The sequence below is a fragment of the Lolium rigidum genome, chromosome 1 (assembly GCF_022539505.1).
Source record: "Lolium rigidum isolate FL_2022 chromosome 1, APGP_CSIRO_Lrig_0.1, whole genome shotgun sequence".
In the NCBI taxonomy this organism is placed as follows: domain Eukaryota; kingdom Viridiplantae; phylum Streptophyta; class Magnoliopsida; order Poales; family Poaceae; genus Lolium; species Lolium rigidum.
The window spans coordinates 283,908,967-283,981,055 of NC_061508.1; the positions used below are offsets into that span (position 1 = coordinate 283,908,967).

The 72,089-nt window shown below is 46.3% G+C and overlaps 2 protein-coding genes and 2 long non-coding RNA genes across 7 annotated transcripts; 3 read left to right on the forward strand and 1 right to left on the reverse strand.

The window, feature by feature from the left end:
- The first annotated feature begins 2,594 nt into the window (after positions 1-2,594).
- On the forward strand, positions 2,595-4,143 carry LOC124695122 (F-box/kelch-repeat protein At1g80440-like). Its single transcript, XM_047228014.1, has one exon. The coding sequence runs from the start codon at positions 2,796-2,798 to the stop codon at positions 3,957-3,959; it is 1,164 nt and encodes a 387-aa protein (XP_047083970.1). The 5' UTR covers positions 2,595-2,795; the 3' UTR covers positions 3,960-4,143.
- A 19,820-nt stretch (positions 4,144-23,963) lies between these two features.
- Positions 23,964-25,270, forward strand: LOC124695172. The gene is made up of 3 exons (XR_007000539.1): positions 23,964-24,248; positions 24,329-24,499; positions 25,175-25,270. It is a non-coding gene; the product is annotated as an uncharacterized LOC124695172 (long non-coding RNA).
- Positions 25,271-25,367: 97 nt separating this feature from the next.
- LOC124695152 lies at positions 25,368-38,377 on the forward strand. Of its 4 annotated transcripts, XR_007000533.1 has the most exons (13): positions 25,368-25,663; positions 25,977-26,098; positions 26,190-26,491; positions 27,909-28,223; positions 32,213-32,281; positions 33,085-33,224; positions 33,273-33,335; positions 33,541-33,699; positions 34,477-34,650; positions 34,913-35,141; positions 35,581-35,655; positions 37,670-37,750; positions 38,212-38,377. It is a non-coding gene; the product is annotated as an uncharacterized LOC124695152 (long non-coding RNA). The 4 variants fall into 4 exon arrangements; XR_007000531.1 differs by having other exon boundaries at positions 33,085-33,335; positions 33,784-34,650; XR_007000530.1 differs by having other exon boundaries at positions 33,085-33,335.
- Positions 38,378-56,747: 18,370 nt separating this feature from the next.
- Positions 56,748-57,948, reverse strand: LOC124659522 (acyl transferase 10-like). Its single transcript, XM_047197391.1, has 2 exons — positions 57,667-57,948; positions 56,748-57,587 (listed from the first exon to the last, which is right to left on the reverse strand). The coding sequence occupies exons 1-2, from the start codon at positions 57,946-57,948 to the stop codon at positions 56,748-56,750; spliced, it is 1,122 nt and encodes a 373-aa protein (XP_047053347.1).
- Between the last annotated feature and the right edge of the window lie 14,141 nt (positions 57,949-72,089).

Genomic DNA, 72,089 nt, shown 5'->3' on the forward strand with positions numbered 1-72,089 from the left:
AACAAGACTCGGCGGAATTTTAGACCTACAAGCCAGATTTCTAAGGGTGGATTTTTTCTTCCTCATGCCTCTCAATCTTAGGTATACACTCGAACATATCCATTATCACCGCAAATGTTTCATACTTAGAGATAAGTTGAGCCAACTAGTTGTGAGTCCATCCTCTGCGCACACTTACATGCTCTTTATATGACCTTCCCAAGTGAGATACGGAAATTTAAATGGGTGTGCCTATGTCTCAGTTGACTGAGATTTTCTTAAGTCTCAGTCAACTCAGAAAAGTGCAACTGCAGTTCAAAGAAAAGTGCAACTCGGTTCAGTTGCACATTTCTATCAGAAAAGTGCAATTGCACTTTTTTAACAGAAAAGTGCAACTCAAAGCACATTTTTGTAAGTGACTTAGACTTAAGAAAATTTCAGTTGACTGAGACATAGCAAAACCGAATTTAATTTGGCACCTATTTCTGATTTTGTGTATCTTTTTGACACACATTTATTGTTTCCGTTTAGTGTTTTGCTACATTTGATTTCTATGTTGCTGCAACCTCTGTCAAAAAGATTGGGCTTAATTATAGCTAGGGACAGAGAGAGGACTTGATGTTGTGTAATGGCTATTGCCCTAAAGCTAGAACGGAAAATATTTTGTCCAAGATATAAAGCAACCATTAGCACATACTAGTAGTAATCAAGCAACGTTCCACTATTACACACACTTTTACAAAATGGTTATAGTGATAGGTTGATATAACAAGTGATAAACCTCGAGGAAATCCATTTTACCCTTTCTCTCATGCTGCCGCCATACCACATACCAATCGCTAGGGGGTGCAAGCGGCATGGGATGCGGCATGGATCTTTCCCTTCATCTTACTTTTTCCGTGGACGGCCACCTCCCCCTCCTTGCGACGCTGGTTGACGACATCGACCGTTGGCGGCGACTCGGTGATGCGGCCTTCCAGCGACGATCCCGGTGCATCAATGATGGAGGTGGAGCTCCTCCTCCGGGTGGTGGTGCCCCCATGACTGACCTGGCTGGATCAGACCCGTCCAAGATCTTGGGCCTCGACGGGTTTGGTACCGCGGTTATAGGTGCCGAGCTGCGACGCGGACTGGCACTATGGTGATGCTGCCTTCGTTGGCCTTGGTGGTCGTGGCACAGTCCTCGGTTTCGTGGCATTGCCGGGATTCGGCCATGTCCATGGTTGTGGTCATGGCCGGTGTGTTGACTTGCCCTACCGGAAACTGGCTGGTGGCGTGGGGGCAGCTGGCTTGGCTAGAATACAGAAGGTGGTTCTAGGATCCCTGTCATGCCAGGAAGAAAAACTTCTTGTTGCTGGCCTTCATCGATGTGGCCAGTGTGTTGAGTTTCGGAAGGCTCTTCTGACAAACTCCAATGGATGACATGCCTGAGATTGCCATATCAGATGGTATCTGGTCATGCGTAACCATGTTTTTCTGACCGTTTGGTTTCAGAGGGAGCGATGTGAAGCTCTGGAAGTTCGACGTGGGACATGTGCAGTCGTGGAGAATGTCATGGAAGCCGAGATCTGAGGACTGATAATGGTGGTTCGAGTCCTGGTGGTGATGAGGGTTTTTTGCTTGGCGATTCGTGACATGGAGCAGCGGCATCGAAAAGCGGGGGCCACGGCACATGAGAAATTCATAGTCTTAACTTTTAGGGTGAAAACCCAATATCTGGCCTTAATTGGTTGTGCCTAGCGATGCCATTAATTTTATAACCACAGACGTTCTGTTGGGAGAAAATCTATGATCTATGATCCAGGTAACGCATTGTTCCCTTCTTGAAGACGTTGTTTTGGGAGAAGATAGATTTTCGGTGATGTCTTGGTGGTGTTTGACTTGCTGCTACAAGAAATAGATCACTGTAGCGAGAATTTTTTTCTATAATTATTTTTGGTTGTGTGCATCTGTATTGTCATTGTGGCAATGTGTTCTTGCAGAGGTTAGATGTAATTGGTATCTTCACGGTATTAATATATTTTTTTGCCGAAAGAAAGCAGTTGCACTGTGGTATACTTTAGAAAACTTGCACGTAGGTCTAAAATTGCAAAGGAAAAATAACTTAAGGGTTCCTTTGATTCATAGGATTGTGTAGGATTTGTGTAGGATTTTGTTCCTACAGAAAATTCTCTACATAAGTTGTTTGATTGATAGAAATATATCATACGGAATTCTTGTAGAGTAAATTATATTGGAAAAAACATGAGATACTTCATGAAAAATTTATTTGCTACAATCAAACACACTTCATCTTTTTAAGGATTCAAGTAGCCATAATATCTTAAATTCTACATTTTATGTTTTATACTTTTTCTATCCTTTGAATCATAGAACCCTAAGTGAGAGGTACAAAGATCTACTACTGGCTACTGGCTAGGATAGCAAGTGTATAAACTACATCCAGGAAATCCATCTTATCCCTTCGCTTCTGCCGCCGCCATACCACATACCCATCGCTTCTACACCAGGACACTCTTGTCCCTATCAAAATCGCGATACCGCTAAAAAGTCTGGAAGAATCCACTCGCGCAAGTAGGCAACGATAAGCACCAAATCAACTGGACAATAACACTCGCCGAAGAAAAAAATCACAAATCGATCGTTTCCCCTGTTTCCTCAACCTCCGACACCCCGTATAAATATGGCGCGCCACTCTCCGCACAGAGCAAGTACACAACACTGAGCTCTCACACAAACCAAGCAAAAGCTCTCACTCGTTTCTTGCTCAGACCACACTCCACAGTCGATCCAAGTCAAATACTGTTTCTTCAGCAATGAGCAGCTGCTTCGCGGCAACAGCAATGGGCGACCTGATCCCCGGGTTGCCGGAGGAGGTGGCGAGGGAGTGCCTCATCCGGGTGGGGTTCGACCAGCTGCCCACGGTGCGGCGCATCTCGCGGCAGTGGAAGGAGGAGGTCGAGTCGCCGGACTACAGCCGCCTGCGCCGCGCGGAGGGGCTGGCGCGCCCCGTGATCGCCATGGTCCAGGCGCAGCCCGAGCATGTCGTCGAGCCGGGACCGGCGCAGAAGCACTCGTCCGCGTCGTCGGCTGTCAACGGCGGCCCGGCGAACAACTACAGGATGGTGCTGCTCGACCCGGTGGAAGGGCGGTGGGCCTCGCTCCCGGTGCTGCCTGGCCCGACGGGCAGCCTTCCTCTGTTCTGCCAGGTCACCGCGGTGGACGGCGAGATGGGGAGGAAGCGGCTCGTGGTCGTCGGCGGATGGGACCCGGAGTCGTGGGCGCCGACGGACTCGGTGTACGTGTACGACTTCTTGATTGGCGCGTGGCGGCGCGGCGCGCCCATGCCCGGCCCGCGCCGGTCGTTCTTCGCCACCGCGGCCGTCGGCGGGACCGTGTACGTGGCCGGCGGGCACGACGAGGAGAAGAACGCGCTGCGCTCGGCGCTGGCGTACGACCCGGACTCCGACGCGTGGACCGCGCTCCCGGACATGGGGGAGGAGCGCGACGAGCCGCGCGGGCTCTGCATCGGCGGCAAGTTCCTGGTCATCGGCGGGTACCCGACGCCGGAGCAGGGTCGTTTCGCTGGCTCCGCCGAGGCGTTCGACCCGGCGACGGGGGCCTGGTCCCCTGTCGGGGAGGCTCTGCTCGAGGACGGCGCGTGCCCGAGGACGTGCTGCGTGGCGCCGGGAGCCGAGCGCGTGTACATGATCCGCGACGGGAACCTGGTGGCGCGCGACGGCGGAGCGTTTGCAGCATGGCGCACGGTGGCGTCCGTGCCGGAGGACGCCCGCACCGCGTCCACCGTCTCCGCCATTCCCGACGGCCGCGTCGTGGTCATCGGCTCCGGCTGCCACGGAGGGGAACAGACCGTGTACATGCTGTGCGACGTGGCCGGCAAGCCCGCGTCCTGGGCGCGCGCGCCGGCGCCGCCGGAGTTCTCCGGGCACGTGCAGGCCGCCTGCTTCCTGGAGATCTGATTACCGAGCTATGTACAGAGCGATGTATAGTGTATATAGAGGTGTATTTCGCATCGATGCGCATGCGCGTCTGCGAGCGCCGCATTCTCCTCCGGCTTGCATGTCTCAAAGCTTCCATAGCGACCATGTAAAGTTGTAAGGAAACAATAATTAAACGAGTCCAGAAACATAATGTTCAGCTTAATCATAATGTGCTGATCCCCGATGAGAATACGAAGTGGCTGGAAAGTGGATGGACCATGTACTAGTAGAAGCTTTCCTTGGAAAAAGGCAAGCTGCTTTGCTCTCTCCTGGGAAAGAAACAATTCAGAGAGCCAAGTGTTTGGAAGCTTCTGCAACGGCTTATTCTGAAATTGGAAGGACAACTCTGCCTATTCATGGTCTGGATAGGCTGCTCCGTATAGGCAATCTATTTGGGTAGTTTTCCTGTTTGTCTGGCTGGCGTTGGCTGCTCCCTTCGTCCTCTAAATCAAATTATTTTGAAATGTATTAAATCAAATTATATAGAAAAAGTTGCAGCATTTATGTCACTAAATTAGTATACATTTATGTCACTAAATTAGTATCGCTAGATTCATTTTAACATGTAGTTCAATACTATAGTAATTTAATATCAATATGTTGCTATTTTTGTAAAATTTTAGTTATATTTAAAAATATTTAACTTTTTTTTTAAAAAAAATACACTTATTCGTGATCGGAGTGAGGAGGGAGTATGCCCAAAGTCTTCTCCATTATGTGGTTCTTTTTTTTTTACTATGCGTGCATCAATCTGCCTGAATTGACTTTGTTTTGTTGGGCTTGTATTGACCCAACTTGACTTTGTCCATGTGGCTTTTGTGCGTGGGTTACACCTTGTTTCAGCTCTAGATTATGTATGTGTTTGTTGTTGATCTTCTGGTTTGGCCTGCCCTATTCCTCCTAGGTCCTGATCTTCTTGATTTTGCTCCATTTCACCATGATATTGGTCTGTGGTTGTTTTGGTATGAACTAGATGAACTGTGAGGTTCTATGGATGAACTGAAAGTGTTGTTGGTGATTGTCACCTGGTGCTGTCAATGGATTGCACTGAATGATGTAACTTTGGTTTTATAGCAAGGTTGTTGCCTTGTTGTTTTGATTTTATAGCAAGGTTGTTGCCTTGTTGGGTCGATTGTTGTGTTAGTGCGTTGAGCTGCTCTGTGTGTGTGCATCTTGGAAGTGAGGGGCTGAGTCATGTGGTTGTGCTCGGCAGGTCTGGTATTATCCTCTTTGGGTAATTTTCCTTAACCTCCAAGTGGCATTGCCACTTGTTTTGTTTGCTGCCTTTATTTTTCTCTTGCAGGTGCTCTAGATTTGGAGGATTTAGCCATGGAAAATAAAGATCAACATGATCCTAGTTAGGTTTAGTTTAGTTCTGGAGTTGGATAACATTGTAATTTTCTTAGTTGTTTATTAATTCAATTTGTATTGTAACAAAGGATATTGTAAAGACAATGTATATTTGTTTTGATACCAATAATGTTCATTGTTTTACCTATTACTTTTAATTGTAAATTCTTATTGATAGTTTTAGTTGGAATTCAAATTTCTTCTATTCTTATTTGAATTCATATAGATGCTTATCTTATATTCTCATTTCCTATTCCTATTTGAATATGTATGTTTATTTGAATTCCAATTTGAATAAATATCACATTGGTATAGTGATGCTTTGAATTAGGATTAGAAGTCAAATTTGAATCTTATTTCGAAAAATTTTCCCCTCAAAACCCTAATAACAAAGAGGTCATGTCGAAATCTATCGCACCCTCGCCACGACTAAACCCTGACTCGCAGTGAGAGAGAAACATCGATCCACCTAGATTTTATGCATTTAGGTAAATTTTACCCCGTTTTGCGTAAAATGCACAACCCCTTTCTACCCGAATCTATCCTAAAACCTATGATGTTACAGTGAAGCGGGGGTCACCCGCCACGAGAAGGATCTCCCGACTCGTGAGAACAAGCTTGGCACCGAGTGCGGGTTCCTCGAAACGCGGGAGAACCAGCTTACCGAGGGTCACCGTGTGCTCGCGGAGAAGCAAGCCTCCTTTGCTGCCATGCACCATCGTCGTGCAAGAGTGTTGCCGCGCCGCCAAAACGCGCAGGGAGGCGACAGAGGCGGTGGCCATTGACTTTCTACAGCGTGCAACTTTGGACACGCGGCGCGGGCCTGCCGCTCTCGTGACGGCTATCGCGGTCGGGGAGAGGCGGCCGGGCCGGAGGTGAGGCGGCCGGGCCGGAGGTGAGGCGGCCGGGCCGGAGGTGCGGCGGCCGGAGTAGCGTCCGGAACAAGCCAAAGAGGCCGTACGGACTAGAAGAAAAAGAGGACCAATTTTTGCTCTGATACCATGTTAAGATTCATGCACTAGCCACTTGAACCAAAAGTCCGAACTGTTCGGACTTTTGGTTCAAGTGGCTAGTGCATTAACCTTAACATGATATCAGAGCCCAGGTCTCGAGTTCAAATCTTTGTTTTCACAATTTATTCTAAATTCTACGCAGCCTCTTGCCGTATGGTCCCGGCGCTGCCTCTTTGCCTTTCTACACATGTTGACTTGTGTTCTCGTCTTCCCGTCACACGTGAGAGGGGGTGTTGACGTGTATAAGTTGATTGCCTTTTCCTTTCCATCAGTTTAGACTTTGGTTCAAGTGGCTAGTGCATGAGTGCAATGGTCTGACCTGGAGACTGCAGCGGCCGACACCTATGGCGAGATCCCTCAGTCGTCGTAGACTTGTCTAACTCCAAAACGGACACCTCACACAGCCACATCCCTGCATTAACTCCACGCGGAGCCTATCCGCATCGGGCGCGTGGGCGTTGGCGTGGGCGTCTCGTGCAGTGCTTCACTTCACTGGTTCTGAGCTCCTTCTAGTCTTCTACAATCAGCTGCCGCCTGGCATGACGGAATGATAGAATACAGGGCGGCGGAAACTGCGGCAAATCTATCCGTTCGGGAGAGGACAAACTGACAGGTCAAACATTTCTGTTAGTGCAGACCAGGCAATCATAGAGGAGCGGTGCACGTCGGATTTCGAGGCCAGCCGTGTGCGTTGCTCATTGGTTTGCACGGGCACATACACCGTTGGATCCATCCCTAGCCGACCTCGGTTTTTGCAGCGGCTACAAGGCAAGGAAAGAGTCGTCCTAAACCTTGTTTTACACTACTCTAAACATTACGGTGTATGCTTAGAGTACATTTGCTACCAAAACACACCATACTGCTTCAGGTAGTCCTAACAGCATGTCTAGCATGGCCCCTCAAAACGCTGGTACTCCGAATTATTCCGGCGGGATAGGGGTGAGGGCGAAGTGGACCGTCTAGCAGGCCCCGTATTCGGGCCGGCCCGTATCGGCAGGATACGGGTCCCGTCAAACCCACCCCGCCGCCCCTACATATAGAGGATGAAGGTGCGAGTGGGGGTCCAACCCCTCACTTGCAATCCTAGCCCCGCCGTGCGCCGCCACCACTCCGGCGAGCAATTCCACGCGCACACTGCCAGCCATGAGTGTACAGCGTAGGAGCAGCCTCTCGCCCGCTGCCGGATCGAAGCGTTCCCGCGAGCCGGCCACGGTGGAGGAGGCGTGGCACCGCCACTGCAAATTCTCCTTCGTTGGGAGTCGGCGTGTGGCGTGCAAGTACGTCGGGTTCGAGTGGATGCCGCCGACGCTCCGGGACTTCGCGGAGGCGGCCGCTACCACAAGGTCAACCCCCGTTGAAGCCGATGAGTGGCGATGAATTCGAGAAATGGCGGAGCGCGTGGGAGCAGGAGCGCACATGGAAGGCCGCGTGGGAGGGGAGCTCTAGCGGAGGAGCGCCGCGAGCCAGCGACGAGGAAGAGGAGGCGGAGCAGGGGGAGGACCCCCTCTTCTTGGAGGCGGTGGCCGCGTCCAAGAAGGACGTCGTCGACAAGGCGCAGGCGGATGCGGAGGAGGTGGCGCAGGCCATCGCCGCCGTCGAGGAGCTTAAGGCTCGGGAGGCCGCCGCCACTGCAAAAATCATCATCCTCGAGGACTAGGCGCATCCCTAGCATTGTAGAAGTCGTGATCCAGTAGGATCGCACAAATTTGTATATCCTCTATCTATGATCTATGTGAAGAACTATCTATGAGAATTCTCCAGGTTTTTGCATTTTTAAAAATACGGGATGAAATAAGGGGTCTACTAAATAGAATGGTTCGTGCGTGCCATTTTTTTTTTTTTGATACAGAGCCCTATATTCGCTCGATGCGAGCCAGCGAATACAAGATCTGTTAGACATGCTCTAAACCTTGCCAGATGCCCTATTGCGCATCCATGTACTACGACCTAATAAAGTAGCACAAGATCAAATGGTTCTCGGCCTAACGGAAGGTGCAATTCAGCTAGGCTGGCTTTATTAATTTAAAGTTGGGCAAGTGATACGCAAGTATCAAACAAGAAGTGAAAAAATAAATTCAACTACTCCGTCCAATCAATTTTGATTGATTTAAATTTAGTATAAAGTTATACTAAATCCAAATTGAATAAACAAGATCGGGAGGAGTAATTCATCTACGTCAGTTGCTGCGATACCACATGCAATCCCTTCACTTCAGCCAGGCCGCCGTTGGCCGCTACCGACACGGACAAGTGCTTGTTGTATAAACAGATGGGGGTGTGGCATTTTGTAGCTCGAAGCTACATGTAGCCTATTTTTTCAAAAATTCAAAAATGGCATTTCATAGTTTCAAAAAAATATGAAACAATTCTTGAGATAGATAATGTTGTACTCTACCACTGTGACAAAAAAGAAATACGAAAGACTGAGTATTTTGTGCTGCGCAAAATTCACAAATCCACGGATCTGAATAAGTGAATAGTATAGATTTTGAAATCTCCAAAATTTATCAGAATTTGTCATTTTTCTGTAGCTTTGAATATAATGTATTTTATCCTGAGATTTTGCACATTAGTAGAGTACATCGTTGCCTACATCAAGATTTTTTTCAATTTTTTTTTGAAACTTTAGAATGTTGAATTCAATTTGGACTTTCTTCTCCCTTCTCCTCCTTCTCCCTCCTCCTCCTGCTCCTCCGGCGACCTCTTCCTCCTCCTCCTCCGACGACCACAACCACCACCTGCTCCTCCTTCTCCGGCGACCAACACCACCACCACCTCCTCCTCCTCCTCCTTCTCCACCCACTCACCCACCACCAACACCTCCTCATCCTCCTCGTCGTCCGGCAACCACCACCACCTCCTCCTCCTCCACCCACCACGACCACGACCACCTCCACCTCCTCCTCCTCCACCCACCACCACCTCCTCCTCCACCAACAACCTCCGGCCGGACTCCTCCTCCTCCACCCACCCACCCACCTAACCACCCACCTCCGGTGACCTCAAGATAATTTAAAAAAACGGCGAAATTCCGGTGGCCCCATATCTAGATCTATATCTGGCCGCTTTTTTTTTGAAATTCAAAAAAATAAATTCTGTGGCGCATGCTTGCCTGGTGCGTCACAGAAATAAGACATTCTGTGGCGCATGGGTCTATGCACCACAGAATTTATATTTTGGTGGCGTAGATTCTGTGGCGCACCACCCATGTGACATAGGCATCCCCAATGGGCTTGCCGAAGATGATACCCGGGGTTTTACTGAAGGCCGAAGATGATAAAACCCGGAAGCCCAGTTAGGAGAGAATTTGGAAAGATAGATTTGTATTAGGAGTATTGACTTGTAATTACTACGGGACGGATTCAGATTGTATCCCGAACTCTGTAACTTGTGTATCACGAAACCCTCAGCCTCACCTCCTATATAGGGGGGGGGGGGGTCGAGGGACAAAGAAAGGATCGAATCTATTGTTAACGCAACCCTAGCTTTTAGCAGTCGAGTACTTTTCCGGCTGAAACCCTCGAGATCTACTTGCCCTCTACTTCCAACTAAACCCTGGTCTACAATCCATAGGCACTGACAAGTTAATACCTTGTTACCATGTGCTACATAATAGCTTTTTTAGTGCGCCACTAAGGAGTCTTTTCCGACTAGTGCCACGATGAGGTCACCGAGGATGACAGAGTAGAGCCTCCTGGAATGTGGGCGGTGACATGCATGATCTGCCCATCTGGTTAGTGTAAGGGCATCTCGAACGGTCGACGCATTTTGGATACAATTTATATCCGTTTGCGTCAGACACGAACAAAAAAAAAGGTCACATGTACGCATGCGTCTGCCATTTCCTCAGCGGCACAAATGCATTATTTTACCGCATGGGCCTACCATGCATTGATTAGGAAGGAGAGAAAAAAAATTCATTTGTGTGACCACCATGGGCCAGCACATGACCCTCCCCTAAACGGGCATTCTTGACACATATTTGGTCCATGTTTGCATCAGAACAGACGCTGCGATCATTTTACGTCTAGCCGCTGGAGCGTGTTTTTTATCTGCGTAGACCCAAACATACGCTTTTGTTCTGTTTGTATTCCATGTTGAAGATCCCCTAAGCACCATTGACTCGTGATTCTGGTATGAGGCAATTGCCTTCGCCTTGGCACTCGCCTTGTATGAGGCAATCCGGTGGGAAACATCCATCATCTAAGGGCATCTCCAACGGAGCGACGCATTTTGGGCGTCCAAAAGTGGTCGCGAGCGTCCGTTGCGTCGCCCCGCGGACATATTTTATCCGCGCGGCCATTTGTGTCTAGGTGTGCTCCCACCAGGGCGATCCATTTTTAGATTTGCAACGTATTTAAAAATATAAAAGTAGTACATTTAAATGCATAAAAACTATACAATGTCGATCTAGAAGCCTAGACTACTTGCTTCCGGACGGGCCGGCCCCGTCGTTGCGTCGCTCCATCGCCTGCTTCTCCGAGCCTCCCATGCGGCTGCTATGGCTCGGTGCACCGCCGCGTCCTCTTACAAGCACTGCTCCAGCCTCGTGTTCGCGGCGTCATCCTTGAGCGTCTCGAAGGACTCGACTATTGCTCTCTGATCTGCCGCCCTCTCCTCCGGGGTAGGCGCATCAGGGTCATCGGAAGACCATGATATGTCGGAGTCGGACTCCTCTGCGGCTGCGGCGGCCGCCAGCCTGCGCTGTTCCATCTTGGCATTGAACACCGCGTGGGCCGCCTGCTCCTCCTCTGCTTCCTTCTCTGCGTCAGCCAGGTACTTGGCGTCCCTGACCGGGTCGAGGAGGTCGCCCGTGCTGTCGTCGGAGTCGAACTCCTCGTCGGAGCTCGAGGCCGGGGGAGGTGGAGTGGGAGGTGGAGGCGCGGCAGCCTGGCCGCGGCCGTCGTTGCTCATGGTGGCTGCGGCGGAGTCTGAGCGTCAGCGGCGCTACGATGAAGGTTGTGCGGCGGCTAGGGTTTTGTGGGGAGGAGATGAGATGCTAGCGCCCATGTTTATATAGATCAGAGGCAGGGCGACGGCCACGGCACGCGTGGCAACGCCATTACTTCGTGCGCAGAGGTAGGCGACGGCCGCGCGCCACGTGAGACATCGCCTTTTACGCGGTCGCAGACTGCCAAAGCGACGCCTCGGCGCCAGTACTGGCGGAGAAGACACATCGACGCTGGATCACTGCCAGGCGGGCCAGACAAAACGCCCGGAAGACGCGAGCAGACACTTTCCGCGTCCGCGCAGCGTCCGCAGAGACGCATCCCAGACGCATATTTGGCCAGGTTTGCATCTCCGCGGACGACCCAGTCACTTTGCGTCGCCCCGCTGGAGGTGGTGGCAGACGCATTTCCGATCACGGCAGACGAAAACGGTCGCTCAGCGTTCGTTTGCGTCGCGCCGCTGTAGATGCCCTAAAGATAACATTTTCACACCTTAGGGCATGTACAATGGTGATATCTTAGCAGTGCCACGTAGGATAAACGCTGAGGTGGAGGAAAGAGAAAGATTAAAAAAGACTTTGTTCTCTTATCTAAGAGATCATCTCTTAGCACAATCTCTCTCACCATAAATTTAGGATGTCTCACTACGAAAGATAAGACTAAAAAATAACCCATTTTAGATCATGTTTTATTGTTATATCTAGCTTACTTGGCAGGACTAAGATAAGACAGTCTTATCAACCATTGCACATGCCCTTAGGAGCTCCATCCAGGCCTCCTGAATCGTGGCCGTCCGATCCGGAGACGTGGCTCGCTCCCAACCGTCTAGTTTTCCGATCGTGCGATCTAAGCCCTCCGATCAGCATCTGCACACTGCTCACATGGTCCCAACCGTTCATTGCCAGCGGCATCTTTTCACCGTCCCAGACTTACCCGCCCAGCCACTGATTTGTGGGCCGGCTTTTCGCGGGACCCGAAGGTCAGCGACTTCGTGTAGGTGCGCGTCCGTGTGTTTGTCCAAACAGTAGCGCGCGGTGGTTGGCCTGTGGATTTCCTTACCCGCCAGGGGCAAATCCGTCATTTCACGTCTTATTTCGCTGTGGAGAGAACGGCTCCTACCTGCGTGGCGACCGGGCCTCCGTCGCCGGGTACGGGGCCTCCCGTCCTCGCCGGCGATGGAGCGCCACTGCCCCTCGTTGTCCATGGAGAGAGGCAGCCACCAACTCCCTCGTCTTCTTCTCTCTCTTTCTTCTCCTCTCCCAAAAAACCCTAGCCGCCAGAGGATGGGCGCCGCAGATCGGCCGCCCACACTGCCGCTGCGATCTGCTGCACTGGGACGCCGGGCAAGCGGATAAGCCAGCAGGCGGTTGGGCACACGGGAGACCAGGACGAGAAGATCTTGACCTCCGCCGCCCCTCCACTTCCACCTCGTCGTCCTCCTCTCATTTCCTCCTCTTCCCCTCACACCCCTAGCTGCCGCCCGTTTTCTTCAGACCCCGGTCGATTCCGGCGTCGATCTCCGCCACCATCTACCAGATCGAGCTCGTCTCGCCCCCCTCTAGAGTGCCGCCCATGGGGACGAGCACGCGAGCTGAAAGGATAGCAGCGACCGGGTCCGTGTTGGTGGTGGCTCGTCTTCGTTGGTAGGAAGAGAGAGAGGGGTCGGAGGTCCTCATCCTTCTCGCCGTATTTAAACCCCAATCCTCCCCAACTCTCTCTCTCTCTCCCTTTCTCTCTTTCCCTCTCCCTCTCCCTCTCCCTCTCCCTCTCCCTCTCTCTCTCTCTCTCTCTCTCTCTCTCTCTCTCTCTCTCTCTCTCTCTCTCTCTCTCTCTCTCTCTCTCTCTCTCTCTCTCTCTCTCTTATGGGTTTGTTACTGATTTAATTTGGTTATTCATGACATTGAAAAAAACATTTATCTTGCACATTTTGAGTTAATGATCATAGTATAGTCTTGAGTGTAATTGGTTATAATTTAATAAAATTATTTGCATTGCCACAGCTAGCAGAAAACCGTAATCATTTACTCCCTGCAAAAGCATCACGTGTTGCCATTCGTGTGCACCTTATCGGGACAGAGAGTGTATTGCTCTGGGTCACCTAGCTAGATCTTTGGAGGTACAACTTCTCCCCCTATCTACTATTGACATCATATTTTTCTTCAAGAATGACCTCTGAGAATTTCAGGCTTGCTTATGAGCTAACTGTAATTGGATAATGAAAGTTGGGCTTCGTGATATCCAGACCTCCCGACAATGTGGAGTACTCATCGGTATAACTTGCATATGCCACTGGGCGAGCTGGGGCACCACAACAAGAGTTCTGATTGCTGCTAATGAGAAGGTTGTGAACCTGTTCGTCGACAAAAGTGTGGTTCTTTATTTCTGGTAGGTTTGGATTCCTGCTTGCACATGACTTATTTTTTATCGACTCTTTCACCATATTGAAATCAATATTTCCTTTGTGTCATAGATGCGACTATCTCTTTAATTATCTGGCAGGAACAAATATTACTTTCATTGACTGGTAGTACCACCGAAACTTATGTTTCATTGCCATTTTGAAAAATAAAGAACTAAAAGGGAAACCGGTGAAACAAGTTGTCCTGACATGTGATCAACTACAGTAGTTCTTGGTTACCTCTCACATTCCAGCCCCCCCCCCCCCCCCTCCCCCAAGTTAACCTTGAGAGCTCACTTCATCTTCATCTTCAAGACATACTTGACACTTGATCTTCTTCATTTGCTTCTTATTGCAATCTTGAAGCCAACATATGGTTCAAGCATTGCCTTCAAGCATGACTCACACCTACCGATATTCCACTAGAACACCGGCAGCAGATAGCTGCAGCGGAGCATCTGTGACATTCCGTTCTTCCCCTTCTCATCCTACTCCGTTACTTGCCATCACTCGTGCATGCGTGCACATACGTATTGATGAGGAAATATGTAGAGACGAAAAGGGGTGAAGCAAGACAAGAGGGCTCAACTGTACGACTTCGACAACAGGCCCGAGCGCATGCTCATGATCCTCGGCGGGAGACACATGTGCCATTGGTGTCTATACTAGAGCCTAGAGGACACCCATAACGCATCACCGTGTTAGCGTCGTGGTAGTCGGCTTGTAGTTGCACTGCACGGAGGGTATCAAACCCTCTATATTTTGGGATGACGGTTGTGTATGTGCTTCGTATAAATGGGTCAATGTGTGTTCACGATTGTTGTGTTTTCATGTTCCTTTTCCTGGATATTACATTGAATATTTATACCTATTGTTGCTGGATTGCGCTCAGGTGCCGAACTTGAAAGTCTGGCATACAAGCGAACGGACAGAAGGGTAAAACTAAGCAGGTAAAACTAGCATTTCAACACATCATATATACCAAATATCTGATGATATTTTCATCATTTTTTAACTTTCACTTGATCAGTTGCAAGAACATGGTAATGTTAATTCTCATATCAATTGATCGTTTCACATGATGTTGGACAATCTGTACACAAATAATGCTAAGAGAGGCCCCTTCCTTTTGGCCATTGGTAGGGCAAAAGAGCTCAGCGCGCCTTCTTATTTTGATTGTCTTGAACTACATGTGAATATATTTATTTGCAAAAAATACATGTGAATATGTGATCAAGGTTGTAAATCATCTAAACCCTTTGCTCTCCTGAAGATTATTGGAGTGGAACTTAACCTAAGCGTCAAGAAAAATTTCATGATTCTCTAATGGTATTGTGATTGTGACAATACATATTGTGAGATTTTGTGTGTTGGTAGGCTCAACAACTAGATGTAAAGACAAATCTTGGTGACAGAGGCCGAGCATGGACCATTGAATCAAATGTACTAAAACTATAAATAGATATATGGAATCTTCTTTAAACAAGTAAAAAAATAATCAAAAGTGGATACCATGTCAGAACTCGCGAGGGGCAATCAATAGTATCGGTCATGTATATAAAGACCATATATGCATCAGTCCAGCGCAAGGGAAAGAGTCACAAATAACTCAGCTCAACTTAACACGAAACCTCGCGGTGATATGCTCATGTATGGTTTCATCGGTAAACAGTGTATGCTAAGATTAAGAGGCATCGGGAATCATATCACTCGCAGCTACCAATGATTTGGTAGAACACTGACCAAGGTTAGCCGTAGCAGCGCGTCCCTGCGGTTTTCCTCTTCCCCATGTCGCCATCCTCGGCTCCTTTCCATCATTCGCGTGTATAGGCACCGATGTAATTCTGAATCTGCGCGTAGCAATTCTGAAGGAGATGGCAAAGATCAGCTCGATGACTGGCTCGATTTAGACACCGACTCGTGGAGCATGCTTCCGGGCTATGTGCGATCGGCAAGTTCATGGGTGGGTAACAAACGCATACGCAACAGCTGTTCGCCCGTTCAGCAGAGGCCTTCGACCCAGCGACGGCAGCCTGGTACTCATTGAAGCTGGCTCTTGTCAACGATAACTGTTTCATCAACAACTTGGAGTGGACTGCCGTTCGTGCCACATGCATGGCCGCGTCGTGGTGTTAGGCTCCTAGTTACACTGAAATCTGACGATTCGCATGTTCCGTGGTGAGGGCTGGAACGCCGCCTCTAGTGCGCATGTGCTCGTGCGAGTTTACGGGCACCTCCAGGGTTCCCACCACATCTGGTGAAAAATTGAAGTGTATGCATTGCTTTGTGTGCAATTAGGGTATAAACGCGTTAATGCTACGTTTTCATGCTCCTTATCTGCATATATTGCATAGTAAGTTAGTAACTTTGTGTGAACATGATGGTTAAACGAGACAAGGAATACCATATGAGCACGTGCAAGGGCGTCTAGTTCTCTATCATGTGTTTGCTTCCGTGGCTCTGTTGGATGAGAACAAAATGGTTAGGGTTTACATGTTTTCCCACTTGTTTCTTCTACAATAAATCTAAATTAGATTTATCACCCACTGATGATGTAAAAATCTTTGATAATTAATAAAATCGCCTCTATGGATTTCCCTCACCACGATAATTTTATGTGCATGGGATGCAGAGATACCACGCGATTACAAAATCCTCGTTTGCCAAGTCAAGGTGGAATATGGACGACTGAAAATAATGTAATGTTTTCCTGATTTTATTTGCAATGAATTTTGTACGCAGCGGGAGGTTTTTTGATCGCCAATGAGAAGATAGCGTTCATTTACTCGAATGGGTACATTTTGTTTTTTATGGTTTAGCTAGCTAGGATATTCGTGAGTTTTGGAGAAGCTAGCGCTGCAAAATACAAACTGAATTGCTATATGGCCCAAAATAAAACAATCTTTTGATGGAATTGCATCCAAAGTAGTCCATAGTAAACGTTTGTATTTCATAATCTTACAATCAAAACAACCTCTATAGAAAGGGGGGCTGCTAGGAGCCCAACTGTCACGACCATATCCTCCTTCATCAATGGGCAGGTCAATAACTCGTCATTTTTTTCCTTTTTAATGTTTGGAAAATCCAACACTAAATTCAGATATAACAAAATTTTCAGAAGATTCAAACTTTAGAAATTTTGGACTTCCATAAATTTAGAACTTGCAGTAAAGAGGCTAATTCTACTTCCGATGTTATTAAAAATTGAACTCATATGTTTCCTCAATCATATTGGAGACACTTAACCATTTCATTTGGTTCTTTATTTCTTTTAGGTTTGTTAAATGACGGACTTCAAAGTCATTGCCTAAGTCATTAGTTAACAGTTTTATTTGTGAGGGGATCTGTCCATCTCTCATAGGAGTCAGTCGTGTTTGATTTACATTTATGTTATTAAAAATTGGGTTAAGTGCATTTTTTGTCCTTCATGTCTGGCAAAAGTCTAACTTTGGTCACTCAACTCTGTTTTTGTCTAAATCTACCCTTAAACTATTAATTAAATTCAATTTTGGTCACTCGTAGCGGTTTAATGATGGTTGGCCGGTTTTGACTTTTTTTTTTTTTGCCTCTATGGACAAATTTGGATAGGTTTAGTGCACGTAGGGTCTTCTCCTCGAGATCAGTTATGCAACTAGCATTATGAATGTTCACCCGCGAGATCGTGATCATTATCCGTTTCTTGTAGTGACCGTAACTCTTCCCAACACCTTTGTCGTAGTAAGCCTAACTCTTTCCAACACCTAGCAACCGTGCCTAACACAACGATGGCGGATAAGCCGGGCGGGAAAAGCAGAATTGGTGGACATGCGTGTGCTTTTGCTTCGGGAGGAAAGGCGGAGGCGGCTGAAGTGGCGAGGATGGATGCACCAAGCGAGAAAGGCGGAGGCAGCACACATGTTTGTTAGGTCAAGGGGATTTCTTCTATTTGTTGACTGAGGACAAATGATCCGACGTAGATTAAAACCGTCCAATTTTGTCCACAGTGGCAAAAAAAGAGTCAAAACCGGTCAACGATCATTAAACCATTGTCAGGGACCAAAATTGTACTTAATTGACAGTTTGAGGGCATATTTAGACCAAAATAGAGTTGAGGGGCTAAAATTAGATTTTTGCAAGACTTGAGGGACCGAAAATGCACTTAACCCTTAAATTTTTTACCACATATGTTTCTTTGATCTCGTCGGAAAATGTCAACAAGTCTAGTCTCGGTTGTAAAATGTTGTGTAAACCAACTTCATTGGCTAACACATGTGTGGATGGATATCTCTCTTGCACACACATGAATAAATATCCTTATTAGACTTTTCACGCACAAGTCACTGTCATAAGCGATGTTGTTTAGGCAAAACCAAACAAAATATGTCGCCTTCTCAAATTCTTCTATTTCATCAGTAATGCATATCTATCATGTGCATATTTGTATTATTTCACCTTGATATTTTGTTGTAAATTATATTTATCAACAACTAATTGTAATTTCATCCTATTAGTTAATTCATATATTTAGTCTGGTGTTCACAAAGCATATATAGCATGTTATATTGATTTCTTGTTTCTTTAAACTATACTATGACAATTACAAGAAATGTGGCAATACTATTTGGATCAAATGATCTACATTTTTTGTAGGATTAATCCATGTAATGAGTTTTTCTGTATAGAGGTCATTTGGCTTAGTGAAACCTTCGATAATCCTTATTTTTATTTTCATACACCCCAATTTCAAGGAAACATAGCAAGATCTATTTGTTCTTGTGGAAAATCTGGCACACACTCAATTGTTGTGGTGAGATCCTATGTTTTTCCCTTGGTTCAACCGACGAAAGATGTATACATAATTGCATATATAACCGTATAGGTATGTTTTTGTTTTTTCATTGTCTTTATATTGTCCTAAATTTCAATATCTAGAGAGGCCCTAATTATATGTGTTTGCTGGACTATAATGAATGAATATTAGACCTGTGGTAAAAAGTTAGGTATGCACCACTATTTCTGTGTGGCCTTCAGTTATACATATTGTCTATGTAGTATACAAGACAGATACCTAGATGTGCAACAACATGTCCTACTGGTTTTCATTTTATGATTACTAAGTTCGTATCAATTCCTAGTTTCTCAATTTTTATGTTCCATAATAATTACTCAATTTTGGAAGCTTGCATTTATTAGAAATGTGAGAGGTGTATGAAAAGGACAGTGTGCATTTCACATGCCGGGGATCTAACTAGGAAATTACGTTTTTCACGTTTTACCCATATTACTATTCTTTTTGAAAGAGGATGAGATGAAACCATTGAAATCAAACATACTAATATTGTTCTAATAATAAATTCATATGTCATAGCTAAATCAGAAGAGGGTACCAAATTAACTTTTCATAACTCGCAAGGGAAGAATCTAATATAAACCATACAAAGAGTAATGCATATGCCCACCACATATGTGATATACTGGTAGCATGTCGGGTCAACTTACCTTGAATTAGGGATGAAAGTGTAGCGGAAAGTTTCCGAATTTTCTGTGAAAAAATGGAAATGGAATGGACATGGAATTTTTCATAACGAAAATCGAAATGGTTTTATTTTTGCGAAAACGGAAACAAAAACGGAAGAACATTTTCCGGCGGAACAGACGCGGAAATGTAATTTCCGTTTCTGGCTAATATGGAATTTCCATTTTAGGGTTGATGTGGATCGCCCAATCCCACATATCCATCAGATGACCTTGTCAATCCGAACTTCCAAAGCGGCTCTTCTCAAAATTAGCGATCATGTAATCGCTTCCTGCATTCGAGGAGGCTTCCAAGGTTTGAGCTTTCCGTATTCCATAGTCAATCAAGGACCATGCTAGAATGAGGAAACAAATTTCTTGGCTTGTTTGAATGCTTAAGATTTTTTTTGCATGATTCAAGGGTTTCTTGATTCCGGCCAATAGGTGCATCACTCCGTGTCCTCACCGTATTCGGTCTGTATCTGTTCTGACAACATCTGGTTTCGTTTTCGTTTCCGAGGTTTCTATATCCGGTTTTGCCTTCATAAAAAATGTGAAAACAAATGTGGCACAACTTAGTTCCATTCGTATCCGCTCAGTTTTCATCCCTACCTTGAATACAACGCATGTTGTTGTGTTGATCTATATAGAAACATATATATTTGTGTATACCTTCCTGCAAAAATAGTGCATGTTAAGATTAGGAGGCATCAGGATGTGAGCTTGAAATCCTAGTGATGTATGATGTAGATGGGAAAGGATTGCTTGTGGACTGTATGTAGAGCTGATCCAGTTTTTGTACAAGAAGTGTGCAAGCCTAGCAAGACTTGTGTGTCAGTGTACACAAATGATGCAACCCACAAACTTGTACGCTAGTATCGAGCTCAATGCACAACTCCTCCTCTCTACAATATATTTTTAATGATGCATCAGTATTGATATGGTAGATTTATTTCCCATATACACGTATGTCTTGATAATAGTTCAGGACAATATACCAATACAATGTGACGACTCTACTAATCCTTTTCAGTAAAAAAAAATGCGACTAATCTTTAATCCTAGTTGCACGACTGTTTTTTTTTCCGGACATGGCATTGACATGACTACGAATTCTTGCCTCGCCTATATTGAAATATTCTTGTGTTGAATCCTCTATTCATGAAATGCCAGTAATATTTTTAGAAGTGTGGAAATACAACATTGGGGATTGATGGCCGGAACAAGGCTGTGGATCAATCAGTCAGGACAGTCCAAGTTTGAGCTTCGTGTGTTTGTGGTGGGCTATTTGCGTTTTCTTATTGGGCCTCCAAATTACTACTGCAGTTCTTTTGCCTGGTATTACTTGACACTAATATAGATGTATCTATACATATTTTAATTGTCGATACATCTATTTTAGTAGCAAATAATATGGATCGGAGGAAGTACATTTTTCAGTAGACGAGTTGGGTGGTGTGGCAGGGCTCGCCCTTAGTGTAGGGCCAAATCTGTAGGAAACAACATTTCTTGTGGAGCACATAGATGTGCAATGTGGCATTTGTAGTTGTCTCACCTTGTTAAAAAAACAAGACATTTTCTGAACCCCAATTTCCAATCCTAACCCTTTTGGACCACATGCAGCACTAATGTAGGCCGTTTTGGAGGTTAAAAATACATTATGAAGTATAAATCATGTTTTCCAAGGATCTAAAAGATGCTTGGATTACAAATTGCCCACCACTTAAAACTACTGAAGTATATCAATAATCCTCTCATGTTGACATAATTGATATACTTTTCAAAAAGAAAATTAGTCGTGTCAGGTGTAGTTTATACATACCCATTTTTGTGGCATTCCACCCCTCGCATGAACCTGGTTCTATTGATTGTAGCTGTATTGTTGCCACATATATTCCGGCTTTTGGAAGAACTTGTGTTATGGGGACGTTGGTCTAATATTGAAATGGATTTTACTGTACAATTAAATTGATTTTACTCTTTTTAAGTTACTCCCATGTGGGATTGTGTGGTGTTTGAAGCTCGACGGTGATCTCTAGTCCTTACTTGCACCTGGTTTGAGTAGTTTGGTGATACGTAAAATATAGAAACAGATTGTGGTTGACAGCTTCAGCACGTGGCGGGCGCTGGCGAAGAAGCGGAGCTTGACGTCGGCCCCGGGCACGACGGCGGGGCCGATGGCACGCGTGCGGCACTGCCAGAGCTTGGCGATGACGATGTCGAATCCGGAGCAGTGCTTGCCGCCGGTGAGCTCTGCGTACTGCGACTTGAGCTTGTCGAGGTAGGTGACCGGGAAGTCGAAGGCGATGTACTCCAGGGCCAGCACGGGGAGCTCCGGGAGCGGGCCGGGCTTGATGTCCGGGTCTGGGAAGCTGTGGCGTTCAGGAACTGGGCCGCCCCCGTGCCGTCGGCCACCGCGTGGTTGGTGCGCACGCTGATCACGAAGCCACCGCAGGTGAATGTGGTGACCTGATCGATCAAAAGGTCACAACATTAAAAGTGTGCACGTGCTCGATCGGTAGGCTCTCTGTCAATCTATCTTGCTCATCAGCTCGTGCCGGCTGTTTGTACTAGCATGAATGCCCGAGTTGGGTGCAGCTGCGGGGCGGGTCTCAGTTTCGAAATTCGATGATTTTCTTTTCTCGCGCACCAAAAAAAAAAAGAAACGCTCTACTCCGCCAGTTGTATGGAATCTCGATCTGCGAGCGCTCCACGCCCGGGTCCCTGGCAGAATTATCTCGCCGCCCGATCAGCTCGATCGGTACTCCAAGCGACGGATCGATGCACCGGGACGGAGGGACCACTTTCTCTTGACCCGTTCCGGCTAGCTGCTGCATATGCCAGCCTCGCTCCACCCAAACGATTAATTAAGCTAGGAGTACTCCATTCCTTTCTTTGATCTGAGAAACCAATAGATTCATTCCCTCGCGCGCACGCGCTGTAGTGAAACGTCATCCCGGCCAGCGATATAGTACTCTGCTCTCCTCGATCGATTCTCCAAAGAAAGAAAAAAATTAATACTAGCGGGCAAGAAGCGGGTAGTCTCCTCCAAAAATCAGCACCTTATTACTACTAAGTTCCCTTCTTTTATTCCTCGTACACTAACCAATTAATGCTAATGGCATGCTTACCAAAACCATACGAAGCAGAGAACTTGAACCAGGAACTCACCTGAGGAGGTTGTATCCAAAGCACAACATCAATGCTATCGCGGTTCTTCCTCCGGCGTCGATGGCAGGCCTGGCTCCGATGTGGGCTCGGGAGGACTCGGCCGGCAGCCTCCTTGGTGGGGGCTTGGGATCTCAGGTCAGCAGCCCTGATCTGGTGGTGCGGCAACTCCGGCTCGGCGGTCAGCGGTGTTCGCGGGTGCGGGCTGGCTTCTGCGGCCGTGTGGGCGGCGCGGAGCCGGTGGGTGCTGGCCGTGGCCAGGGGCACCCTCGGTGGTCGCCGGCGCCAGATCTGAAGGTACTAGTCCCTCCTCTCCTCATGGCGTCCAAGCTCCCTGGCCCTGTTTCGGCCGAGCTGCTGGCGGCGGGACTCTGCGACGGGGAGAAATCCCTGACCGGTGGTACCGGTCACGACGACAGCGACGTCCTTGGGCGACGCCTCCCCTGCCGGGGGCGCCGTCGAGGTATAATCCCTCCCCCCTCCTCCTTACTCCCTGGGTGAAAACCTAATCCTGGATTGGACCGCGTTGTCGCTGTAGCGTCACTAACCTTGGTGAAGGCGCGGTCTTGGGGAGTCTGGGTAGGTTGTGTGTGCGGGTGGTGTGCCGGTGCTCTTCTCCAACATGCCCAACTGTTTCGTCTCCAACGCGTTCGAGCTTCGGCTTGCTGTTGCTGTTGTCCCTGCAGAAGCATGGGTCAACGTTACCATACTGGAGCTTCCAGGTCCTCAACTAGCTGCTTAACAAAGACAACTACTAAACTGTAAAAACAATCTTGCTAGCAGGATTTATATGCGTTAATAACCTCCTGTTCTAGATAAAACCTTGAAAGAAGGAACATAAAAATCACTAGAAGTAAGCACATAGTAAGCCTGTGACTCAGCCTGTACACAACGGCAGCGAGGCATCCTGTATGCAACATGTGTACAAATATTCTTCTTGCAAGAAGATACATGAGAAGGGAGAACTCTGCAGATACATCAACAAGCTCAACAACTAACTATAGGAGAAAGGAGAACTCGGGACTGGTTGCTGCATCAGTGAAAAAAAGCTATATTTCTGCACTAACTATATATACTTGCAACATCAACCAACCATGAAACTTTGATATGCCATAGGAACTAGTACGTGTGCATCTCAACTAGATGGAACTTCAAGGTATTGGATGCAAGTTCACGTGTTGTTGTTTGAGTTCGGGCTTTGGCAGCAATAGGCGGGAGATCGAAATTTTAGCGGTACCACGGTGGAGTCGTCCCAGCCAATGAGATCACCATTACCCGCCTCCCATGGATTGACACATAACCAACGATTCCGAACCTTCCAAATGCCACTGATCCGACGGCCGCCAACGAACCTCAGCTCCGGAAAACATAACACGAGCTTTTAACTGTGGGGGAGAAAATGAGGAGACGATTTGAGGAGACATGCGTGCATTGTAATTAGGCAATGACATTACCATCGAGGCGTCCCTAACTTTTATTTAGGCTGCACTTAATGCGATTTGTTGAGATAATCACGCGGACTGATTTCCCCTTCACGCCAAGTCGTCCTCATCTACCATTCCCTCTCTCGCGCATCTCCCGGACCATCACGCCGGCCACCCAACCCCGCTGCTCGCCGGCCGCCACCAGCCCCGCCGCCTCTCCCTGGTCTATCTCCGTCGCCGACCCCGCCGTCCCGCGCCTCCATAGCTTCCGCGAGCGGAACCCTAGCACCCCCATCCGGCCGCCGTCGTGGACGAACCAACCTGGCCTCGATCAGCTCTCCTGCTCCCCGACCTCCCTGCACGGCTGCCCCCACCCTTCTCCGGCGCGGTCCGGCTCCGGCGCTCGTCCAGGAGGAGGACGCCGACCGGTCCCTCCAGATGCGCCCGTCTCCTCCGACAACCGCTCGCCTCTGGTCAGCACTTCCTCCCCCCTTCACCTCACGTCTTCCCTTCCTATCCCGCTGATGCCGCTGCATTTTCTTTTTCTCTGCAGCTCGGGAAAGATGCTGGTGTAGCCTGACGGAGCCGCATCACGCCGGAGAGGCGAGCCATGGCCGACCACCAGAACGCGAGTCACAGACGGGAGATGGCCTTAATTAACCGCCACCAATTTCCACCCTCGGCACGAGCAGCAGCTCCGTTGTCCCCTCCGACACGCACGCTGGTGAGACCTTGCATCCATGTGATCGACGCAGGACGCTGCACCGGCCCTGGGTTGGGTGTATGTAGGGGGAAAAGCGATCTTTCACTGTTACGCGATTGCATACACCGGTATTTGGTTCACAAGGTGTTCTTGGTTTGCTCTAGGATTGCTGCGGCTACTTCATTAGCTGGGTTCGAGGCTAGCCTGCACTTGTAATTGAAATTTCAGAACTTGGAGCGCCCATGAGGCGTTGGTACCTGTTTAAGGCAGCAGCTATAAGTAGTTTGTTCTCATAGATAGAAGGGAAGCAATTCTTGCTTATTTTGATATATGTAACCGCTTGGTGTTATAGCTCACATGGTCAGAAGTGTAAGTTGATTACTTGCCAAGGTTCTGGTTTGATGCAAGTTATTCGGGTGTATAACTTGTAGGTTAGGGTTCAATCATCCTCGAAAATGTTTGATCAGATATATATGTACCAACCTTCTGTAATTTGATCGTGCTTGAAAAGTTATATAATGGTTGAAAAGATTTGTCATATTTGTAGCCTCATAAATAATAAACCATGTGACAGTGCTTGGAGATTTTTTTTTGTACTTTAGGATATGAACCAGATATGTTTGTTTATGAAAACTCGAGAACCTAAATTCTTATATCTATCTTGTTAATTCCAACTATCTCGCTTTATTCACACAGTGACACACGTGGAGAATTGCAGACCAAGGCGGCGGTGGGTTTAGGAACGCAGACTAGTTCCACTTGGACAACGCTAGGGACAAGAACGACTACGGCTCATAATAAGGTACCTTCCGCTGCCTTCTCCGAATGTAATTAACTAGTTCCTTTCCATGTTTCTAGCTAACTTGAACCTTGTAATTCTGCCGTTAGCGGTGAGAAGATACTTGTAGGAGGAGCTATAGCTACTGTTGTTGCACCTGTACTTCAAGGATGGAGTAGTTCTTGGCCTGGTTGTTGTGCTACATCCCAAGTCGTATTGGCGTGGCGACAACATCCAGCGCAGCTATTTCCATTGCCGATGACCAGTGATGCCGTTACATGCCCTGCTTCTTGGGCCATCCCGCAGCATGTACTGGCAGCCGAGAGCCACCCCTGCCCCTGCCTAGCTGCAGGACAACCCTAGTTTGCTGCTGCCTGGCTTCATCGACGTGGTTGTGCCATTGGAAGGTATAAGTGCTTTTCTCCTAGGTGTGTTTCAACTCCTGTTCTGTTGTTGATCAAGTGATGTTATTGCTGGTTTGTAACTCTGCAGCTTGATATTTTTTCTTGATGCGGTTTGAGCTCATAGATGCACTGGAAAAACATTTTCAAAATGGAAAAAGCATTTTGCTCATTTCCATTTTGCTCATGTGATAATGCTTGGAGATTTTTTTTTTTTTGCTTTAGGATATGAACCAGATATGTTTGTTTATGGAAACTCGAGAACCACAATTGTTATATCTATCTTGTTAATTCCAACTATCTCGCTTTATTCACGCAGTGACACACGTGGAGATGCACTGGATCTGTACGAGAACATGCAGACCAAGGCGGAGGCGGGTTTAGGAATGCCGACTAGCTCCACTTGGACAACGCTGGGGACAAGAACGACTACGGCTCATAGTAAGCTACCTTCCGCTGCCTTCTCCGAATGTAATTTACTAGTTCCTTTCCACGTTTCTAGCTAACTTGAAACTTGTAATTCTGCCATTAGCCGTGAGAAGATACTGGCACGAGGAGCTGCGGCTACGGCTACGGCTGTTGCACCTGTACTTCGAGGAAGGAGTAGTGCTTGGCCAGGTTGTTGTGCTACATCGCAAGTGGTATTGGTGTGGTGACAACGTCCAGCGGAGCTATTTCCATTGCCGATGACCAGCGATGCCGCCACGTGCCTGCTTCTCGGGCCATCCCGCAGCATGTACTGGCAGCCGAGAGCCACGCCTGCCCCTGCCTTGCTGCAGGACAACCATAGTTTGCTGCTGCCTGGCTTCATCGACGTGGTTCTGCCATGGGAAGGTATAAATCCTTTTCTCCTAGTTGTGTTTCAACTCTTGTTCTGTTGTTAATCAAGTTATGTTATTGATGGTTTGTAACTCTGCAACTTGATATTTTTTCTTGAAGCGGATTGAGCTTATAGATATGTCATATGTGTTCTGTTACTCTGTTAGTAGCTTGCTTGGTAGCAGGAATATATACCTTATGAAATGGTTTTCAAAATGGAACAGATTTTGCTCGTCTCCTAATGGAGATGTGACTAGTTTGTGCTTCCGTTGATGGGTGGTTTTAATTTTTTAGGTTAGTACTATGAGATGCCATTTTTTAATTGTGTGAAAGGCTTGTACAAATACCATTTTGTGGTGGTGAAAGCCTGAAAGGCATATGAATTTTGTTGGTGTGGGTTTCTTCTTTAGAAGAAATTTGATTCCGAGATTGAAGGACCTGGATCTGAGTATTTGTCCTTTCTGTTATAGGCCACTATGTTTTTGCTTATGCCAGTGTTGTATAATTTTGCAAGAAAGGTACAGTCAATGTGTAAGTGACAAGTTTTTTGCTTCTGTATATAGATTTAAGAGTTAGGAACTTAATCAGTACAACTTATCACTTCAGTTTGGATAAGCAGCTGTTTGTGCCAGCATTGTATAATTAGCTAGAAAGCTATATTTGTTCTTCACACATGGTGTTAAGTGAATTAAGAATCATGACAGAAAATTACTACTGTTACGCCATCACTGACACCAAGTTCCACCCCGCCCCTGGCACGAGCAGCAGCTCCATCGTCCCCTCATACACGCACGCTGATGAGACCTTGCATCTCTGTGACGAAGGACGCTGCACCGGCCCTCGGTGTATGTAGGGGAAAAAAGTGATCTTCACTCTTACGCGATTGCATACACCGGTGTTTGGTTTACAAGGTGCTCTAGGTTTGCTAGAGCTACTTAGTTAGCCGGATTCGAGGCTAGCTTGCACTCGTATTTGAAATTTCAGAACTGGGAGCCCCCATGAGGCGTTGGTACCTGTTTAAGACAGCACCCATAAGTAGTTTGTTCTCCTAGATATATTGGAAGCGCTCCTTGCTTATTTTGATGTATGTAACCGCTTGGTGTTTTAGCTTAGATGGTCAGAAGTGTAAGTTGATTACTTGCCGAGGTTCTGGTTTGATGCAAGTTATTCGGATATATAACTTGTAGGTAAGGGTTTAATCATGCTCGAAAATGTTTTATTAGATATATAGCGGTTTTCTTTAATTTGATCATGCTTGAAAAGTTATATCATTGTTGAAAAGATTTCATATTTGTAGCCTCATAAATCATGTGATAATCTTTGGAGATTTTTACTTTAGGATATGATCCAGATATGGTTGTTTTCAAAACCCGAGAACCTTAATTCTTCAATCTATCTTCTTAATTCTAAATATCTCGCTTTATGCACGCAGTGACACACGTGGAGATGCACCTGTACTTGGAGGAAGGAGGATTGCTTGGCCCGATTGTTGTGCTACAGCGCAAGGGTTATTGGTGTGGCGACAATGTCCAGCGCATCTATTGCCAGTGCCGATAACCAGCGATGCCGCCACATGCATGCCCTGCTTCTTAGGCCTTCCCGCAGCATGGACCGGCAACCAAGAGCCACCCTTGCCCCTGCGTAGCTGCAGGACCTGCAACCAAGAGCCACCCTTGCCCTTGCCTAGCTGCAGACAACCCTAGTTTGCTGCTGCCTGGCTTCATCGACGTGGTTCTGCCATTGGAAGGTATAAATCCTTGTCTCCTAGGTCTGTTTCAACTCTTGTTCTTTTAATCAAAGTGAGGTTATTGGTGGTTTGTAACTCTGCAGCTTGAGATTTTTCCTTTGATGTGGATTGAGCTTATGGATATGTGTTCTCTTACTCTGTTAGTAGCTTGCTTGGCAGCAGAAATATAATTATCTTATGAAATGTGTTTTCAAAATGGAGCAGATTTTGCTCATTTCCTAAGGGAGATGACAAGTTTGTGCTTCCATTGAAGGGCGGTTTAATCTTCCTAAGGGAGATGTCATTTTTTTTAATCGGGTGAAAGGCTTGTACAAATACCCATTTTCTGGTGGTGAAAGACTACAAAGCACCGATACAGTGATACGAATACGGGGACACGGCAGTTTCTAGAAACAGCAATACCGTGATACGGCAAGTATACATATAAAAATTAATAAAATGGCTTGTGATAAAGATAAAGAACATGGAATGCTGATCAAAATACTGCCGTATTCACTGCCTCCATGCTGATAAAAATTAATAAGCTGGCTTTAATAAAGATAAAGAATATTTTTCAAATCCTCAATGACCAAATGGTCATCTCATCAAATTCCTCTATCATTATACTGTGCCCCATTCAGTGATACTTGCAAAATACATCGATGGTGTCCCTGGCCGCCAGGGTTAGTAGTGGGCTTCCACTTGGCTTCCCATGTCCCTGCCCTTTTCGACGACGTCCCCGGCGGCATTTGTCGGCATTTCTTTTATTTCTTTTTTAAACGGAAAAGATGATACTCATGGGATATGTGTATCGCCTGCGTATCGGGGGTATTGGAGTATCGGTGGAGTATAATACGTGGACATGCCGGAGTTTGAAGTATCGGTGCTCCGTAGGTTAAAGGCATATGAATATTGTTGGTGTGGGTTTCTTCTTTATAAGGAACTAGAAAAATTGCCCGTGCGTTGCAACGGGAAAAGAAAAAAACTACGTCGCAAAAGTTAAGTGACCTTCATGAAATTTAACTTCAAAGCGTATCATTTGAAGTTCTTGGAGATTCTTCCCGCTTGTCTCATATGATCAATATGATCAATGTGATTCTTCTCCCTTTCCGATGACTTCCCACCATCTCATCGATCTTATGTAGTTCCGCACCTCACTTTCTCTCTTCTTTCCTCCTTTCCGCATGGCTCCTCACTATGTCAATAATACATTATGTACTTGTCCATCTTAATACTCGATGTCTGCACCGAATGTGTGTTGTAGTTTTTGTCGGCAATTTTAGAGCTTAACATTAAAAATAAATTAATGAGATGAAATAGGTTAGGACTCAGGAGCATGTGTCAATGCAAATATTTTTAACCGTTAGATCCTTGCTTCCAGTATTTATCAAACCATATTTTTATGATTATGAAAATAGAAGGATCACCAGAGTTACAATAACCAATTTGTATTAACTTTACATAAAATAACCATAGGGAAAAAAATCATATAGGCAAGTATATTTGAATAAAGAAATGTAATACTTTTGTCTGTAAATAGATGTCTTAGATTTGTTAAAATTTAAATATATGTAGACAGTATTTAATAGATATAAATTTAGACATAGAACTGTCCATCTACATCGGGCAGAACCCATAACACCTCGTATGTGCAGTACTTTGTTATATTTATGGTACTTCTTTCGTGCATAAAAGAATGTTAAAGATTTATCTAAATTCAAGTGAATCTCTGCACACAAAAAAATTCTAGATACATCAATTTAAATTGACTTGTGAGTTCTTTTATGGACAAAGCTAGGAATAGCTAACATGATATGTGAGTGTGACTTCAATACTCTGTCCGATCTCTTTTAACTGATTTGGATTTACTACTACCTTATACTAAATTTTAGTCAATTAAAAAGGACCGAAAGGAGTATGTTACTCTATCTTGTCTGCATCGCATAACCCGCTTTAAATATTGTGAAGAATTAGTAAAACAAGCAAAGCACGAAGCAGTTTTGTAGAGGCAAATTTGTGTACAGCCAGGGGTACCGAGATCGATCAAGAATATGTGAGTAGGGACATCGAGTTTGACTTCTCCATCCAACAACTTATCCCCAAATATTCGTCTTCCCCACATTAGGCTACAGCACGGCACAAGCAGAGCTCTTGAAGGAGGCCGTCATGTACGCACTGCTAATCTGCATCTCCCGTCATCAACAGCTCGAAGGCAGCCATCCCCACCGGCTGGAGGATTTGGACAGCGGCCACCATCCTCTGCTTCTCTAGTTTCTCTGCTCCGCTCTCGGCCTCTCGCTCGCACAGCCGTCAAGCCTGCTCGCCTCTTTTCCTCAACCAACCATCTCGTATGCAAAGCACCATCCTCTAATCCATGCAGACAACAGATTTCATTGTTGGATTCACCTTGCTGATATTCCAGGTGAATTCAAAGTATATAAACTGGTGGTACTCATTGTGAAGGAACGATGTGGGACTATTCAACCCAATTCCATTGCGTGCTTTGTGAAATATCTTCCCGTGCGTGTGGATGAGAAACGATGGAAAGAAGGCACAGCCCAAGATTTTGTGTAGGCCCGCTTCGATGCTTAACGTGTGCACGAGAAATTAGTAGGAAGGAGGCCCATCCCAGAATTTTTCTCCTGGCCCGCTTCGGTAAAGCTGGTAGCGGTACCCAATCGAGTAGACGCAGGGAACACGGACCGGAACAAAACAGACTGAAATGTTTAGTTGACTAATCGGTGGCACTACTTGTAATTTCTATTAAAAAGTAAGGATAAATCTAAAACGGACGAAAATTTTGGGGAGAAACCTTACTTCCTTTATTAGTAGGTATAGATTTGATTCCGAGATAGAAGTAGGACCTGAATGTGAGTACTTTTTTTTTATATATGCCACTATCTTTTTGTTTATGCCAGGGTTGTATAATTTGGAAAGAAAGCTACAGTCAGTGCGCAACAGACAAGTTCTCTGCTTCTTTATATAGTTTAACTAGAATTAGAAACTTAATCAGTACTACTTCTCACTTCAGTTTGGATATGCAGCTGTTTGTGCCAGTATTGTATAATTAGCTAGAAAGCTATATTATTTCCACGACGGAAAATTACTAGTGCTACGCCGTCTTTTGAAACTTAGAATTTGTGCCATTTTATACACTCAGTTTTTGCTTACTCATCTTAAATTTGATATTTTTAATCAGTTTGGAATCCATATTTTCATATCATATACTTTAAGTAATTAAGTTTACGGTTAATTCTCCCGAGTGCGTACATTTTCTTGCCATACTTGTAAGGTTCAGAAGCATATATAAGATCATTTCAAAATTTTACATCGATCTGTGCGTGTAGCATTTTGTATGTACTTCGTTCGCAACCTGAGGGATGCAGATAGTGCTGTACTGTCTTTTGAAACATGGAATTATCCATGTGTGGTTCTAGTTTTATCATGTACTGGTGCTCTTCTGTCTTCCATCTAAAGCAATGGAAATCATTGTTTAGGCATCTTTTCTCTTTGTTCACTGGAACTAGTCCCCTGAAACTTCTATACTGGTTGGAAGGTCTCCAGCAAAATACATAAGTGGGGTGCGCAGAAAATTATTGCTCTTATCCAAGTCACTTATAACATGTATAGGGAGATGATTTCTTCGTGCCATGAAGGATGGATCTTCAAACTTCTGGTTTAGGGATTGTTTTCTCATTTTTGATCTATTCATAGCATGTTTTCTCTTATTTATGTATTCAATATTGATTGAACAAAGAAAACGCACTGTTAATATTAGTCCATAATTATACTACTTATTTACGCTCAAAGCATGTTTTCTCTTATTTATGTATTCAATATTGATTGAACCAAAATATCTTACTGTTAATATATGGGCAATATGTACACTCACTGTATGTTTTCTCTTATTTATGTCAGTAATGTCTACATTTAGACATGTAGTATTGAGTTAATGACAACTTGATGAGGGCCAACAAAGAATCATTCTTATCTGTTGATCGTGTATGCAGATTATGTCCCGGGAGTTCTGCTCATGACGACTTGATGAGTATATAACTTGCAAGTTTCTTACAAACCAGGTAGAGTTTATTGTTCCAGTATAGAAATCGCAAGTTTCCTATTTGATTAGCCTTTGGTTGAAAGGCTACATATGGTTGATTTGATATTGCTTACATATACACAGTTCTTTGATGCTTGGCATCTTTTGGTTAAGTTGTGGTACCTGATGTAAATGTAATGTGCATTACTGATTCTGGGTAATGGTGATGTGAAAAGACCAGTCCCGACTCATGGTTACTTTGTTTATCTTGCATTTGCTGATCTATGTACTGAAGTAAAGCTACAGGTGCTGCAAGGTGCTGACACATATAACACCAAAGAAGATTAAATCTTACGCCGTATCATTGTTGTAGCTTTTCTGTAATGACCACACTCAGTTGTTGTCCTTGCTTCGTTATTTCTGGATCTTATTAGCTTACCTGCTATAGGCTCATTCAGCTGTCAGCATGTATAATCCATTGTTTCTCATTCTTTGCTTTTTTATTTACTGTGTATATTACTCTGGCTAATATCAGTTTGTGTGTATTTACTTGTCCTATTTTTATTTTTATTTTGCTTTTTCATTAAATACAACAAACATGCTTGTTTTACATTCATCATATGTGCCGTTGTTGGAGGTTGTCGCTTCATGAAAAGTTGTTTAGTTCTTCTTCTTGTTTCAGATGCTTTTTATTTTTACTACATTGGCATGGATCCATTTGATGTAGAAATGTTGAAGATTGTTAGTGAAACATATAAGTATGATTTCTATCTAATTGCGATAGCGTGTTTGGAGATCCGTCCAGAGACAGTTTTGAGATTAACACATTTCTATACTATGCAGCCCAATGAAATTTATCGTCTTGAGCTCCATGGTTTTGGCGTAGGTGCTGGTTGCAAGAGCTGATTATGTTTTCCCACTATCCCATCTGTCCATTTGACAAAATTAAAACTACAGGCGAGAAGATCTCTACTAGGCAGCAAGTGAGCGTCTAATATATAGCAACATCTTACATGATGTGGGCCATTAAGATTATTATTTGGTGGGCTGGTCCCACAAGAGGCGATGTGTCCTTTGCATTGGCGGACAATAAGGTAAAGTCTTGTGTCTGACATATTCCATGTGTGCTTTAGGTTTGAAATACATGATCAAATTTTCTGGTCTCGGTGTTTGATCATACTTAAATATATGTTTGACATGGTTTTGTGTTTATTACTTTTATTGATTACATCTTTTGTAAATGTTGCCACTTTCAAATTCCTTGATGCCCTCAATTTACTTGATTTGTATACATGTCAGGTCCTAGAAGCCTGGGTGGTGTGGCTGAATCCATAAACTTGTTCCTCCAGGTGCGCCGCCTCGGTAACAAGGAGGTCGACCAACTGCGGCTCCTCTCCTCTGTTGCCGGGGGCGGCGCGCTGCTGGTGCTGCTTATTGACCCCTTTGCCTCCACCGCCGGTGAGCATGATGGCGCATCCTTCCTTGACCTTGCGTCTGTTTCTTTCTTTTTGATGTTACACTGTTGTTTTATGTTTGCGTCAGCTGTGATGGCGACGATGCGCAGTGGGTTTTTCAGGAGAGAAACTTCAACCACTCACGACGCATGGACAAAGAACGGCTACAAGTCGTAGATGAATGTTGCTGCCTATTCTAAAAAAAACACTTCAACTTTGTAGGCTGGTAGTTGAATGGCTAATCATTGCTCAGATTCATAGTTTTAAATAGCCAGCTATAGGATATGACCTGTGAAAAAAGGCTATAGCCGCATCTTGCTCGAAAGGCTATAGCTATAGCCGGCTATTTATAACTATTAGGTCACAGTCATCTATCTTTAAAAGAGATTGTGCTTGAAAATTTCTTGGCAATGATTATGTTTCTGAGATACATGCTATTAGAGGCAGGGTGAAATTAAACATGCTAGCCAAACAACGTGTAGCCCTTCACTTGGAATCATATGCATGCCAGAAGCAACACACCATTATAATTGACAAGTTGACCGGTTCCAAGTCGCAGAAATTGTAGTTATTGTTTTCTTTTTCAAAGGGGAGTCATGGCAGGCTTGATTTAGTGAGTATTATGTTCTAATTATTATCTTCATTTGTGATAATGATCACATAATTTTTACTTAAATGACATGGTTTCTTGTGCATTTTTTTATTGATAATACCTTTTGTACATGCTGCCATTTTCAATTTCCTTGATGTCCTAAATTTACTTGATTTGTATAACTGGCAGATCCTAGAAGCTTGGGTGGTCTGGTTGCATGCTTGCCGCGGCTTCCTGCACCTCGCCGCGTGGTTGTAGGCCTTTGGCTTCGACTACTGCAGGCCTCCCCGCCGTGTGATCGTAGTGAGTTCACCGTGTCGCAACCGTTGCAGTGGTGGCTTCTTCTTTGTGTCCACAGTTAAGGTGAGGTTCCGCTTCTCCCCTTCTGTTGTCTAAGTTCTCTGTCATTTCAGCGGTTTGATGTGGCATTTGAAAGTTAAAAACAAGTTATAGATTGGTGAATGAGTCCATTCATGGAACCGCGGGTATGTTGTGTTGCCGTGATCAAATGCATGGCACAATAGTTTCAAACATTGTTGTTTCCCCTCTCGTCTGTTGTTACATGTCGCTTAAACATGTCCTTTGACAATTCTGGAAATAATATATCATCCTTGTCTTGTTTCAGGTACCATCTAATTATTGTTATGGATTTTGGTACCACATGCGTGCGCCCTGACTCCCACGCCTGCATCGCGCTCACTGGGTCCCAGATGACATCCTCGACACAATGATATGGCCACTACTGGGTCGCAACGTCTTTAACACCATGCAGCAGGTGTTGCCTCAAGGCTGGTGGACAAGCATGTGTCAACTGCTTCGAGAGCTTCACCCGGCTCCTCCATATCATGCTGCAGGTGTGCCTCAATTTCGGTCAAGGAAAAATATACTAGCGCCCTATTGTGCCGCATTAGTTGAACTCCTGTAAAATAGTACCCAAAAATGAAATGGCAGTCGAGATGTATCTCGTGCTTCAGTTAGGGTTTCAACAGTCTACTGGGGTTGCAGATTACATAGTTATCTTTAAAAAAATTATATATTGGCAGTCTTAAATGAATTTTTTGTGTGCAATTGAAACAAGCCCTAAAACCTACATCAGAAGGTGCACAATACATAGTTATTTGATTGTTTAAAAAAATTATATATTGGTAGTCTTACAAGGAATTGTTTGGGTGCAATTGAAACAAGTGGTAAAACCTACAATGAGGCATCTTCGGACAGCATATGTGTGCTGAGCTTCGTATGCCTGCTGTTATAAATGAGAACTAATTTTGACTTTTTTTTCCTGGTTTGCAGAATGGGTTGAGATGATTCTACGTAGGTATAACTATTTATACACAGACACACAAGCTGAGAAACGCCAATGGTCAGGTTAGTGCTTAAGCATCGATTTGGAACAACCTGTCTGGCATTTCCAAATCTTTTTACGTGAGATTTTTTTTCTTTGTTGGTTAAGCATAATCACGGTATACTTTAACCATGTCAATGTTAATCCTTTTGAATAGGATGTTTTTTCCATGATATGTTGTTAACTTAAGAAAAGAAGATGACATTGAGTTTTGATTGTTTCACCTCTTTCTCCTACCTTGTGAGCCTATGCTACTTTACTGTTGGTACTGTTGTACCCTTCTGATCTTATTTAGTGGGTGTTGATTCTGCTACAGCCTGGGCTATCATACTCTTGTTGATACTTATAAAGTTTGGCTGATGGGTATCCTTAGTTCATGAGAACGCTGCATCAGCAGTGTTACCCACATGTGGCTTTATTTTGAGATGCCAAGTGGCTTTTTTCTCGGTTGGCCTATTTGTTGAATGTTGGCTTGAATGGGTGAGTGGTTACACACTGAGCCTACGGAAGCTGCGGAAGGTTGACTTTCAACCTCTCCTTGATCGCATTGCGAGCAGGCTTGCGTGCTGGAAGGCCAAGTTGCTGTCAGCAGCGGGCAGGCTAGTCTTGCTTAATGCTGTCCTGTCTGCCCTGTCCGTTTACTGGATCTCAGTGCATGCAATGCCGGTCTGGGTTCGGAAGGAGATTGAACGCATTAGGCGCGCTTGGCTTTGGCGTGGGGAGAAGACTTGCCATGGCGAACACTGCAAGGTCGCCTGGAGCCGGATCTGCCGCCCCCGGGAGCTCGGAGGCCTTGGCATTGTCGAGCTCGGCCGCTTTGGCATAGCGCTTCGTCTCAAATGGCTTTGGATGGAGCGAACGGCGCCGGACAAGCCCTGGGTTGGCATGCCCGTGCCCTATTCCCTCTCTGACCGTCAGCTGTTCGCAACGGCATCTTCTGTCACCATTGGCGATGGTACCACTGCGAGGTTCTGGTTCGATAGTTGGATGGAGGGCCGGGCGCTGTTCTCGGCTTTCTCAGACCTCTTCCTTGTCTCCCGCCGTAAGAACCGCTCTGTCTCTGAGGCTGTGCACGAGCAGCGCTGGGTTGCTGAGCTGCTGCCGGCGTTTTTTGAGCCTTTGGCTTGCCGTGGCTGAGCTACACCTTGTCCTGGGCGTTGTGGATGCCTTCATGTGGGGTTGCTCCGAATCCGGCACCTACACGGCTTCCTCCGCTTATAGGATGCAGTTCCTGAGATCCACGCGCTTGCCGCTCCTGCCTACTATCTGGCAAGCCTGGGCGCCGGCCAAGTGTAGGCTGCTGGCCTGGCTCTTCGTCCAAAACCGGGTCCTCACGGCGGACCGCCTCATGGCAAGGTGCTGGCCGAACTCCTATTTCTGCCCTTTGTGTATGCGCAACTTGGAGACGGCGGATCACCTTCTGGTGGAGTGCCCTTGGTCCACGGCCTTGTGGTTCAGGGTAGCGGACAAGTTTGGTATTGCTACGCTGCGACCGGATGCTTGGAGCCTCCCTGCGGCGTCGCTCCCGTCTTGGCTTGCATCGATCTCCGCCTTGGAGGGTGCCCCAGCCAAAACAGCCAAGTCCCTAGCCCTGCTAGTGATCTGGGCAATTTGGCGCGAACGAAATGCACGCATCTTCCAGGGCTTGCACCGATCCCCAGACACGGCCGCGCGGGAGGTGCTTGACGAGGCGGCTTCTTGGGCCCTAGCTGGGTGCCGACACATCCGATGCCGCGAGTAGTCCCGTGTGTGTTCCCGTAGGGCTTTGTCCTACAGTGTTCCATGTAAACTCGAGCTCCTTGTAGCTCTCTTCTTCTATCAATACAAAAGCGCAGCCCTCCTGCGTTGTTTTAAAAAAAGTGTTTTGGATAGAAAGATGTGTCTTTCTAGTGGGCTTCTTTGGTTTAGTGGACTTAATCAATATCAACCTTGAATGAAATTTGATTTGATGTAGGCTAAACCTATTGCTTGAGTTCTTATTTAATTTGAGGGTTTTTGTTATTTGCTATCTCTTGCCTGACTTGGAAGTTTCTCCAGACCTGGACTGTGTATGTAGACTGAAGGAATCACAAAGCTCCAGGGTTGTGATAGTTGCAGCCACGACACACTATTTTGCAGGTAATTACTTAATGGCATAATGTGGACTTATATTTGTATATAATGAGCTCTTAGACCTGGGAGCTGCTTTGATCTCTGTTTTGTTATGTCTTCAGTAGCTATGTACTAAAACCTGAGAACTAGCTACCTGTCTATTCTAGTTGTGGCTGCTGCTGCTGCGACTGCTGCATGTACCTAATAGCTAGCTACCTGTTTACTTGCACACTTGTTGCTTTGACATGGTAAAAAAGCCATTTCCTTTGGGAAAAGAAAGTCATTCCAGAGATTATTGTCAAAGTTTCCATCCCATCTCTCATTGCATGCACACGTGTCGCTTTGTATCTGAGCAGCAGATCTTGTCTACTTTGATGTGGTCTTTTGCGAACTTGCTCTATAGCGAAACGGTTCTATCTACGCAATCGATGTTAGTGTCAGTGATAACCAAACATGTTGATTATAATGTCTTTTTATGTGATTTGCAGGTTCCGTTGCTTGGTCTGGTGCATCACGGGAGGGTCTTGACGCTGCCTGGTGTTGAGCAGGATGTCGTGGCCTGGTCTACCGCGTACTCCATTGCTGACTTGCTGCTTCTTTGGCCTGCCGTGACCTGGCATGCTCTGTTGTTTTCTGCATCTTGGCTGGCCGTGGCCTGTGAAATGCTCACGTTTAGATATTCATCAGCAACCTGAACAATCTTGTTTCAACAATCAGGACTTGTAGTATTTACCTCCTTTCCACATTTTGTAATCTGCCCTTAATTTGCCATGTTTAGTTAAGCAGTGTTTAGTTAAGCAGTTACATGCCACAAGTGTTGTGCTCTTTGCACCTTTATTGTCAAATATTTGCTGTGTGACCGAGATGTCCAACAAACAGTCACTACGGGGAAGACGCCGTGGGCCGACGGCCCCGCACCGTCGGCACAGGTAAGTACACCGTCGGCACCGTCTCTGCCGACGGTGACCGTCGGCGTACCGGCGTCGGCACAGATGGCGTCGGGGTTCGCGCGGGCACCGTCGGCGCAGCACGACACCGTCGGCACAGGCGTACGCCGACGGCTGGACGGTGGCCGTCGGCCTGCCCATCGTCGGCACACTCGTCTCGCCGTCACGCCGGCTGCCGTCAACGTGCCCACTTGTGCCGACGGTTTCACCGTCGGCACAGTTTTCATTTTTTTTCCCGTAACCGGCGGGAAATCGTTCTGATTTGATCCGGAAAAACGCGCGCTGGGCAGCAGCTGTGCCGACGGTGTCACCGTCGGCACGCACCCTGCCATTTGGCACAGCTATGGGCTCGTGCCGACGGTGACACCGTCGGCACAACTGCTGCCCAGCTTTTTTTTATTTCCCTGATTTTGCTCCATTTGCACAGACAATTGCATATAAAATAGCAAGTATCATATACGAATTGCACACATATAGCTCACATCACAGATATAGCACAAATATGGCACCAAATCCCAAATTTAGTACAAATATAGCACACAAGCAATACGGTACATATAGTCATCCTACATAGATCATTCTACACATATAGCATGTGTCATGTAGCTAGTACAATGTATGGTGGTGCACCACCCGAGTGACGATCTAGCTACAGTGACGATCTAGCTCCGAGTCGGTGAAGTGAGGCCGCCGTATCTCGACGGTGCTCGGGGAGGTAGAACCACGACGAGAGCCACCGGAACCGTAAAAATGCCGAGGTTCGGCGTAAGCACCAGGAGAATGGCGACCGGGGTGCATCGGCGTACCACAAGGAGTGTCGTTCCCGGATTCTCCCAATCCCTACATGTTGGAGGGAGTTAGCAACTTAGCCATGTCACACCAAGTTAGCAACTTAGCCAAGTTAGCAACTTACCGGGTCAACCGACGCCGACGCTTGTACATGATATAGAACTCCTCCTTGGACGGGAACACCGGCGTCGGCCCCGGATGAGGTGGCTCGGGAGTGGTTCCTCTCGCACTCCGGGTCATCATGAACCGAGTGAAACTCGCAAGAAACGGGAGAGATAGCTCAGATTCAAACATGGGGACTTATGATGTTTTGCAACCATAGAGATTGAAACTTACCGCCATCCGGTTGCTCGTCCACCGGACATAGGCATCTTTCACAAGGTCATGCTCCTTAATCTTCTCGAGATACTCCTCGTAAGCTACCGCATAGGCCTCCTCGAGCTGAGTCTACAATTTCGAAATAATGCGTCTCATCAACATAGCCATTCGAGAACAAGAGTCAAAACAGAGGATGAAAGTGTGGATGACTTACATCAACCTGTACCCGAGAACGGCATGTAGTCCGCGAGGAGGTAGCGTAGCTGCCGGAGGGGAGGGTAGCCTTGATCTGCGTGAAGTTCCTCTGAGGCTTGAAACCCCCAGCAAGGCAGGCAGGACGTCCATGCGGCTGGCCGGACCCCGCCAGCATCATCGCCACCTCGTCGACCGGCTCGGTCATAGGGTCCTCCACCTCTGGATGGAGCTTGGCGTACTCCTCGCAAGTATCTTTCCTTGTTCTCTTTGGCCTTGCCGTAGTACATCTCGGGCGCGGGCCGAGGCTCGTTCGGACGGGGCGTCACCAGCCTTCATGTGCGTCCACGCTTCCATCTCACCAAGTTCCCTCCCGAGCTTCTTCCCCTGCATCACAAAACAAATGTTATGCATATCATCGAAAATCAAAAAAATGCAGCTTGTTCCATTTTTATATGTACTCGTACGCTCCCGATAGCGATCGGTGCCGCTGCTCCCCGCAGTGTGTGTTCCCCGAGAACCACGGTTGGCCTTGTTCCGGCCGCTCACGGCCTTGAAATCGGGGTTTTCGCCGACCCAATTCTTGACCAACTCCATGAAGGCGGCCCTCTTATTATTATCAGCCCAATGTGGTACAACCTGCAAAATCAAAACTCATTTGAAGAACAAACAATATAGTTGCAAGTTAGCCGCGGTACATAGAATCGCATTGACAATTACTTACCGACATGAAGTCATCTATCGTCATAGCCGGGGCGAGTCCCCGCACAATCTCAGGCTTTGTGTACCTTACGCCCTGCTCAGCATAGAAGTGGCCGATGCACGTGATCCTCTGGTTGTACCACTGCTGCCGTGTCAACTTCCGACACATGTTACGGAGCACCACGTCCGCCCTATCCTTATGCTCAGCCGCCACCCTATAATTGCGCTGCAATCAAGCATAACGAAAAGTGTGAGAGGCATGAGTTATCACGGTGGGGTTATCAACTACATATGAACGAAACCCAAAGAGTATGCATTACGTACCCAAAACTTCTTGATCACGGCGTCGGCGGCGGAAGTAAAGCCAGGGTAAGGCGCTATCTCATAGTCTTCCCAAGTGTAGGCTAGCTTGGACTCGCCCCCAAGGACCGGAGTGTACATCCCCGGCCAGTACTTCCTAATAGCAGCTCCAATCAGACTCCCTGGCACGCGGACATTCTTCCCCGTGTATGTGAAATTCCTGCACAATTATCAAACATTAGAAAATGCTAAGTGTCATAACGAAAATGAAATCACCTTACTACTTACTCTATCTTTCCCGGGACAAGGAGCCACTTCTCATCCTCCGTAGCAGGTTCCTTACTCTCATCGGGAACCCGCGCTTCCCCACGAATCCGCAACTTCTTCGGAGCCATCTCCGTCGAAGCCTCCTCGTCCCTAGACTCCTCCTCCTCCTCCCTAGTGTCCTCCTCCTCCTCCCTAGTGTCCTCCTCCTCGTCCATAGACCGTGAAGCCACCGAGCCGAGCGCGAGGGAATGTCAGCCTAGAAGGAGCTATGCATTCCCCCTCGTCCCTCCAGGCCTCGTCCCTCCCCTCGTCCTCCAGCCCTCGTCCCTCCCCCTCGTCCTCCCCGTCCTCCGTCTGCGTCTTCGTAACGCCGGGTGGGAATAATGGGTCTTGCACTCCGTCCGGAAGCACCCGGCCCCGGCTTCCGCCGATGCATCCGATCAAGCAAGGAGCTCGATGATGCCTTCCGTCCGCTCATATTGGGCAATTACTCGCATAAGAAAAAAGAGAAAATAATTAATAAGCATGTTGAAAATTAATAAGCATAATGACAAATATAGGTACTAAGCATAATGAAAAATGTAGGTATTAAGCATAATGACAAATGTATGTATTAAGCATAATGATAATGTAGGTACTAAGCATAATGACAAATGTATGTATTAAGCATAATGATAATGTAGGTACTAAGCATAAAAGACCCTCACCATTCATCACCACTCTCATCTCTAGGCATTGGGTTCTCAGCCTCACTATCAAAATCAGTATCATATGAGTATTCATGGTCGGCATTGGGTTCCGGTTGAGTCTCGACAATGTTGTCTTTGCTCGCATGGCGCTTGGTGAGCATAGCTATGTCCTTCAGGTCCACCACGGTCTCACCACGCATTTGTACATCGTTGTGGAGATCCCGAAGACCTATGTCTATTTGAAGAGCCCCGAACTCGCTCTTCCTCTTGATAGAAAATTCCCTCATATGTTACCGGGTCAATGTTGTTGTAATCGTCCTCGGAGGGGATGGGTAGCTTACCATGTGGCGATACCCGGAACACGACTTCCCAGCCCATGAGTTCCTCATTCCGACATGGGTAGGACAAATAATAAACTTGCTTGGTTTGGTGAGCCACAACATAGACGTCGGATCCGTCGTAGGTGGTTGTAGGCCTAACTTCAACTAAACCAATGGAAGGGGTGCTTCTCATTCCACCGTGTGGGTCAAACCAGTGGCATTTGAACACAAAGAGCTTGAGTTCTATGTTTGCGTTGTTGAACGTCAACTCGTATACCTTTTGTAACCTTCCATAGTAATCAAGATCATCGGCTCCGCGGGTGTAGACCCCGTATTTATTGTTTTTGCATTAGGCCGGTTCTTCCGGTGAAACTCCGTATGGAAGCGATACCCATTTACATCATACTTCTCATGCGTATGGACTCTACGGTTAAAACCCCGGGAAACGCATCTCAACTCATCCGTCATCTCAACGTTGGGATCAGCTCCCTACAAGTTCAGCTCAGATTATTTTGTGCATTAGTTACGTGTAATAAGACAAGTCACAGATTGCAAAGTAAGAGGAACATTTGAGAAATTACTTTTTCATGGAACCAGCTTCACGAAGCTTTTATTTAAGGGCGGGGCACCCTCTTTCGTAAGAGTGTACCACCGCGTGGGAGTGGGACCATTTCTTCCCGACCACATTTCATCATGGAATTGGCTGAAAGGAGAAAATACGTATTAGACCAAAACCAAGTTACTCGGTTGCAAAGTAATTGGTTCATCATTTTACCTCATGAAATCGACCACTTCCTCCATGTTCATAAGCACGTAAAGCATTATGCAATCCTTCTCTTCCGGCGAAATGTTCTCCACTTTTGAGGCACCGGCCTTGCCACCGGGATATTTGAAGAGCAAGAGCTTTGGGTCACGGTTGGGCTCATCGGAATTGTACCGAGCGACCGGGTTATGCTTAGTGGGCACATCATTGGCATAGTACATTGTCGTGGCGTCTGCCATCTCATGGAGGAGAGTTGCCTCAGCCTATGCATGCTTCAATCTTATTTTTGTTTCCACATTTGTACCGAATATATTTGAACTCCCTCTCAATACAAAACCGCCAACGATATCGCACCGGTCCCCCAAGAGTGCCTCGTTGGCGAGATGCACGATGAGATGTAACATCGGAGTGAAGAAGCCCTGGGGGGAATATCATCTCTAACTTGCATAGCATGTCCGGCACTTGCCGCCGCAGCCTTCTCAATCACCTCGGTACATATCCGCTTAGCACGGACCGTGCGGAAAAATGGCTCACCTCCGCAAGCACTCGCCGTACATGATCGGGGAGATACCCTCGAAGCATCACCGGCATCAGCCGCTCAATCCATATATGATAGTCGTGACTCTTGAGCCCGTTTATTTTTCCCGTAGCAAGATTGACTCCCTTACTCATATTCGAACAATAACCATCGTGGAACATCACGTCATATTTGAGCCACGTAAATGCCTCCTTCTTGTCGGCGCTATCAAGACAAGTACTTTGGCATGCGGCTTTAACCAACCTTTTCGATTGCCCTCGGGAGGCCGCATGTGTAGAGCCACCCCGTCACATATCTCCTCAATATCGACTCTAGCTGAAACATTATCCCTTGACTTGCCCGGTATGTTGCGACGAGGTGTTAAGGAATGCCTCCCCACAATTCTTTTCGGTGTGCATCATATCGATATTATGGGGAAGTTCAAGGTCCTTGTAATACTCGAGCTCTGTTATGCCCTGCTATGTGAGTCCAGCTTGTGCGTTTTACCATATCCCTCAAATTGGTGGCCGGGTTCCTTACTAGGCCGGAGAGCACGTAGCTCAAGCATCAGCAGTTGCACCATTGAACTTTGGTATTTCTTTATGTTCAAGCACAACTACGCCTTTCGTGAAGTTTTTCTTGTCAGATCTGAACCGATGCCCTGGACCGAGGAACTTGCGGTGTTTGTCAAAGGCAACATATTTGTGTCCAGCTTTTAGGTGCCTGAATTCTAGTTCGTGCCTGCACACTCGGGCATGGAAACTTACCAGCCTGTACTATGCCCACGTAATAGGGCGTACCCGGTAGGTCATGCATCGAATAGTGGAACCAAACTTTCATGATGAAGTTTCTCTTTGAAGCTCGGTCGTATGTCAATGTACCGTGATGCCACGAGTGGTGCAAATCATCCACAAGTGGTTGCATTAAGACACTCAATTTCTTCCCTGGATATTCAGGCCCTGGAAGGATCATCGACAAGAATATGTTCTTCCTTTGCATTACGACTCCGGGAGGGAGATTGAGCGGAATAACAAACACGGGCCAGCGAGCTGTACGCGGTAGTCGACATACCATATGGGTTGAATCCATCGGTTGCTATCGCAATTCTAACATTCCGAGCCTCACTTGCCTCATTTGGGTGCTTTTCATCGAAGCGCTTCCATGATTGACCATCGATGGATGTACCATGGGTACCCGTTTCTTCTCGTCTTGCAATCTTATCCCGGTCTTATGCCATGTCATCTCGCTTGCGGTCTCCTCGAACATGTAAAGCCGCTGGATTCTTTTGATGAATGGGAGATAACGAAGAATCTTTATGGCTACTTTTGTCCGCCTCTTCCGACCATTGCCTACATCTACCTCATGATACCTAGAGTGACCACACTTGGCACAAGTACTTGTCATCCGCATAGTCTTTCCAAAACAAAAGGCAAAGTTTTGGACAGACATCATATGTTACATAATCCATTTTCAATGCTTTCAAGATTTTCTGCGTTTCGTACATGGTCTTGGGCAAGCAATGACCTTCAGTGCAACATGTTACCTACTGTGCTCGCAGTCTTTTCAAAGGATGCTCGAGTACTCTCAAACATGCACTTGTCGGCTAGCAACTGCGTGATGCCATCAAGTTGAGACATTTTTGCACCTGGGTATAGAGGCCTCCTAGCTGAGGCCATCAAATCGGTCTTCCATTTCCATTCATCTGTCACTTGAGTCGAACTAACACGGCCACTGTACATCCACTCATTATCAGCCATCCTGCTTTATTGCGTGACAAACAACAAATAGTAGCATGAAATTGAATGCATCATATTTTTATTTTTCTACCGGCGAAAACGCGTGCATCAACCTACATCTCTACTAGGTGGGCTCCTAGCAGCCTCGGACCCGTAGTTGGGTACGTTCTCCACGCTGCCGGGTGCGAGACGAATTTCGGCAGCACCTCCCGCTGCTCTCCCGATACACGTCTCGGCAAAAAGCCGAGAGGATGTGCATCCGGAGAACAACAGGGAGGCGCTCGACGAAATCCTGTCTCGCACCCGAGCAGTAACATGGAGAACGTACCCAACTACGGGTCCGGCGACTGTCCCGTAAATGCCACAAGCGTTACGGTTCAAAATATGCTGACCACTAATGCATATTTATCCGCGTAACGCTTGCGGACGGGAATTGACACCTAGGTTACGCGACTTGACGGAGAAATGAAATCTAGTGACATAAAAAATGCGAAGGGGGAGTCGGCAATTCAGCTCACCCTCGGCTGTAGAGGAAGTAGTCGAACAACCGGCGATGTCGACGGCCGTAGAGATGCGCCGCAAGATCCGGGGTCGTCACGCGGGGTGCTCACTACGGGACCTAGTTAAAATAATAAAAATTTGTCAATGCAAATTCATCGCTAAATAGATTTCATTTTCAATTTCAATTAGCATTTCAATTTCAATTTCATTTTGCATTTCAATTTTATTTTCAATTAGCATTTCAATTTCATTTTCATTTTCAATTAGCATTTCAATTTCAATTTCATTTAGCATTTCAATTTTTATTTTCAATTAGCATTTCAATATCTTTTTCAACTAGCATTTCAATTTCAATTTCATTTTCAATTTCATTTTCCATTTCAATTTTCCCTAACTATTAACTACTCAATAACTAACTAACTACCAAATAGACACAAAAATAAAAATAAAAAGAAGAAAAATTACCTTCAATTACCGGGGCGAGGCGGGCAGGGGCAGCGGAGGCGAGGGGGGCCGGGGCGAGGCGGCGCTGCAGGCGCGGCGGAGGCGAGGGGGGTCGGGGCGGGGCGGCTGCAGGCGCGGCGGGGCTGCTGCCGACGCGGCGGAGGTGAGGGCGGCCGGCGCGCCGGCGGGTGGTGGCGGAGGAAGAGGGCGGCCGGGCGTTGGCCGGGCGTCGGCGGGTGGTGGCGGAGGCGAGGGGGTCGGGGCGGGGCGGCTGCGGGCGCGGCTTGGCGGCTGCCGACGCGGCGGAGGCGAGGGCGGCCGGGCCTCGGCGGGTGGTGGCGGAGGAAGAGGGCGGGCGAGGGTGGCCGGCGCGTCGGCGGGTGGTGGCGGAGGCGAGGGCGGCCGGGCGTGGCGGCGGGTGGTGGCGGAGGCGAGGGCGGCCGGGCGTGGCGGCGGGTGGCGGCCGGGAGAGACGGCGGCGGCGCGGGGGTGGGGGTGTGACTGAGGGCGGGCCGGGGGTGGGGGTGTGGATGAGGTGGTCGGGCCGCGCGCGCCGATCCGATTATGTCCACCCACCTGTGCCGACGGTGAGTTTGTGCCGACGGTGACATGTGGAAACAAGTACCATCCCATATGATCCCAAGGTTCTCTCCGGTTCACCTCCGAGGGAGTTCCCCCCTATACATGCGGAATCCGCCTAAGTGTAGGAACCCCATGTCCGAGAAGCCGGGCACACCCGGAGGGGTAGCATTGGATATAGAACCATCTCAAATCACTTTTGTGCATGCCATGTGGACACACACAACTTTTGGGGCCATTCCCTAGGTCCGATGCTCGATTTCCGACGAAACCCTAGTTCCGTTGACCGCGTCGTCTACCCCTTTGATCGCATCCCATCGGGGGTCCCCGGTGGGCGTATGCCTACGTTTGAGCTTGCTTAGGTCATAGGTACATGTGGAAACAAGTACCATCCCATATGATCCCAAGGTTCTCTCCGGTTCACCTCCGAGGAGTTCCCCCTATACATGCAGAATCTGCCTAAGTGTAGGAACCCCATGTCCGAGAAGCCGGGCACACCCGGAGGGGGTAGCATTGGATATAGAACCATCTCAAATCACTTTTGTGCATGCCATGTGGACACACACAACTTTTGGGGCCATTCCCTAGGTCCGATGCTCGATTTCTGACGAAACCCTAGTTCTGTTGACCACGTCGTCTACCCCTTTGATCGCATCCCATCGGGGGTCCCCGGTGGGCGTATGCCTACGTTTGAGCTTGCTTAGGTCATAGGTACATGTGGAAACAAGTACCATCCCCTATGATCCCAAGGTTCTCTCCGGTTCACCTCCGAGGGAGTTCCCCCCTATACATGCAGAATCTCTCCTGCCCTTTTTTTCCCGCCCACCCTTTTCCCGCCGCTTCTCTCCCGCCCTTTTTTCCCGCCCACCCTTTCCCGCTCCTTCTCTCCCGCCCTTTTTTCCCGCCCACCCTTTCCCGCTCGCTTCTCTCCCGCCCTTTTTTCCCGCCCACCCTTTCCCGCCCATTCTCTCCCGCCATGTTTTCCCGCCGTTTCAGCCCCTCGTCGGCCTATATATAGCCATGGCTTCTCCACTAACAGCACCAGCAACATTTCTCCCTTCATCACTTCTCTCATCCAATAGAACCACAAAATCCTCTGAGCTGAGCTGCCGCCGAGATGGCTCCTCGTCGCCGTAGCAACACGGGCTTCATCGGCGTTCGCCCGCGGCCTCGCGGGACATTTCGCGGCTGAAATCACCGCCGGTGGTACGCGTGTGTGGCTCGGCACCTTCTACACGAAGGAGGCTGCTGCCCGCGCATACGACGTTGCGGCTTGGAGGTTTGTCCGGCCGCGCCACGAAATGAACTTCCCGGAGGTCAGGTCTCTGACGGAAGCTCAGAGTCTCTCTACTGAGCCACTACTTCGCTCACAGGGTGAAGCGCGGCGGTACAGGGCTGGCCAGCGGCGGATTGATACCACCGAGGCGGACGAGCAGTTCATGGCACGGTGGCGCAGAGACCAGCCCGGAGACGTCGAGGCAACGCGCGCATTCCGGAAGGAGAAGCGGACGTACGGGAGAGAGAGGAGGGCGGGAAAGCGGCAGAGGAAGGCCGAGGTTGAAGCGAGTACGCCAAAGGAGAGGCGTCGACATGGGGGGAGAATGATGAACGGTGGTTGTGGAACCTCACAACCACCGCTTCAGAGGACACCCCCAGCGAGGATGAAGATTTCGACTTCTCTGATTAATATGTGTGTGTCGACCCAGTGTTAGGTGCTTTGTTCGTGTGTGGGTGTAGTTCTTTAAAAGCTTTGGTTTGTGTGTGGGTCTAGTTCTTTAAGTGTTTTGGTTCATGTGTGTGGGTGTAGTTTCTTTAAGTGTTTTGCTTCCTCTCGTGTGGGTGTAGTTCTTTAACCTGTTTCGGTTCGTGTGTGGGTCTAGTTCGTAAGCGCTTTGGTATGTGTGTGAGTCTAGTTATTTAAGTATTTTGTATCGTGTGTGGGTCTTAAGTATTTTGTATCGTGTGTGGGCCATTCACCCCCTCCGAGGTTCGATTTCTGGCGAAGGGGTTCTATACCGCCCTTATACATATATATAGGTTTCTCGCAAAGGGGTTCGCCAAAATAGCAGTGAGAAATAAATAAACAAAAAAAATGATATGGATTAATAATTATATGGGTAATAATTATCTCTTTGATGCAAAAAAAATTAGGAAAAACCAAAAAATGTGCATAATTGGCTGTGCCGACGGCCGCCGTTGTGCCGTGGGTCACCGTCGGCACAGCAGAAGGGGGACCCAGCAGTCAGTCGCTGTGCCGACGGCCGCCGTTGCGCCGTGGGCTACCGTCGGCACAGTGCAGACGGTGCCGTGACAGTTTAACGGCTGGGCCCTCCTGTCAGAGCGTGTACCGACGGTTGCAGATGTGCCGACGGTGACCTTCGGGCTCCACCTAGCTGTGCCGACGGCCGCGGTTGCGCCGAGGGTGGCCGTCGGTGTACCGTGCGTTGTGCCGACGGCCGTGCTGTGCCGACGGTGAGCTTCGTCGCCGGTAGCTGGAGGCCTCTGTGCCGACGGCCCCGACATTTGGCCGTCGGCACATAGCCTGGCCGTCGGCACACGTCGGTTCTCCCGTAGTGAGTCTAGGGAATGCCAAAATTTTGAATATTTACAGATTAACATTTAATGATCTAATTGTACAACGAAACACAGCACATGCTGATTGTTTGTATATAAAGAAGTAGAGAAGTAGCTTTGCATCACATTAGGCCGTTGGGAAAAGGCACTGTCTGCTCAAGAGCCAAGCCGTAGCCAAGAGGAGAGGGACAAAAATCGCTAGCTTCAGTTTTACGTGGCCTTCACTGCTTGACACTCCAGCGGTGGTAACAGCCCATGACTGCTGCGATGATCAGCGTCGATGATCGTCTTTGCTTAGAGAATATTCTTATGTGGTTGTTGTTGTATCACAACAATTTTGCTTATGTGTATTTGACTGAATATAATGGTGTTAGCAACCATAGGCACCTGAACAGTCAGCAGAAGAATTTTTTTCAGGACTACCTTCCAATACATGCAGAGATGACAATTTGATCATGCCAAAGGAAACAAAAGTAAACATTAATTCTGGAGCTTATTCCTTACGACATAGCTTCGGCTTCTCCTCTGAATTCCAAAAGAAGCCGTTCCTCGAAAACTCTCCCTCCAGTATAGCCCACAACAATGATCAACAGGGAGATGAAGAAATTAGCGCCTACCACTCGTTTAGCTATTCTTGTTTCAATCTCTAACGCACATGTTGATTGACCCTGTAATTAGTTGATTAACTTATCAATAGTTTTCCTTAAAGAAAATTCCTTGGTCGCTAGGTACTTGCTTCGTTTTTTGCTCAGGCCATACAAAAAAGATCGGAGAAATAGTTTTGCATCATTTCATTATGCCGTTCGCAAAAGGCACTGGCCGCTCAAGAGGGAAGCCGTGGCTAGGAGAAGGACAAAAGTCGCTAACTTTACTTGTAGGTGGCCTTCACTGGCTAACAACTGGTGGTGGCGACAATGATCCGTGAGGCGCGCCACGACTGCTGTAGTGATTTTAGATTTGTGATAATTTGCGTAGAGGATTTTCTAGGATTTTCTTGTGTCGTTGTTGCATCAGTATAAGTTCGCTTTGGGGCATTTGACTGAAGAAAAGGCACACGAGAAAAATGGTTCGAGGCCTAGCTTAGAATCCATGCAAAAGAGGACAATCCGATCATGCCAAAGGAAACCAAAGCAAACGTTAATTCTGGAGAGATTGGGCTTCTCCTCCGAATTCAAAAAGAAGCCCTCCATTGAAAACCAAACAGCCAATAATAACTACCTCTAGAGAATTGAGCTGCTCTCCGTTATGGTCCACAATAACTACCTCCAGATAATTGATCTGCTCTCCCGTGATTATTGGTCATTCAATTACCGCATACTAGGCAACGTCCGCAAGATGATGCATGTGTTGCTCTGCATTATCAACAAGGAGATGAAGAAAATGTTTCGAGGCATAGCTTGGAGCAAAGGAAACATAAGCAAACAATAATTCTAGAGCTCGTTCCTTGTGGCACAGATTGTGCTTCTCCTTCGAATTCCATAAAAATCCCTCCCTCGGGAACATTACAGTCAATAATAACTACCAATAACTACCCCTAGAGAATTGAGCTGCTCTCTCCCAGCTTCGTTTTCTTCCCGTACAGTCCACAATAACTGCCTCGAATTCAGCACTTGATTACTGGCTATTTAATTAATTGCATGGTGCATGTGTTGTCCATGTCACCAATCCGTGGCAAGGCCAGTCCTAGCGGTTCATTGCTCCGGATGATCAAAAAGGAGATGAAGAAATTAGCACCTACCACTCGTTTTCTTCCCGCTCTCCCCCAGCTTCGTTTTCGTGGAAATTCGAATCTTCCCCAAAACCTCTCGGTTCTCCCTCTATAAGTACAAGCCCTTGGGTGACATGCCGCGTGTCGGCTTCGCGTGACTTGTGACTTTGGACTTTGGCGAGGAGAGGAGAGGAGAGGAGGCCGCCATGCTCCATCTCGGCGGCGCGCCACCCATGGCGTGGCATGGGGAATGAGCTTGCCGCCGCTCTAGACTGAGCCTCCGTGGTGAAGACGGCTGCATACATAGGGAGGAGGCTGTTTGGAGCCGCCGGCCATTCGTCCTAGAGGTAAAAAAACATGCATGCATCTCCTTCCTTTTCTTCTGCTTTCTCTGGTAGGATCTGCTTTATCGTCTTTGCGCCGCCAGTCCCGGCCGTGAAATTAAACTCCTTAATCTTGGGATGATTTTGCCCTCTTGTTTTTCATCTCCTTTTCTTGCCATTAGCTTGAGTGGAAGTGAACAAATACATAGCACGTGTTTGCTGTTTGTAGCCCGGCTCAAACTCCACCTAGTACTGTATGTGGAATACATTCTAAAAGGAGCAAACAATCTGAGCCAAGAAGTGTCGATAAAGGAGGTAGCTGCTAGGCCTGTAACAGAGTATGGTAAATTATCGATAAAGAATAGGTTCTTACTTGGATGATTAGAAATTCGGCCATGCGCCGCTTGGCGTCCCGGACCACCCCGACGAGCTCGACCACCGATGAGCCGGCGACCTTCTCCGCCGGCGCGGACACCTTCACCAGAACACTGAAGCAATACAATGAAAATAAAAATTCAGTTCAACACAAATGGAAATGCGTTTCTGGTCTCAGGTCAGATGCTCCCGTTTTCAAAACCAATGGCCTTCAGCAAACTTCAACATCTGTCAAATAAAAGGAGTACTGGCTGTCAAATAACGGAATTTGTCATATACTGGCTGTAAGAACATATACCCAAAAGGAGTACCCCTTGTTATTTGAAACTATATGCTGATAAACAACCAGAAATTAGTGATTGTGACTAACTAATAAGCATGCTGCGGCATCCAGTAGTGCGAATGTGACATGGAAGCTCAAAGACTGGTAAAATATGACCAGAATAATGATCTAGGGGATTGACTGCAAATAAATTCATCAACCTATGCAGAAAAGAAAAGCGTAATAGACCAACAGATACGACTTCTTTACAGTAGCTGGCAGCATCATCCCCAATGACTGAGACATTTCAGTCTCACATATTCAGCAGTGATGAAAATTCATGGCATCAAGATAACATTTTAAGTCATGACCGCATCTACAAAAGCAACAATATCATATTCAGGTGCAAATCATGGCATCAAGATACCACAAGGCTAAACCTTTAATTTTTATAACTTCATGAAATGAGTATGAACACAATAATTCAGCAGCAGATAAATTTGATGAACAAATTTCCAGCCTTGGTCAAGGCGGTTAACAATACCATATGGGTAATCACTGGATTACCAAGGTTTCTACAATCAGTAACGGTGGTACTTCTTAGCCAGTTATGCACAATTATTTGTTTTAAAGGAGGAGAGATGCTTCACTAAAGAATATTGAATAGACAACAATGCTAGATGAACTGACATTTTTCAGAGTGTCTAGAGAAATTCAAGGCATACACACAGTGAATTTTAATTTTTCCTCGAATCACTGATATCTTATATCGAAATCTACACTAAAGATTTAACATAGTTGGACAAAGTTTGCAAATATAAGGTTAACCCTTATGATACTAGACTGAACATACTCAAATGAAATTTATCATATGGGACGTTAGTGTCCATAATTTGAGTTCAAGGCTTGTAGCAGATTTCACAATGGTTGACCAAAATAACAGTTATCCTTCTTGATATGTAACTATCATTTTATATATAGAAATAGCATAGCTTTCTCACTCAGACATATGTTGTGATTGAACAACAGGTTGGTACTAATTTAGATCAATGACTTAACATCACACGGGAACTGAAGTTCACCGTGACTGGGGCTTTGAGATGTCTGTAGAAGCTCCTTGAGTTCAAAGATCCTCTCATTGTTGCGACGGAGTTGACCTACTGGCAGCGTGATTTTTCTCCACTGCGACCCGTCAGCGGGGTGTCTCAGCATCACATCTTTCTTACGGTCCTCTTTGTGCCATCGCAACAACTTGGCATGCTCTTTGTTCTGGAACAAACGTTTCAACCGTGATATTATAGGAGCATACCACATCACCTTCGCAGGAACCCTCTTCCTGGGGGTGGACTCACCCTCAACATCGCCAGGTCATCTCGCCTGATCTTATACCTCAATGCACTACATACCGGGCATGCATTCAAATTCTCGTACTCCCCGCGGTAGAGGATGCGGTCATTGATGCATGCATGTATCTTCCGCACCTCTAATCCTAGAGGGCAGACAACCTTCTTTGCTTCGTACGTGCTAGAGGGCAACACGTTCTCCCCGGAAGCATCTTCTTTATTATTTTCAGCAACTTTTCAAATCTCTTGTCGAAGTACCATTCTCTCGCCTTCCACCGCAGCAATTCCAGCAGTGGTACCCGGCTTTTTCTCGACCATTTTCGCAATTTGGGTACAACAGTTTGTTGTGATCCTCTAACATTTTCTCCAACTTCAACCTCTCCTTTTCATTTCCGCAGTTCATCTTCGCATCAAGAATGGCCCGACCCAAATCGTCATCCGGGTCATCAAAAATCGGCTCATCGAAAATGGGCTCTTCTTCAGCTTCGTCTTCCCCCATTCTACTATCACCGTCTTCAGTGAATAAGGGATAGTTGTCACTATCCTCTTCCTTAGCAAACAACATTTCTTGTGGAGCACATAGATGTGCAATGTGGCATTTGTAGTTGTCTCACCTTGTTAAAAAAACAAGACATTTTCTGAACCCCAATTTCCAATCCTAACCCTTTTGGACCACATGCAGCACTAATGTAGGCCGTTTTGGAGGTTAAAAATACATTATGAAGTATAAATCATGTTTTCCAAGGATCTAAAAGATGCTTGGATTACAAATTGCCCACCACTTAAAACTACTGAAGTATATCAATAATCCTCTCATGTTGACATAATCGATATACTTTTCAAAAAAAATTAGTCGTGTCAGGTGTAGTTTATACATACCCATTTTTGTGGCATTCCACCCCTCGCATGAACCTGGTTCTATTGATTGTAGCTGTATTGTTGCCACATATATTCCGGCTTTTGGAAGAACTTGTGTTATGGGGACGTTGGTCTAATATTGAAATGGATTTTACTGTACAATTAAATTGATTTTACTCTTTTTAAGTTACTCCCATGTGGGATTGTGTGGTGTTTGAAGCTCGACGGTGATCTCTAGTCCTTACTTGCACCTGGTTTGAGTAGTTTGGTGATACGTAAAATATAGAAACAGATTGTGGTTGAACAGTATTTGGAGTAATACTTAGGGGGGGGGGGTGGGGGGAGGGGGGCTTTCAGTCAACTAATTCATATGGCACATTATCTTCTATAATGTCTTTATCCTACTTCAGTGGATTTCAGCTGCAACCGTACTTGTAATTCATAGGATACACGAGTCGTATTGTAGATACAACAGTTCTGGAGTTAAATGAGCTCAAACTTATCAAGAATTAGGAAAACCTGTAAAGGAAAATACTGTGAAATAGGGAAAAGAGACAGGTGGATCCCAATGGGACGTACAAAAAATCGAATGCGATTCAGTAAAAAAGAAAACAGTCAAAGATCTAGGAGGTCCCTTGTTAACCTGGCGCTCCATGACTTTCTGTTCCTTATCCCCGTTCATTGTAGGTAAGAAATCACCGCAGTATTCCTGCAGTTTGGCATGATATTCTACTCCCTCCGTCCGTACGTTAATAGATGTCTAGTGGTTTGTCTAAGTTTGGATGTATCTATGCCTAAAAAATATCTAGATACATTCGAATTTAGATAAAAAAATTACATCTAAAAATGGACAAAGGTAGTATTAGTCTTTTCTGACGCTTGCATGTCAGGAAATTAAGCGTCAATATATAGCAAACAAAGTTTGGCTACGAGCTTAAACGAAAGTCTTGCGCCATGAATGTCTGTTGGCATCATATTCATAGGACCAACGGACAGCAAGGCAATTTGTTTCCGCTTTACCGGACACGTGCAAAATAAACATTGTACCCTTTGGCGTTTCTCGCAAGAAACTAGGCTACTAGCGTTCTACTAATGAGGATCTAGTTTCAGATATGTGAGTAGAACTATTGTTTATGAAGATGACTGAGAAGGGTCACGTGCTACTAAAAAGTGCCTTTGACACATGAGCACCTGCGCTCCTGATTTCTAAAAACCATATTTTTTTAATTCTAAAAAAGTTGAAATTGAATACCCACATACATATAAACATATACAGACTTCGCATTGCAAATAATGATTTACATATCTTAAGATAAACTATTAAAAAATCTTGTTTCATGTCTACTTTTTTTTGTAATCTCCTCGGCTAGATCCCTTCATGGCGTCTCTCGCTTCAGTGGCATCATATCTCCTTTCCGGCAACTCCATTATCAATCTTCCTGCGATTAGCCATCTGCATGGAGGACGGCGACGGTGCATGCTGAACTCAGGAGCAGAACGACTTGTTGGGGCACGACAACAAAGGCTATGGTTCCCTGATGTAGACAAGGCCGGGCGTGGTGTTATGGGTGGAGAAGACGGCCATGTGAATAGAAGAACAGTGCCCGAATGCAGAGCCGACGAGCATGGCATCCATTGTAGCTAGGGCCGGATTGGCCTCGAGTATCAGTCGTCTCCCATGCACCTACATGACAACCTTTGTTATATCTCCAAGCCGTAATCTAAACATTCCTGCCACCTCTGATAAGTTGCCTAAAAAAGTTGCGAAATATATTTTAAAGTTGCCTAGAATCAACAATTTTGGCTTGCCTAATGGTAATTTAAACTTTCCTACCATATCTAATAAGTTGCCTACAAATGCATGTTAGTTGTGAAATATATTGTGAAGTTTCCTAGGTACAACAATGCTGGCTTTATTTAATGGTATTTTAAACTTGCCTACCACAACTAAGAAATTACCTAAAGCGGTAGCTTGGACGGAGTGCATGTCACGGTGATTTCCTCTTGGGAGGTGATGACTACTTGTGTAGTTGTGTTTTTAGATAATCGTGTGCGTGCTTTGGTTGAATTTCTACTTTAGGGTGAGGGCTCACATAGATTTAATAGCGGTTGTTTGCTCCCTAGCAGCATCCATTATCTTTTCCGACGAATAGTGAATTGGTACTTTGTGTACTCCCTCCATTTTGTAATTCCTATCAAGTTCAAATTTAAATTTAAATCATGATTTTTTTTTTGTTGAAACGATACATATAAAAATGGTATTACCATTGTTACACACAAAGACACATCCATGCATATATTCAGATAGCATGCAGGTATATATGTATAATATAGCTTCCACAGATCATTTTGCTGTCGTACAAACACAACAGTCAAACGAATACTGAAGCACCGTAGAGCGCACACCTTATTTTTTCACATATAGGTAGTATAATTTAAGTACTCTAGAAGTTTAGGATTCCTTCAGGTTTTGGTCGCACGAAAGCATGGATGATGGATGTACGTACGTGCGTACGGTCAGACGAGGTCCTCCCTGATGAGGCCGGCGAAGTGGTCGGCGTGCTCCTTGGTGACGCAGCTGGCGAGCAGGCGCGTGCCGGCGAGCGGCGCCGGCGCCTTCATGACGATGACTGACGCGATGAGGTCGCAGTTCACCAGCGGGCCGGCGGTCATGGGCGTGCCGTACCCGTAGTCCACGTCGGAGAACCCGAGCTTGCTCCAGTCGGACACGTACACCGACTCGTAGTCGAACGTCATCTGGAACGGGTCGTGGCCGCCGGTGCGGCCCTCCGCCCAGCGCAGGCACTCCTCGGCCATGCGCCGCTTCGCCTCCCGGACCACCCCGACGAGCTCGACCACCGACGAGCCGGCGACCTTCTCCGCCGGCGCGGACACCTTCACCGGGAAGATGGCGTTGCCCCAGTAGCCCGGCTCCAGCTTCAGCACGTGGCGGGCGCTGGCGAAGAAGCAGAGCTTGACGTCGGCGCCGGGGGCGACGGCGGGGCCGATGGCACGCGTGCGGCACTGCCAGAGCTTGGCGACGACGATGTCGAAGCCGGAGCAGTGCTTGCCGCCGGTGAGCTCCGCGTACTGCGACTTGAGCTTGTCGAGGTAGGTGACCGGGAAGTCGAAGGCGATGTACTCCAGGGCCAGCACGGGGAGCTCCGGGAGCGGGCCGGGCTTGATGTCCGGGTCTGGGAAGCTGTCGCGCCCCCAGACCGGGTTGACTCGCGGCTCCGGGAGGCCGCGGGCGAGGTCGCCGACGGCGTTGAGGAACTGGGCCGCCCCCGTGCCGTCGGCCACCGCGTGGTTGGTGCGCAGGCCGATCACGAAGCCACCGCAGGTGAATGTGGTGAGCTGATCGATCAAAAGGTCACAACATTAAAAGTGTGCACGTGCTCGGTAGGCTCTCTGTCAATCTATCTTGCTCATCAGCTCGTATCATGGCAAGGCTGTTGTGCGGCTCGACGGCCCAGAGCTCCGGCGTCGGGTACGGCACGAGCTGCTCCTTGGCGAGCGTGCAGTTGGGTGTGGCCTCCACGGGCTTGGTCTTCTTCTCTCCTGCGGCGGCACCTGACTCGGTCGGCGCTTGCACGGGCACGGCGCTGTCGCGGTACACGTGCAGTGACTCGACGAGGCCGCGGTGGGTCGGGTAGCGGTCGACCCAGGCGAGGGGCGTCTCGTTCCATCTTGCGAACCGGGCCTTGAAGTGGTCCATGCATGTACTCCTCCGCGTGTGCATCGACCGTCAGCCCGTAGGGGCCGATCACAAATACGATCTACTACTACCAGCGTAACGTTATCTTTTCACTCCTCCTCTCAACGGGTCTACGTTCCCTTGTTTTTTCTGAGCTCAAGCACCCGTACGTTCGTTCGTTCGTTGATGCCACAGCTTACCTTTAATCGGCATCACCAAAGCTGATTTATCCATCTGCCGCCTTATTGCTACCTCTCACCTACGGAGTACATTTCTTTCTTCTCACACGTACTACCCATGGAGATTCAACTCTTTACAAAGTTCCATCTTGGTCCGATGAAACTTGACCCAGAATTATGACCTGGCATTTTGGCTTTTCACATGATATACTCCAATGCTCTATACTCCATATATATTTTCTTATATGAGCTTGCATGCTTAGGACATGAACTATGACCTGGCATTTTCGCGAAGGTGTTCAAAATTGATGAATACTTTTAGATGGCCAAGGCATGAACTATGACCTGGCCTTTTCGTGAAGATCTCTTCATATGCATGCATGCCCTTTTCCGATGCGTCAAAAATAACACCAGACCCCGAAACTAACCTAGGAGTTTGAATTTTCAAAAGCGATCATGATTTGCTTCACTTTGACAAAAGCCTTTTTCAAGTGCCGCTAGGATATTTCTATTTACATACCATTTCACCTGTTCATCACCCTACCCCGGATTATCATCTTTCAAATGACATACAATTTCATGTGCCTTCCTTAGGGCGGAGGTTAATTAATGTTAGCATAATACTCGTCATATCGTGTGCCATCTCGTTGCCGCGCACTATTGAGGCCCTTCCTTCATGCCTGGAGATAGCAACAATAATTTCATTTCATGCGTCGTATTGTCGTATTGTTGGGAGGTATTGATAGGAGACACGGGGCATACGATTTCATCTGTTATTGTGTGTTTTTACTTATTCATGAAATGATATATTACTCGTCAATTCATGTTTTTTCGGCCATGAAGTAGAGAGGTTTCATGAAAAATCACCGTTTTTGTGTTTCTCCGCTAATGTTGTGGGGGGGGGGGGGGGTATAACACACGTTTGCCGACACATAGTGCCATAGTGGCGACGATGCATGCGAATCTTAGGGTAGGGGCAACATCGGCTTTAGTGAAGATACAAATGCCCTCCGGCTAAGAAAATGCCAATCTCGCCATACAGATAAGGATGTTGAAATGGTGTGCCAACAAGGTGGCACGATAGGCTTGCCATGTCCGCCCCGCCCCACCCAAGCTCCGCCACTGCGTGTAGCGTGGCCCTTGGAACGAAACCATGCAACTTTTCATATGAAATATGATTTCACCCAAGTTTCACTTGTTAGTGATAGAATATGGTGTAGGAGAGCAAGACCCATATTCTATCACTTTTTTGGGGAGGAGCCTTTGACGATGTTGTTGTGCCAGATCGAGCTGGTGCCCGAGTGGACTAGCTTAATTTTGGCGAGTTAGTTTTCTAGTTGGAATCATATGTGTTGGTGGTTAGTTAGCTTGCCACATCTCCATGTTGGCTAGCTACTAATTAAGTCTTGACTTAGCTTTGCTTTGCCTCGCCCGTCTTGCTCGTATGATGTGTGCGTTGCCGTGGGTGTCGACTCTGTAAATTCCACTCCCGTGACTCAAGCCGGCAATGGGTCGGGTTTGGCCGGGTCGAGCTCTCCCATGCCCATGCCCGATTAACAAATGGGCAAGGGTCTGTGCCCATTACCCTGCCCATGGGTGTGAGATGTCACCCACTCCCGAACCCGACGGGTAACCCGGCCCGATGGGCACCCATCGGGTATGCACAGTTAACACATCAAATAGCAGCATTTTCAGAATTTTAAGCACTAGTGTATAATCCAGTGTTCAAATGCATGCCAAATAGATATAGATAGTCTCAGAAATATATGTAAGTAGCAGCCAAAGCGTCAAGCAAGTCACAAACTCTGAAATCAGATTACAGAAATAAATAGTGCAGTCTATCTTAGGCTCACAATCACCTCAGAGGCTCACACAATGGCACTAATATTCAAGTCTTGACATTCAAGCATGATTACACAAATGACAAATGTGAACGTCCAGGAATCAAACAACACCAGTTAGGAGAATGGAGTGGAGCTCGGGGAGATGCAGGGGTGGCGGTGCCCCGGGAGATGTAGGGGGCGGCGGCGTCCTAGGTGATGCAGGGGGTGGCGGCGGCCCTGGAGATGCACGGGGAGGCGGCGTCCTGGGAGATGCAGGGCGGCGGTGGCCCTCGAGATGGAGGGGGCGGCGGCGTCCTGGGAGATGCAGGGGGCGGCGGCGGCCCTGGAGATGCAGGGGGAGACAGCGCACTGGACGGCGTGCCGGGCTGCCAACGAACGGCGGGAGATGCAAGGAAGGGGCGAGGGGCAACAGGGAACTGGGCGGCGAGATGGGAGGAGGACGTCGATGGGAGGAGGACGTCGATGGGATTGGGGATTGGGGATTGGGGTGAGCGCTGTTGTGCGGCTAGGTTAGGATTAATCTGGAGTCTGGACTTCGGGAATGGACACAGAGCAGCTAGGTTAGGCCAAGATCTGGCCATCTGGGTCTTGGCCTGGGCCGGGTGAGCTCCAAAACATGATACCAAGCCTACCATCAGATATGAGGACCCACCTGTCAGATAATCGGGCGACCCATCGGGCAACCCATGGGTACAAGTATGTACCCTTACCCTGCCCACGACTAATCGGGTCGCCCATGGGTAAGACAGATGGGCGAATATAGCGACCCATACCCTACCCATTCGGGTCGGGTGCCCATGGGCGGACATGCCCATGGGTCAAACTGCCGGCTTGACCCGTGACTAAGCTTCTCGGTAGTACGTGCTCCGACTCAAGCCGAGCATGAAGTTGCACTTCCGGCTTTGCTTGTGGTTCAATGAAGACCTTCTAAGTAGCATAACATAACGGGGAAGGACATGTGCACGACATCAATGTCAAAGGTGTTGACGGTCGTCTCCTAGGACGCTATGAGCATGCTGCATGCAAGTATACAATAAATTGAATAGTAGGTGTGCATCTCAACTATAGTAGTAGATGGGATGTCAAGGTATTGGACACATATTCACGTGTTGTTGGTTGAGTTTGCGTTTTGGAGGCAATTTACCATGGCGGAGTCATCCCAGCCAATCAGGTCACCATTACCCGCCTCCCATGGATTGATAGATACCAACTGATCCGAACCTTCCAAATGCAACTGATCCGACGGCCGAAATGAGCCTTGGATCCGGAAAACATAACACTTTGTAATTATTAATTATTATTGTGGGAGCTTTTAACTGCGGGGGAGAAAATGAGGAGACGATTTGCATGCCAGCGTGCGCTGTAATTAGGCTATGGCATTACCATCGAGGCGTCCCTTGTATTCATCCTGCACTTAATGCGATTTGGAGGTACTCCTACTATACTCAGAGATAATCACGCGAACTGGGTTCGTTCTTAACCAACAACACGCGAAATGGGGAAATGGGCATGCGACCCAACGCCGGACCAGCTCGCCGGCCATCCAACGCCGCAGCTCGCCGGCCGCCACCAGCCCCGCCGCCTCTCCCTCGTCCATCTCCCTCGCCGGCCCCGCCGGCCCGCGCCTCCATAGCTTCCGCGCGCGGAACCCTAGCACCCCCTGCCGGCCGCCGTCGTGGACGAACCAACCTGGCCTCGATCAGCTCTCCTGCTCCCCGACCTCCCTGCACGGCTGCCCCCACCCTTCTCCGGCGCGGTCCGGCTCCGGCGCTCGTCTAGGAGGAGGACGCCGACCGGTCCCTCCAGATGCGCCGCTCTCCTCTGAACAACGCACGCCTCTGGTCAGCAATTCCTCCCCCCTTCACCTCACGTCCTCGCTTCCTCTCCCGCTGACGCCGCTTCGTTTTCTCTTCCTCTGCAGCTCGGGAAGGACGCTGGCGTAGCCCCAAGGAGCCGCATCACGCCGGAGAGGACGCCAGGACGCGAGCCACAGACGGCAGATGGCCTTAATTAACCGCCACCAAGTTCGACCCCCGGCACGAGCGGCAGCTCCGTCGTCCCCTCCAATGCGCACGCTGGTGAGAAATTGCATCCCTCTAACGCAGGACGCTAGACCGGCCCTGGGTGTATGCAGGGGGAAAAGCGATCTTTCACTATTACGCGATTGCATACACCGGTCTTTAGTTCACAAGGTTTTCTAGTCTTTGGTTCACGGTGTTTTAGGTTTTCTCAGGATCGCTGCAGCTACTTTATTAGCCAGATTTGAGGCTACCTTGCACTTGTAATTGAACTTTCAGAACTTGGAGCGCCCATGAGGCGTTGTTACCTGGAAGGCAGCACCCAGAAGTAGTTTGTTCTCCTAGATATAATGGAAGTGCTTCTTGCTTATTTTGATGTATGTAACCGCTTGGTGTTATAGCTCGCATGGTCAGAAGTGTAAGTTGATTACTTGCCGAGGTTCTGTTTTGATGCAAGTTATTCGGATATATAAGTTGTAGGTTACGGTTGAATCATGCTCGAAAATGTTTGATCAGATATGTACCGGCCTTCTATAATTTGATCGTGCTTGAAAAGTTATATAATGGTTGAAAAGATTTATCATATTTGTAGCCTCATAAATGATAAATCATGTGATAATGCTTGGAGATTTTTTTTTTTTTTTTTTTTTGCTTTAGGATATGAACCAGATATGTTTGTTTATGGAAACTCAAGAACCTCAATTGTTATATCTATCTTGTTAATTCCAACTATCTCGCTTTATTCACGCAGTGACAAACGTGGAGATGCACTGGATGGGTACGAGAACATGCAGACCAAGGCGGCGGTGGGTTTAGGAACGCCGACTAGCTCCACTTGGACAACACCGGTGACAAAAACGTCTATGGATCATTATAAGGTACCCTCCGCTGCCTTCTCCGAATGATTTACTAGTTCCTTTCCACGTTTCTAGCTAACTTTAACCTTGTAACTCTACTGTTAGCCGTGAGAAGATACTGGCACGAGGAGCTGCGGCTACTGCTGTTGCACCTGTACTTCGAGGAAGGAGTTGTGCTTGGCACGGTTGGTGTGCTACATCGCAAGTGGTATTGGTGTGGCGACAACGACCGGCATAGCTATTGCCATTGCCGATGACTAGAGATGCCGCCACATGCCCTGCTTCTCCGGCCATCCCGTAGCATGTACTGGCAGCCGAGAGCCACCCCTGCCCCTGCCTAGCTGCAGGACAACCTTAGTTTGCTGCTGCCTGGCTTCATCGACGTGGTTCTGCCATTGGAAGGTATAAATACTTTTCTCCTAGGTGTGTTTCAACTCATGTTCTGTTGTTGATCAAGTGATGTTATTGCTGGTTTGTAATTCTGCAGCTTGATATTTTTTCTTCATGCGGATTGAGCTTATAGATATGTGTTCTGTTAGGTAGCAGACTAGCAGGAATATATACCTTATGAAATGGGTTTTCAAAATGGAGCAGATTTTGCTCATTTCCTAATGGAGATGACAAGTTTGCGCTTCCATTGAAGGGTGGTTTCAATTTTTTAGGTTAGTACTATGAGATGTCATTCTTTTTAATTGTGTGAAAGGCTTGTACAAATACCATTTTGTGGTGGTGAAAGCCTGAAAGGCATATGAATTTTGTTGGTGTGGGTTTCTTCTTTAGAAGTAATTTGATTCTGAGATTGAAGGACCTGAATCTGAGTATTTCTCCTTTCCGTTATAGTCCACTATGTTTTTGCTTATGCCAGTGTTGTATAATTTTATAAGAAAGCTACAGTCAGCTAAAGTCAATGTGTAACTGACAAGTTTTCTGCTTCTTTATATAGATTTAAGAGTTATGAACTTAATCAGTACAACTTATCACTTCAGTTTGGATAAGCAGCTGTTTGTGCCAGCATTTTACAATTAGCTAGAAAGCTATATTTCTTCTTCACACATGGTGTTAAGTGAATTAAGAATCATGACGGAAAATTACTATTGTTACGCCGTCACTGACAGCAAGTTCCACCCAGCCCCCGGCACGAGCAGCAGCTCCATCGTCCCCTCATACACGCACGCTGATGAGACCTTGCATCTATGTGACGAAGGACGCTGCACCGGCCCTCGGTGTATGTAGGGGAAAAAAGCGATCTTTCACTCTTACGCAATTGCATACCCGGTGATTGGTTTACAAGGTGTTCTAGGTTTGCTCTAGGATTGCTGCAGCTACTTCATTAGCCGGATTCAGGGCCAGCCTGCACTCGTATTTGAAATTTCAGAACTTGGAGCGCCCATGAGGCGTTGCTACCTGTTTAAGGCAGCACCTATAAGTAGTTTGTTCTCATAGATAGAAGGGAAGCGCTTCTTGCTTATTTTGATGTATACATGTAACCACTTGGTGTTATAGCTCACATGGCCAGAAGTGTAAGTTGATTGCTTGCCGAGGTTCCAGTTTGATGCTAGTTATTCGGATATATAACTTGTAGGTTAGGCTTGAATTATGCTCGAAAATGTTTGGTCAGATATGTAGGGGCCTTCTATAATTTCATCGTGCTTGAAAAGTTATATAATGCTTGAAAAGTTTTATCATATTTGTAGCCTCGGAAATCATGTGATAATGCTTGGAGATTTTTACTTTAGGATATGAACCAGATATGTCTGTTTATGAAAACTTGAGAACCTCAATTCTTATATCTATCTTGTTAATTCCAACTATCTCGCTTTATTCACGCAGTGACACACGTGGAGAATTGCAGACCAAGGCGGCGGTGGGTTTAGGAACGCAGACTAGCTCCACTTGGACAACACTGGGGACAAGAACGACTACGGCTCATATTAAGGTACCTTCCGCTGCCTTCAACGAATGTAATTTATTCCTTTCCATGTTTCTAGCTAACTTGAACCATGTGATTCTCCCGTTAGCTGTGAGAAGATACTAGCACGAGCAGCTGCGGCTACTGCTGTTGCACCTGTACTTCGAGGAAGGAGTAGTGCTTGGCACGGTTGTTGTGCTACATCGCAAGTGGTATTGGTGTGGCGACAGCGTCCAGCACAGCTATTTCCATTGCCGATGACCAGTGATGCCGCCACGTGCCCTGCTTCTCGGGCCATCCCGCAGCATGTACTGGCAGCCGAGAGCCACCCCTGCCCCTGCCTTGCTGCTTCTTGGCTTCATCGACGTGGTTCTGCCATTGGAAGGTATAAATGCTTTTCTCCTAGTTGTGTTTCAACTCCTGTTCTGTTGTTGATCAAGTGATGTTATTGGTGGTTTGTAATTCTGCAGCTTGATATTTTGTCTTGATGCGGATTGAGCTCATAGATATTTCATATGTGTTCTGTTACTCTGTTAGTAGCTTGCTTGGTAGCAGGAATATATACCTTATGAAATGGGTTTTCAAAATGGAGCAGATTTTTCTCATTTACTAACGGATATGTGACAAGTTTGTGCTTCCATTGATGGGTGGTTTTAATTTTTTAGTTTAGTACTATGAGATGCCTTTTTTCTTAATTGTGTGAAAGGCTTGTACAAATACTATTTTATGGTGGTGAAAGCCTGAAAGGCATATGAATTTTGTTGGTGTGGGTTTCTTCTTTATAAGTAATTTGATTCCGAGTATTTCTTCTTTATAAGCCTGAAAGGACCTGAATCTGAGTATTTCTCCTTTCTGTTATAGGCCACTATGTTTTAAATTATGCCAGTGTTGTATAATTTTGCAAGAAAGCTACAGTTAGCTACAGTCAACGTGCAACTGACAAGTTTTCTGCTTCTGTATATAGATTTAAGAGTTAGAAACTTAATCAGTACAACTTATCACTTCAGTTTGGATAAGCAGCTGTTTGTGCCAGCATTGTATAATTAGCTAGAAAGCTATATTTTTTCTTCACACATGGTTTTAAGTGAATTAAGAATCATGACAGATAATTACTATTGTTACGCCATCACTGACACCAAGTTGCTCCCGGCCCCCGGCACGAGCAGCAGCCCCATTGTCCCCTCATTGTCCATTGCCGATGACCAGCGATGCCGCCACGTGCCCTGCTTCTCGGGCCATCCCGCAGCATGTACTGGCAGCCGAGAGCCACCCCTGCCCCTGCTTAGCTGCAGGACAACCCTAGTTTGCTGCTGTCTGGCTTCATCGACGTGGTTCTGCCATTGGAAGGTATAAATCCTTTTCTCCTAGGTGTGTTTCAACTCCTGTTTTGTTGTTGATCAAGCGATGTTATTGATGGTTTGTAACTCTGCAGCTTGATATTTTTTCTTGATGCGGATTGATCTTATAGATATGTGTTGTGTTAGGTAGCAGGAATATATACCTTATGAAATGGGTTTTCAAAATGGAGCAGATTTTGCTCATTTCCTAATGGAGATGAGAAGTTGTGCTTCCATTGAAGGGTGGTTTTAATTTTTTAGTTTGGGAAAACCTGAATGGAGCAGGTGCGCAGAGTGGACCTTCTCATTTTTTGACTTTTTATTTTTTGTATCTCTCAAATTATATAATATTTCGATTTCATTTTTTTGCAAGACACTCAAAAATAACAAATAGAATTGGGGAAAATAGTTTTGATTTTTTTGCAAATTTAAATCTCAAATTATTTAAAAATTCAAAATATTTCTTTATAAATATATATACATGAAGACATAACAAAATCGAAATATTTTTCTCAGATTCTAGTTGTTATGGTTAAGTGATCTGCCAAATTTCAAGTTCAAATATTGTGTGGTGTGAGTGATACAAAAATGAGAAGTTGTTTGAGATGGGGAAAAAAGAGCTAGCATGGATCTTGATACGAGTGCGCATTGAGCACCTACTCTGAAAATCCTCTCTCTGTACTGTGAGATGTCATTTTTTTACTTGTGTGAAAGGCTTGTACAAATATCCATTTTGTGGTGGTGAAGCCTGAAAGGCATATTAATTGTTGGTGTGGGTTTCTTCTTTATAAGTAATTTGGTTCCGAGATAGAAGTAGTACCTGAATCTGATTACTTCTCCTTTCCGTTATATGCCACTATGTTTTTGTTTATGCCAGTGTTGTATAATTTTGCAAAAATGCTACAGTCAGCTGTGCACTGACAAGTTTTCTGCTTATTTATATAGATTTAAGAGTTAGGAACTTAATCAGTACTACTTATCACTTCAGTTTGGATAAGCAGTTGTTTGTGCTAGCATTCCATAATTAGCTAGAAAGCTATATTTTTTCTTCACACATGGTGTTAAGTGAATTAAGAATCATGAGAATTACTATTGTTACGCCATCACTGACACCAAGTTCCACCCCCGGCACGAGCAGCAGCTTCGTCGTCCCCCCCGACACACACGCTGGTGAGACCTTGCATCGAAGGACACAGCACTGGCCCTCGGTGTATGTAGGGGAAAAAAGCGATCTTTCACTCTTCCGCGATTGCATTCACCGGTCTTTCGTTTACAAGGTGTTCTAGGTTTGCTCTAGGATTGCTGTAGCTACTTTGTTAGCCGGATTCGAGGCTAGCTTGCACTCGTATTTGAAATTTCAGAACTGGGAGCCCCATTAGGCGTTGGTACCTGTGTAAGCCAGCACCCATAAGTAGTTTGTTCTCCTAGATATAAGGGAAGCGCTCCTTGCTTATTTTAATGTATGTAACCGCTTGGTGTTATAGCTTACATGGTCAGAAGTGTAAGTTGATTACTTGCTGAGGTTGTGGTTTGATGCAAGTTATTCGGATACATAACTTGTAGGTTAGGGTTTAGTCATGCTCGAAAATGTTTGATTTGATATGTAGCGGCCTTCTGTAATTTGATTTGTGCTTGAAAAGTTATATCATTCTTGAAAAGATTTATCATATTTGTAGCCTCATAAATCATGTGATAATGCTTGGAGATTTTTTACTTGATATGAACCAGATATGTTTGTTTTTGAAAACCTGAGAACCTTAATTCTTAAATCTATCTTCGTAATTCTCAATATCTTGCTTTATGCATGCAGTGACACACGTGGAGATGCACCTGTACTTTGAGGAAGGAGGAGTGCTTTGCCCGGTTGTCGTGCTACAACACAAGTGGTATTCGTGTGGCGACAATGTCCAGCGCAGCTATTGCCAGTGCCGATGACTAGCGATGCTGCCACATGCCCTTCTTCTCAGGCCTCCCCGCAGCATGGACCGGCAACCAAGAGCTACCCCTACCCCTGCCTAGCTGCAGACAACCCTAGTTTGCTTCTGCCTGGCTTCATCGACGTGGTTCTGCCATTGGAAGGTATAAATCCTTATCTCCTAGGTCTGTTTCAACTCGTGTTCTGTTAATGAAAGTGAGGTTATTGATGGTTAGTAACTCTGCAGCTTGAGATTTTTCCTTGATGCGGATTGAGCTTATGGATATGTGTTCTGTTATTCTGTTAGTAGCTTGCTTGTTGGCAGGAATACAATTATCTTATGAAACGGGTTTTCAAAATGGAGCACATTTTGCTCATTTCCATTGAAGGGTGGTTTAATTTTTTAGGTTAATACTATGAGATGTCATTTTTTGAATTGTGTGAAAGGCTTGTACAAATACCCATTTTCTGGTGGTGAAAGGCTACAAAGCACCGATACTAGTACGTGGGCACGGCAATATTCTAGAAACAGCAATACCGCGATACGGCAAGTATACATCTAAAAATTAATAAAATTGCTTGTGATAAAGATAAAGAACATAGAATGCTGATCAGAAAACTGCTGTATTCACTGCCTTGCTGATAAAAATGAATAAACTGGCTTGTAATAAAGATAAAGAATATTTTTAAAGTCCTCAATGGCCAAATGGTCATCTCATCAAATTACTCTATCATTATACTGTGCCCCATTCAGTGATACTTGGAAAATACATCGATGGTGTCCATGGCTGCCAGGTTTAATAGTGGGCTTCCACTGGGCTTCCCGTGTCCCTGCCCTTTCGACGACGTCACCGGCAGCTTGTCGGCATTTCTTTTATTTCTTCTTAAAAAGGGAAAGATGATACTCCTGGGATATGTGTATTGCCAGCGTATCAGGCTATCAGAGTATCGGTGTAGTATCATGTGCGGACACGCCAGAGTTTGAAATATCGATGTTCAGTAGGTGAAAGGCATATGAATATTGTTTGTGTGGGTTTCTTCTTTATAAGGAATTTGATTTCTAGATAGAAGTAGGACCTGAATGTGAGTACTTTTCTGTTTTGTTATATGCCACTATTTATTTGTTTATGGAAGTGTTGTAATTTGGCAAGAAAGCTACAGTGAGTGCGCAACGGACAAGTTTTCTGCTTCTTTATATAGTTTAACTAGAATTAGGAACTTAATCAGTATTACTTCTAACTTTTGTTTGGATATGCTACTGTTTGTGCCAGCATTGTATAAGTAGCTAGAAAGCTACTCCCTCCATCCATTAATAGATGTCCGGTGGTTCATCTAAATTTGAATGTATCTATGTCTAAAATTTTATATTTAGACAAACTTTTGACATCTAAAAATGCACAGAGGTAGTATATTTTTTCATCACACATGGTGTTAGTGAATTAATAATCATGACAGAAAATTACTAACGCCGTCTTTTGAAACTTAGAATTTGTGCCATTTTATACTCAGCTTTTGCTTACTCATCTTAAATTGATATTTTTAATCAGTTTGTAATCCATATTTTCATATAATATGCTTTATGAAATTAAGTTATGGTTAATTCTCGTGAGTGCATTCATTTTGTTGCCATACTTGTATGTACTTCGTTTGCAACCTGAGGGATCCAGATAGTGCTATACTATCTTTTGAAACATGGAATTATCCATATGCGGTTCTAGGTTTATCATGTACTGGAGATATTCCGTCTTCTGTCCAAAACAATGGAAATCATAGTTTAGGCATCTTTTCTTTTTGTTCACTAAACCAGTCCCCAGAAACTTCTTTACTCGTATGAATGTCTCCAGCAAAATACATGAGTGAGGCATGCAGAAAATTATTGCTCTGATCCAAGTTGCTCATAGCATGTATAGGGAGATGATTTCTTTGTGCCAGGAAGGATGGATCTTTAAATCAAACTATTCAATATTGATTGAACAAAGAAAACTTACTGTTAATATATAGTCCACAATTATACTCCTTATTTACGCTCATATCATGTTTTCTCTTATTTATGTATCCAGTATTTATTGAACAAAAATATCTTACTGTTAATATATAGGCAATATTTACACTCACTGTATGTTCTCTTATTTATGTATTCAGGTAGGTCTACATTTAGACATCTAGTAATGACAATCTTAGAGACCACCGCTAGCACAGCTTGGAATGCAACTAGCTGGAAATGCTAGGACTCCCGTCGAGCGCGGGCTTTGAATCAAATTTTATTTGATGTGGGCTAAACCTATAGCTTGAATTCTTATTTAATATGAAGGGTTTTGTTATTTGCTATCTCGTGTCTTGACTTGGAAGTTTCTCCAGGACCTGGACTGTGTATGTATACTGAAGGATTCACAAAGCTCCTGGGTTGTGATAGTTGCAGCCTCGACACACTGGTTTGCAGGTAGTTACTCAATGTCATAGTATAGACTTATATTTGTATATAATGAGCTCCTAGACCTGGGAGCTGCTTTGATCTCTCTTTTGTTATGTCTTCAGTAGCTATGTACTAAAACCTGAGAACTAGCTACCTGTCTATTTTAGCTGTGGCTGCTGTTGCATGCACCAAATAGCTAGTGACCTGTTTGCATGCACACTTGTTGCTTTGACAATGTCAAAAAACCATTTCATTTGGAAAAGAAAATCATTCCAGAGATTACTATCAAAGTTTCCATCCCATCTCTGCATTCACACGTGTTGCCTTGTATCTGAGCAGCAGATCTTCATGCCTGACTATATTGATGTGGTCTTTTGTGAACTTGCTCTATAGCGAAATGGTTTCTATCTATGGAATCGATGATAGTATCAGTAATAACCAAACATGTTGATAATAATTTCTTTTTATGTGATTTGCAGGTTCCGTCGCTTGGTCTGGTGCATCAGGGGAGGGTCCTGATGCTGCCCGGTGTTGAGCAGGACGTCATGGCCTGGTCACCGTGGACTCCATCGCTGACTGGCTGCTTCTTTGTCCCGTCGTGACCGGGCATGCTCTAGTGTTTCTGCATCTTGGCTGGCTGTGGCCTGTACTAGTTTAATGCTCACACATAAATATTTATCAGGGGAACAATCTTGTTTCAACAATCAGGACTTGTAATATTTATCTCCTTTGCACGTTTTAAAACATCTGCCCTTAATTTGCATCCGTCTTTAGATGCCACAAGTGTTGTGCTCTTTGCACCTCTATTGTCAAATATTTGCTGTGTGGCCGAGATGTCCAAAAAAGAGTGTAGGGCATGCCAAAATTCTGAATTTTCCAGATTAACATTTAATGATCTAATTGTACAAGAAAGCAGCAAAGGTTTTCCCAACAAATTTAATCTCAAGCACACATGCTGATTGCTCATATAAAGAAGACAAGAGGTAACTTTGCATCGTTGCATTAGGACGTTGGGAAAAGGCACTGGCTGGTCAAGAGCCAAGCCGTAGCCAGGAGAAGGAGAGGACAAAAATCGCCAGCTTCAGTAGTACGTGGCACTCTCCCGCTGTTGTAACAGCTGACGCTGATCTCAGCATGGATGATCGTCTTTGCTTCCAGAATTTTAATTTTCTTATGTCGTTGTATCAAACAAATTTTACTTTGGAGTATTTAACTAAATATAATGGTGTTAGTAACCACAGGCACCTGAACAGCCAGCAGAAGAAAAAGAAAATCCCAGGGCTAGTTTTTTATCCACGCAGAGATGAAAATTTGATCAGACCAAAGGAAAAGAAAGCAAACGTTAATTCTGGAGCTCATTCCTTGCAGCGCAGCTTGGGCTTCTCCTCCGAATTTCAACAGAAGCCCTCCCTCAGGGGCCCTACAGTCCATAATGACTACCTCTAGAGAATTGAGGTGCTCTCCTCCCCGTACAGTCCATAATAACTACCAGCGACAAATCCAGAAGGTCCATTGCTCCCCATGATCATTAGGAAGATGAAGGAATTAGCGCCTACCACTTGTTTTGCTATTTTTTTAATCTCTAGCGCCCATGTAATTAGTTGATTAGCTTATCAATTGTTTTTCTTAAAGAAAATTCCTTGGTCGGTAGGTACTTGCTCAGTTTTTTGCTAAGGCCATATAAAGATCA

Bases quoted from the DNA above. Each gene is read 5' to 3' on its own strand.
- LOC124695122 (XM_047228014.1), top strand. From the start codon at position 2,796: ATGAGCAGCTGCTTCGCGGCAACAGCAATGGGCGACCTGATCCCCGGG.
- LOC124659522 (XM_047197391.1), bottom strand. From the start codon at position 57,948: ATGGACCACTTCAAGGCCCGGTTCGCAAGATGGAACGAGACGCCCCTC. The intron at 57,588-57,666 runs GCTGATGAGCAA...TTGATCGATCAG, and splicing joins ACAGCCTTGCCATGATACGA to CTCACCACATTCACCTGCGG.